Source organism: Cyrtonyx montezumae, unplaced genomic scaffold (genome assembly GCF_038088225.1).
Source record: "Cyrtonyx montezumae isolate F1298 unplaced genomic scaffold, pur_monq_1.0 scaffold_10, whole genome shotgun sequence".
NCBI lineage: Eukaryota > Metazoa > Chordata > Aves > Galliformes > Odontophoridae > Cyrtonyx > Cyrtonyx montezumae.
In genome coordinates this window covers 50,927,164-50,987,753 of record NW_027071826.1, presented here as the reverse complement: position 1 = coordinate 50,987,753, position 60,590 = coordinate 50,927,164, and the positions used below count along the sequence as shown (strand labels likewise).

Genomic DNA, 60,590 nt, shown 5'->3' with positions numbered 1-60,590 from the left:
ATAACTAACTTGCAAGAAAATCTCTAGCCTGTAAACTGCAAAGTCTCACCTTCCACAGACTCGGAAGATTTTCATACACTGTCAGCAATACTCTAAACGGGAATCTCTTTAACTGCAGGCCCTGTCCAGTTCAAGTCTGAATCTTTCCACCGGCATGAGCACTGTCCTAGGGGAGTAAATTAAGTGAGTGGTACCTGATGACAAACTTAAGTCACATACAGTTAACTTTTACTGTCCAACCAGATAAATCAGACAGTAGGCATAATATACAATGCAGATCATGCATCATGTGACAACACAGTGCAAAATCAGCCAAAATATCACATTTCTATTCCACACCCTGAAGTAAGACTGCTTTCAAGAAGCCCTTACTTATTTTAAGCATGTCTTCTGATTCTAAATCACACCGAGAAAATACCTATAAATAAAGGAAATCATACCTTCTTCACTTCAGATCCTTGAATAACAACCAAGTTAAACCTGTAACTATTTCTGTCTCCAGTTCTGAGACCACTTCATCAAATACACAAATAAGAACACATTTTGAAACTACTCACATTCCTCCTGAGCAATCCTTACCTGGTCCATGTTTGATTTCCATTTTGAAGTCTAGTTAGCAGATTGTGACATTCATAAAGTATTTGGTATTATGAAAAGATGCTTCAAGCACTGTAAAGATACTCCTCAGATTCAAGTTAGCACTATCAGTCTGTTCATTGTTTTTGAACATTATACTACAAAACACCACATCTCAAAGAAAGGACAAAGTATTTAATGCATCATAAGATGTGAAGGATAACATTCTTATTGTTGCTCGCTTTCCATTTTCAACCAAAAAAACCCTCAAAGGCCACTTATACTACAGTTTAAAAAAAAAAAACACAATATAGGTAACGCACTAAGGTAATGCTACTTACCTGACTCACAACCAAAGTAAGATGCTACAACAGCTACAACTGCCTGCAATTCCTTGAAATACTAATCCACAAGCTACTGCAAATCCAAAGTGCCATTTTAAGCTATGTGAAAAAGCACCCATTTCTATAAATAACTTCAAATAAAAATGCCAGGAGAAAACTACCTGAAGTACAAAAGGAAGTTTCTATGACCAAGCAGCATGTACTTTGATATCGGCTCATGAAAGTTTAAGTTGACATTTGTTTGTGTTTTTATTTGGTTTGTTTTTAATAAAAAACAAGTGTCACTAACTTGATTTTCAAAGACTCATCAGGGAAACAACGCATTCATCTGTATAAAAACAAAACTCAAACTATTCAGTTATTTTTCACAAATCACACAAAAAACATGCAGAAATACAAACACTTAATGGGCAAAAATACAATCAACACAACGCTTTTAAGTGATTTGTTTATTTTTTTGGTTTACAAACAAAGGCACCCAATATTTCTGTTTGTCTTATAAAAGCTCATAGATTTAGCATTTGTTTCTGAATATCTGTTCCTACAGCAGAAAAACATTTCAGGAAAATATAATTTTTCCTGGTCCCAAATTTAAATACCTGTAACTGTTAAGTGATCACGTTGTTTCAATTGCTCTTCTTATTTAACCAATTGGAATACCTCCTGTCACTTGCTAGTCAGTACAGTGAATCCAGCTTCCTGTATCAAAACAAAGTTCCAGTCTATTTCTGACCAACATTTATTACATGCAAACACTGAAGAACTGCAATAGAACAGGGTCCTGATATGGAAAGAAAACAGTAACTCCAGATTGTATTTCACAGACTGACCACAGGAAGCAACATAAGTAACATAATAAACGTGACACTAGATCTATCATCAATTAAATAGGATAACTGATGAGTTTAAGATACCAAGAGTTAACAGACAACCATGGACTCCAAAGAGAAAAAAAATCTGAGTTTCTAAACTGCTAAATGTTTGAAGAATAGAGGTGAAGTATCCTTTTCTCCAGTCATATATTCAACAGAATAGATTTCTAAGCATCTATGGACCAGAAATAACCAATACATTGGCTTCATAGTTTGCATTATTAACGAATCAGTGTTAAAAGGATCACATTTAATGACTATAAAGAATAACATTTTAAAGTGAATTGTTGTACAGGAAGTTTTTGGAATATGATGTCTTTTTGCAAACTTCAGTCACATGCCAACATGAGATGAAGACAATCGGATTGTAGGCACCTCTGAAAAAAGTCTACAGTGCAGGAATGCTTAAGCATACTTTCAGGTCTAGTAAGATGCTTGGAGAGGTAACTAAAAATGTAATACACCTAATGCATTTGTTGAAGTGTAACATCTTCAGTCACAGAAGCCATAGTTTATTTTCAGCCACAGTCAGGAGGTCTCTCACACAAGGTGTGGTCCTAGACCATTTAGGCTTTTCATCACAAGCTTTATATATACACACACACAGATCATTTTAAAAAAGAATTACAGCTTAACTACTTACTAGAGAATATTTAGCTTCAACAAGGAAGCCGTTATCTTTTCAAAATGAGATATACACCTGCATGAAAGGTGTTCTCCTTAAAGTAAGGAGTTTCCACAAAAATAGCAAAATAAGTTCTTTACATACTTAATTCAAATAGAACAACTACCAAGGGCAAGTAGAATGCAGCTCTTGTGTAATTAAGTCATTATTTGTTTTTTCAAGCAGATTCAAGAACATATTGACATAGAATATAAATTGATTTTAATGAAAAAACAGTGGGCAAGGGTGCTGGACAGTGCATCAATAAGAGGAAAAGTAAAGCGTTCGCAAGTAGAGTTCTACGCAACCAAAATCTCAAGGGATCTTTACTTATTGCCTTAAACAGGAATTCAGTCTTTTCTTAGAACTTGCTATTTTGATGAGTTTTATCTACTAGAATGAATTAAATGCAGAAAAATATTTATACATATTTAAAGCTAATGATTTAAACTAAACCATAGAAAAATCGTTAAGATATTTCCATTCTGAAGCACAATGCATCTTGCTCTACTTGCCCAGCCAAACAAAGGTTTTTATTGGGGCAGAAATGAGAAAGTGTGCTTAGGCATTGGTGTCATCCATGCATGGAATTCCATAGCTTACAGATTTCAAGAGTTAATCATTCATGAAGTATTCGCTAACACTAAAAAAATCACAAACAGGTATATCTCAACAAAAGCCTACAGTTTGTCCAACTACAGTTACCAGTACTATAAATAACTATCAAGCATAATAAACTCCTTTCAAATACATTTACCTTTTTGAGTCAAGACTGTAACAATCAAGTGCTGGCTCTGTGTTCCCAATGAAATCATTTAGAAACAAAAGAGGACGGTCAATGATCACTTCCCCCCCTCAGGGCTACATTCCCTTTACCTATTCAATGATAGAATCGATTCTACCTTCAGAAATGCAAATTGGTCATGCTGACATAAACTCAAGTAGGATGGGGCCAATTTTGAGCACAAAACAGAATAGCTGAGTGTGCTCCAAAAACCAGATCTCAGAATATCTTTCAGCATCAAAGGAAGGGCGCTTTCTCTTGCAGAGAAGTAGTCACCATTACAATCTTACTTCGAGAAGGAAGGAAGTGGCAAAAAGACAATAGTTATTCCAGAACATCCACCAGCATCTATATACTTCAGCAACTCATAAAACCCTTTGCAATTTAGCAGGATTTCAAATAAATACGTCTATAATAACTAGCAAATCTTATATCAGTATTTACCTTTCTCAATATGGAATAAAAATAAAATTAAGAATGTTAAGGCAGATTTCAATCAAGTGTCCCAAACTGCACAGTTACGCTGATCAGTGGTCTAAAATGTTCTGCCCAGGTTAAAAAGTTAAATACTTGCCTAAAGTCAATTCAGCCTGGCACTTGACCATTTTCTCTATTTTCAGGAAGAAATATAATGAACTTTACATATACCATACTATGTATTTTGCACTCCAATTTAAAATAAAGTTATGCTTTTACAAAATGTGAGATGACTACATGTAACAGGCTTCGTGTAGTTAGACCGCTATATGCATAGATGCCCTAATGCTAAACTTGTTTTTCAGTATCTCATAGTACTGGAGGCTCTGAAGTACGAGAGGAACTTGTAGCACAGACTAACCACAAAGTACCAGATATTTCTTGCCATTTGTGATCTTGCAATAAAGATACGCCAAATCAGGATCACGAGAATTGTATTGAATCCATAGCGTATATTCCTTAACCTAAGAAGGAAAAAAAAAAATGTCAAAGCCAAGATACCACAACATACAGGGAAAAAAAAACACACACATTTCTTCATCTACTCATCTCAAGATACACTACTACAGTGCTATTAATGTTGTGTCCAAAGTAAGCTAATAAGTTGGGGACCAAGCAGGCTTTTTCCAGTTCACTGTTCAAAGAGAAACACATAAAAACTCAAGGTCAGTCCTTAGTTATACATCTGCTTCAGAGTGGATTACTAAAATCTCCAAAAGTCAAGGTCACACATACTAACCAGGCTATTTAACAACTTGGCTCCTTTCCAAGTATTCAAAACTGTGTAAGTAGAAACAACAAAATTTCTTAAGAAATACAGCCCATAGTGTCCACAGCAATTTTAGACTTGTTTCTTGACATGAAACAAAAAAAAAATCTTCTATTTAAGGAAGTATTCAGCTCAATTTCCTAGAGAAGCCAGTTTCCTTAGGTTACCATATCGGAAAAAAAAGACCTCACCTGCAGATAGCTAGAGTTCAGTGCTAAATGGTAACAAAAAACACAGATCCAGTACCTTGGACTAAAGATATGCTAGAATCTAACCCTCGCGCAACATAATCCTTCTATAAACAGAGCTGTGATGATCAGATACCATTCCAAGACTATTTTCTCATGTTATTTTGGTATGATCCTTCGTACAAAGAACGGTACCCACATAACTCTAGCACATTTCTGAATGCCATTTAAGTCCAAAATTCACTGAAAAAACTGCCTGCAAGCGTGTCATTCAGGCTTACAGCATATCTGAACTAAAATGGTTATTTAACAAATGCAGATTAGCACTTTACTGTGCCACATGTGGCCTCTCCAGCCATCTCTCAGGAGAGCAGAGGCAAGCTTGGCCAAAAATCCCAACAGTGAGATCATCCATGTCAATTTCTTCTTCAGAAGACCATCTAGAAGGAAAAAATCTGTCTGTGGCAATAAAGTTCTAAATAGTATCAAAGCACTCTAAGTGGAGGAGTTAAATCACAGGTAAGGTAAGAGAAGCCATCTTGGAGGAACATCAAAATTTCTTGTCCTGCAGTAGCTCATCTGCTTCCAGAGATCATGTTCCCAAAGTAAGCAATTATTGTTAAAGCTCCATGGTTGCACAAGCCATTCTGATCTTGCCTGTGTAATATTTTTAAGCCTTCCAAATTGGATCCTCATTAAAATCAGAAGTCCAGATTTCACAGTATACACTAGAAATCAGAACTATAGCCACAATCCCAGACATACTAAAGTTACTAGCAGTGAGACCAACACAAGAGCAACAAATGAAGGAAGAAGACTACTACAGACTACTTTGGACAAGTAGACTAAGACAGAACCAATCCAGCAGACCTATACAACAGCTATAAAAGTTACAGCTAAGGCATGAAACCGAAAAGCAAAACTTCATGTGGACAAAAGAAACATAGGAAAATAAAACCATGAAAATAAATATTTACTTATTTAAGTGTTTCCGAGCAGCAGGGAGGCCAGACATTTCTTCGTTCAGCACATATTTCTTCGTTCCCATGCAGTAGTTTTCCATGTATTCTGCCCAATGTAGTTGTCGAACGTCAAAATTAAAAGTCTGCATAAAACAAAATCTTTCACTCTTAGTTGTCTGAAAAAAAATGCCACTTCTGTAAAATTTTAAAGAACTAATGCCATTTCATTATTTAAGTTTCTCGGCAAGGAAGTTAAGTCACCATGTGCTTACCAGTAAGAACAATCTAGATTTAGACTCTGTTTGCAACTCAACCAGCTTCCCATACAACCTCTTGATAACATCAATCACATCACAGCTTACTTTTCCTCATCAGCAATATTATTCTCTCAGCTTCCAAATGCACTACCTTCCTATTCCTTCTGTCCATATAGAATCCTAATTTATAACTGTTTTTTATTATGACATTTCTTTTTCAGCCAGGAAATAATTCTCATATGCTATACAATAAGCACATTGTTCTGCATCTATTCACGGACAGACCACAGTTTTTAACTGTGCCTATAGTTGAACAACTGTGTGTTACAAAGAACCAAGTGAATATTATCTTCAGAAGTTACTGTGGAACATTCACAACTCAAATTTTTGAGATGAGGAAGTAGATACCAGTGAGAAACGTTCCACAACGGCCGGATAATTACTAATAAAGACAATAAGCATCCACAGCTCACAGATTCTGAACAAAAATACTGAAAGCACTGCTCCATAAGAACTCGCCTAGCAGAAGTGTTTTGTGAAATTGTGAACTAACACATTGATTCACCCTTACTCAGATCCTCTGCTCAACAAAAGTTTTAGTTCCTACACCACCTTTTCTGCATCCCTTCTTCTGAAACATTTACCCCCCTGCACAGGGCAATGTCAATCACATGACAAATGCAAATGAAATGACTTAAACACATGCTGTCTTGCAGAGTATGAAATACGTACACTGAAGTTATTACTGGCTTGAAACACACAAAACAAAAACATCCATCAAAATGTACCTCCTGTTCCTCAAAGAAATGCTGCTAACAAAACAAAGCCTTGTTTTATCCATGGCATATTCAAACCTAACAGTTCAGTCAGTCGGTTGATACATAGAGCAAGACTTCACCGCAAGAACAAGCCACTCTAAAAAACAGTTATCTTTTGTATGACGTCTTCTGCCATGGGTCTTGTCCTTTGTCATCTCTGATCACATCACTCATCTTCTAAAGAAGAACGTATGGACAACTTGGTACATCCAAAAGGATGCAGTAGGAATCTCCAGACCTGATTTAGTACCATGTTTTGGCCTGTATTACACTCAGAGACATTACACATTTACTTCATCTTAAATAGTAAACTTGCATTTCATTTTCATTCTCCACATTCATGTCATGCAGTTACTTGCCTTTTTGTCTTCAGGGTTTAGCTGATTCATTAGCATAGTCATATTTTCAGTATTCCAGATCCAAGAATTGCTTGTGAAGTATTCTAAGAATACCATGGCCTTATGCAGACGTGATATTGTTTTCATCATCCTACAGCCCAAGGAATGGAAGATACAGGTTAAAGTGATAAACATGAGTTCAAACAAGAAGAACAAACTAGAAGACAGCTTTATTACCCTCTAATCCCATTCTCTTATGTTAAAGCTTGATTATATTGAAGTAAGTACCTCAAAAAAACCCCAAAACCCACTATATGCAGGATAGTTACACTTAATGTTTTTCACTTCAGCAAAAACAAACAATTCTACTTGACAGAAGTACTTAAAATTGAGTTGCACAGTGCAAAGCACACACATGTAACAAGGGAATAACTTTCCCCAGTCCTCTGACACACTATGCAAGAACATTAAGATCAATACAAGATTAATGATTAGAATAATCAAGTTCAGCTTCGCCCCTTTACCCTAGTTTCCACAGAAAAGGGGACACAGAGCACAGCAGATCCTGCTAGTTAGGCAATCAGTTCCAGGTTACCTCAGAATATACAGAATACCTTTTGTTATGCTTTATTTTGTGGACTACAATTCTGCAAGAACATAACTTGGAATACAGAGAAATACCATTACAATGATCAACTTGTAATGTTGTCAAGTTCCCCTTTAATCAGAGTTCCTGAAGTAAACCTAAGAAGTGAGTTATCCATTCTCACATTAAAGAATTTTCCTGCTGGAAATGTAGGAACTTGACATTTGGTTTTGTGAGTACTAGCTACTTACTAAAATGGAGTGACCATCTCTAGGACTAGAACACTTGCAATTACATTTCTGCTTTGGGGACTTGAGGTATTTCCATCTGACAGAACTGATTCCTTATAGCAGGACACACTGGCCATTTTCAGCACAGAAAGAAGGGGTGTGTGGAAAAAGCAAAGAAAGCAGAAGAACCCAGCAACAGGAAATGATTTGCTGAACTAAGCTTTGGTCAATAGAATTCACAGCAGCAATAAAAATCACCTTTTCTCCTGTCTGAAAGTTGCCTAAGTGCATTCATACTTGTAGGACAGACTCTCAGAAAGTCTTCTGACCGACATATTTCGCACTACATGACTAACATGAATGGATGGTATCTCACTGCTATGCGAATATTAATACTGCCTTCATTTTAATGAAATGGAATAATAAAAATGGAGATGATTGAAAAAGCAGACAATATCTAAAGTACAAAAAGCATAAACTTTTCCAATATAATGCATGCTCCTGCAAAATGATAAGTACTACAAATGAAAATCTACATCTATCTATTTAGGTTAAGTTTACTACAGACCAAATACCAATGTAACTCTAAGAGCACATAATGCTATACCACTTGCTTATGGTTTTAGCGCATAGAGAAGCTAGTAAAAAAAACACAACTCAGGTGGCCAAAGACGACACTTTCACCTCATCTGCAGACTTGTTCTCTCTCTATCTGACACCAAATTTAGTGACTGACCACAGAATCAGCTGACTATTCACTACAGTGGCCAACAGTTCCTTTTCTTTGGAGGGTTAAATTCTTGTTACATCAACCAAAATAATCAAAGGTCTCTCCATACTCTTAATTACTATATCTGACCAGAAAAAAGTGGCAAGAGCACGTGGCTAAGGGATGGCAGAAGACCAGCCTCCCCAGCAACAGCTTATTAACTCTTACTAAATCAACAAGAAACTAATTTACTTAAGAAGAAAAGGAACCTCTTACATTCAAACATGTCAGTAATGAGCATAATTTCATGGACACCCGAGCAGTTCTAGCAGTATAGATTTTTTGGTAAAGATATTTTAAAGCTTGAACAACACCATATTTTTTCCTGCAAATAGGAATATACAGATAACTGAAAGAATAATGTGTAAAATATTCAATGGAACTTCCTGTGTTTGAAATTTGAGGTTTTCAAATACACTGTTCACACATTCTTAAATAGCAATTAGCTATATTTCTTTGATTCAAAACTATATAACCAGTCAAGGTAATATCAGCGTATCACACCTTCTTCACAAGCTCAAGATAAAAAAAACCTGCTGATAATGTGGAACTGAATACTTGGTGAGGTCAGCAAGTCAGTGTAGCAACACATGAGGCACTCTAGCCATTCTTTACCATTCAAAGAAGACATTCAAAATACAACTGATTAAGAATCTTAAGAATTAAAAAACAGAAGTAATAGTTATATAGATCAAGGATTCACAATTCTGGCAGGCACGTTTCTACACTGGAAAATAAAAAACAACCTAGCTTAAGGCTTTAGGGTGCATTTTGAATAAGTCTTACATATAGCCTACTGACTCAAGTCTAAAAAGTTCTGAACTCAGATAAAAATTGATCCTTCAATAGATGAACTTACTGTCAATATTCCAGTCTCAGCATAAGCATTCGAGAGAAACAAACATGTAAGGTTCCTCTGAGCTACATTAAGCAAGTTTTCCACTTTGTCAAATGAAACGAGTTTTCATTTATCTTTAAGTTCTGAAGTTTAACACTAACGGAAACACTTCAGTAGGAACAAAACCACAGGAGCTCTCGCTCCTGCAAGTGCACAATTTTTCTTCAAAGTCTTTCCAAGAAGCAGTGACTATGTCAAGGGTTCTTTACACTGTGTTTAATAAGCTTTGATTAAAACTGTCTCTTTACACCTCTCTGCATTCATCAGCTCCACTTACTCTTTAACCTTTTAAGAATCAATGGAAAATAAACCACTGGAAAAATCCTTGAGTTACAGCTTTAATATTGCTGTATTCTTCAAGAATAATTGCAAAGATCTTGTCTATTTTTCCAAGTGCTTTAGTATTTCAAACATATTGAGCTTTTTATAATAAGATTCTGCTGTGATAAGCACCACACAAACATTACAAAGTTACAAGCATCATCTGTGCCTTATATTAAAGACATCAGACAACAAATAAGCTTTGCTATGCAACAAAGTACTCACAGCAAGCTACTGACAGTGCTACAAAACTTGGACAGAGAGGAAAATAAACACTACTTATATGACTACACAATATTATAAACGTCTTGAGTAGTTTAAAACACTAAATCCTCACTAAACCATTCAAGTCTTATAGTACTTCTAATACCCACAAAATTTGCAAGGAACATTACACATGCATTCTTTTATTTTCCTTAACTGTTACTACTACAGAACTTACTACAGAACTGTTAAATTCAAGAATGTTTCACTGGAAGCAAAAGCAGCAAAAAAAAAAAAAACACCACTTTCTCACTAAAAATTTAAACTGTTCCTACAAGTACTGAGTACAAGATGAATTTCATGAGTTTTTAGGTCTTTCTGTGATATAAAACAATCCTTGTTGTTTTCTTTTGTAACTTTAACTCTTTTAGCATAATCCTTTAATTGCAAATGGTCATAGGCCTGAGCAAGTTTTACTTGCTAACAGTGTCTCAGAGACAGTAAAATATCCTGACAGTACGGCAATAGTGCAGTTCAACCTATACATTACTTTCACTATTCAGTTTCTTCTACATCACATGCAATAAATATCTCACAAGAGTATACAGAAAGAGAGAGGGGAGGCTATGGACCACGTGAAGTCATGTTACTCAAATTTGCCTCTGCGAATTTTACCACTTTTTTTTAACTATATTAGCAAAGTTATTCATGCTTAAATATGGTGGGAAAAGGCTGCACTTTAGATTATGCTAGCTCTTCCTCACTCCACATCAATAAAAAAATAATGCTTTTGAAGAAGCAATACAACAAATTTAACAAAATTAGCAATTGCCAATTGTGCTTCCAAGGCTTAAGAGATTTCCTAGTGCATGTCACTTGGTAATTAAAAACAGATCAACCAGACAAGATAACCACAGCAGAAGTACACTCCTATACGAGTGTTATCTCTAGTGCTTTAGTTAAAAAAAAAAAAGACTAAATACTCTGAGCCAAGAAACTAGAAAAAAAGCTGAACAAGAATAAAGATTTGGCTCCATTTTGTGCATTGTTTAATAAGGCAAGAAACCCATTTGGACTTAAAACTGCATGTTTTCTATGCACCTAAATAAGTTTCCTTACAGTGTTCCTAAAACAGGCTCTCATTAAAAAAAAATTAAAAACAAAAAAGAAACACTTCATAATTAAACATATATTCCTGTAAGTGTACTGGGTATCAAACTTAAAAGCTTTTCCTCCAAGCAACTGAATTAAATGATCTGCCGTAACATTTATTTAGCTGAACCTGTCTTTTTGGAGTCCTTGTGCATGGAAGGAAGCCTGCCCACCTACAACTATACTAAGCCAACTATTAGTACTCACTAACACTTCACAGGCCAGATGAAACACTTTTAATGTCACCAATTGTACCAGCACTGATTACAGCTCTAAACTGTGCTTCCAGTGGTCAAATAAGTACTCCAGTAGGAACAAAAACAAGATTCAGTGTTTCCAACATTGTAACTGTAAAAGTAATCTAAACCATGTGTTAACATTTATTGCCCTGATTTACTCACGTGGATCTGAGTTATTATCCCACTGGTCTAACACTGACAACACTAACACTATTATTGCCTGTTTGTATGTCAGCAGGAGGGTTTTTGTAGGAGGTATTTTTAGCAAGATATGAAACCTTCACTTATTTCAGGGAATCTCTACTAATTAGTCAAAATATTGATACTACGAAAGCATCAAAACAGCTGGAAACTCACGCTGAAAGCCTTTGTGTGATATGTAGTTTGAACAGCTTTTTAATGTGGGGAGCTTGCTATACAGGCACAGACCCCAATGCTAGCGCTGCTGCATTACTCCACTGAGTAGACTTGGAACAACAGAACCCAGAGCAATTTAGAAGTTTGCTCCTACAAACCACTTTAATGGTTTCCTTTTACTAATCCAATGCCAAATCTACTACATGACTTTTCCCCTCCTAAGACAGATCTAGACTACAGACAATGAAAGAATACTCACTTGTGTTAATACACTGTCAGCACAGTGAAGAGTTTAGAGTCTGAAGACGAATACTTTTGAAAACATAATATATACATTGAGTTAAGATAATAAGGCTTGGCAAATCCAAAACAAATTGCAGTGACATAATTCCTTCTACGTAATCTAGGCAGGCCTACTTAGGCAGAATTATGCAATTTTCACCACTGCAGAAGTTAGCCAGCTAGTAGATACTACAAACTGAGTAGTTAGCCAGCTAGAAGTTACTATAAACTGAATGGAACGCTGAGATGATACAAAGCATACCAGATCAAGCTGTATCATATACAGGAATAACTCAGTTACTAGTGATCTCCCTTCCATTTTCAGTTTATAATAGCAACAACAATCTCAACGCCAACCACTTTCCAGAGTGGAAATGCAGTCAGTGGATTGTTATTGCTCAGTTAGTAAATCTAGACAGCACCCATGCCACATCCTCTTCGCAATTCTCCACCACCTTACCAACGAGATACTTCTAGCCCTGTCTTTCTTACCATGGCTTATGACCTGTCAATTTGAGCAACACATCATACGAAAATGCAGGCAGTACATGGCCAACTGCAGTCCGATACTGATGTAAAAGGGGATTGGAACAAAGAACAACGCTAGGGTGCCTTACTGCACCATCTAACGGATTTGTCTTGTAATTCAAATACAGGTGGTATGCTGTAGGAGAAAATAAGGATCAACATACTTTTAATACTTGCTTATGAATGAACACACCATATTTTACATTCTTTTTACCTTGACTACTCAACCCCCCCAAAAAAAACATTCCACAAAACATACTCATTTCTGCTAGAAAGTTTAAAAGTCTCTTCAAATTCAATGACCTATTCTCAGAGAGAGGGGAAAAAAAAGCTGAGTTTTAGTCACAAAGCATTCAGGGGAAGAAAAAAATGAATATACATCATTATACGGCAAGCATAGCTTTGTTTAAAAGCCAGAGGAACAGACAAGACAGAGCTAGTCATCATTACCTTGGGCTTCTTCCAGTAATCCTGAGGTAGATATCATACAGGAATGCTGGGGCCTTATGGCTTACAGCAATCCAGTAATGATATAAAAGGTGATTGGAAGTTAGATTTACATTGGGCCGTCTGAAGGCCTGTTCGAGAGGATTCCTCTTGAAAGTAGAAATTACATGGTATTCTGAGAAAGAAAAGTTGCGTAACAGCTTTGATAATAACCATGTAAAATTTAATGGTTTTCAAAGAATATTACAGTGTACAATATCTACTTTAGTAAGCTATTCAAATAACCTCCCTAGCTCTTCTACAATCACAAAAACTAAAACAGTTAAGCTTTTAACCTAAGATACTGTTAAAACTGGTTCATGTTACATCAAAAGGTCTTTCGTGCCTTTATCCTCAGTAGTATTTTACCGTAGCTCATCTCTTTCTGTTCCTCTTCCCTACAGAATAATCAATTTCAGGAATTCACAGTTCATTTCATTATATAGCATTTATAAAGCTATATAAATACTCCTCTGCATTCATAAAGAAGGCCATTCTAGACTCTTGTATAAAAATACTTTCAAAAAATAGACTGAGGACTTGGCAAACATCTCGAGTGCTTTCCAAATTACACTTTTTACAAGTTTACTATATCCAATCATTTGTATGAAACACTGTTAGGATTGGATTTTAAGAAACAGAAATTTCACACCTGAAAATTCTGCACATGGCAGACACGCACATCTTAAAATGTTATCTTGAAATTTACTTGATCTTTGTAATCTTATCCTGTAATTTTACGCTGTTGCTCATAGTAATACTCCATTAAAATTAAGATATGAATTGAAGTCAACAATTTTCCAAGTTCAGCTGAAGCAATAAGGTTTATAAATATAGATAAATAAAATGGGCAAAAGTGAGTAAAAAGCATGAAGAAAGTAGTCAAGAGAAATAAAGATTTAAGTATTTAAGAGAAAGAGAAAAAAATAAAACTAACCTTAGGAATTTATTTCTAAAAGCTGTAGAACTAATAAACATTTAGCAAAGTAAACTGGCTGGCATGGTATTTGTTATAAGAGCCACTACAGAGTTCTGAGTACATGGGTTACATTTTAGTCAGAATATCTAAGAGTTAAAAATAGGTACCCATGCTTTCTTAAAGATGCCTTTTCCCTCTGCATAAGTAGCTTCATGTAGCTATCAGATACCTTAAATAGCCACTAAAAAAAATATCTGAAGCTAGAAACAAGAAGCTCCAAGGACAAAACTATTACCTTACCTCTCAATTACGCAGCTCTACAAAATAATTCTTATTTTGAACTATTTACCTACATATTTACAGTGAGGTTGGCATTAAATCCAACATCACTACCTCTCCTCTCAGCAGTGCTCTTCTGAATATTGCCCACACTCCACAGCACAGATAACACTGTGGCAGCATCAAGCAAGCACATAAACAACCTGAGTTCTCCCCTTCTTTAAATAACAGAATTAAAAATAAAAATAAACCATAGAAAATAAAGTCACAATGATGCTACAAGAATGAAAGAACACAATGCACTGCAAAATTGAGAGGTATGGCTGTTATACTAGTTCCAAAAACAAAAATGCAATATGACCGACTGATTATAGACTTTTTATCCCCACTTGACCTTACTTTTCTGTTAAATCTTACAAAAAAGAAACACGGCATACCAACTTCACTCCAGTGGAAAGGGTTGGTGCCACCTGTTGTACAGTTATATACCATGATATTCCTTGGTCTGGAAGGAAAAAAAACAAACCAATGAGTAAGTGAGAAGATACAGGGTGAATACCCTGAAAGAAAAGTACCCACACAAAATAAAGAAGGTGGACAGTATATTTTTGTATAGCTTATCCAGACAGTATAAAGACAACCAGTAAATTAGGAAGGGCTCACCTGTCACTGAAGGTCAATGCTTGCCTAGAATTCCACAGATGAGGGATCTCCAACAAGAGATCCCTCCTCAGTGGTGGTCAGCCCTTAAATAGGGTCTGGGAGAGGTGGAGCCAGACTCCACCCCTTCTGCTCACACAGGTGAACTGCCTTCACCTGTGCTCCTATGGCTGACTCAGTGCTCACCTCAGGTGATCAATCCATGGTTCAGGCCATGATTCAACAGTTCCATACAGAAAACAAATGAGGTTTTAAAAAGGGAGACAGGAGTGAAGAAAAATAAACACCATACCACCAAAAATCATACCCAAAGCTAACCTTGCTCTCAACAACATAAGTTATATAAAACAAATTCTCAGCCTCATAGTAGGTTCTTTGCTTCCTATACTCTTCCAGTACTTAAATCCATCTTTACCCAACATATACACACACACATATATACATACATAAAATCTGTGTGTGTACATAATTTTTTCCCCGCCACAGAAGACTTTTCCTAATTACTGTAAATTACAACAGCCACAACAAGGCTCAGGAAGAATTAATTAAGTATAGCTTATACAGTAGCATCATAGGTGTCACCTTCCCCTTCATTATGAAATGTTAGACATCACCATAAGTTACACACTGGTGTACTAATGCTGTTAAAATCTAAAATGACTTTATCCTGTGAAAAAGGTAGAACACCGATTAAGTATCAAAATGTACAGTAACACCACTTCAGAACACTTGCAATCTCTCTTGTCACTTGCTGTACCTATTAACTCCAGAATACCAAGCTGCAGCCAGTGTCATGTTGACAACAACATCTACTGGAACAAGATCTGCTACTGCACCGTTGGAAGCTCTCATTGTTCGAAGAATTCCTTTTCCTGCCTTAAAGAACAAAATAACAAAAAAAAAAAAGACAGAAGATGCGCCAGTAAAACACATGAAGCTTTGTCATCTTCCAAATGGAAGAATGACTTAAAAATATTTCATATTATTACTGAATTTAATATTAAAGTCACTACTTACAGCAATGAAGAGACCACTAGGTCCATTGAAGTTATCAATCCAACCCTATCGTGAACAGTAGGGAGAAAAAGGTTTTAGTTAGCATAGCAAAGTCAACAGTTTTACATGAACATTTGACAAGTTAACTCAAGATAGATGTTAGTTTCCATACACTTAGAAGAAGCTCACCCATAGTAAAAATGTGGTGATAAGACATCCTATAATACAGACAACAGATCTCTGTAGTTTCACCAGTCCTTTTAAGTGAATTACTAGTTCCCTTACTTTTTACAGTTAATAAAATGCACAGTACATTTATGTTCAAAGTTTTTTTTTTAAACTCTTACAGTGTTTAAATATTCAGGCCAACTCCCACCAGCTCAGTCTAGCAGTTGACAGTGAAACTGCAAAATTATTGTGAGGGTTTTCTTGTTTGTGTTTTTCATTTTTCAAGTAGAAAACTTTTTCCACTAACTTTAAAACCAATATTTAGACATCATATACTCGGTCTGAGACACACATAGTTAAGAATACATATAATTGACACCACAAATATGAAGTTCTTAAATACTTTGTACTAGAATAACTTCAGTTCAGCACAGTCTCCCATACACAAGGAAATAAATAGCATTAATACTGTGCATCAATACATAGCATAGAGCACATTCAATCTATGTCATTCCAAGCCCTTACAAAGCTTGGTTAGGTGTTTTGACTCCACTTGTCTTATGTTCCACAGACCCCAGTTTCCTTAGTAACACATCACAGCTATTGACACATTTAAGCACCATTAAGAAGGTAAACAGCCAAAAAAGACTTCTTTTCAACGTGAAACTGTATCTCCCATTGTGACTTAAGTACAGTTCCACATTTAGAGGTAATTTATTCCACTATACTTCTCACATACAGGTACTGTATTTAATGTCTTTTGTATCACAGTTGGTAACAAGAAGCAATCGACCCCCGTTTTAAAGTCTTTAAAGCAGTGAACTTTGTTTTCCTCTACAAAGTTCACTACACACACAAGCTGTCAGTATGTACTACAGTTTACAAGCCAGACAGATGAAAACTCAGTAACTTACAGGAAAAGGCTCCTTCCAGCTAGCACCAACAATAGATGGCCGTATAATTGCAGTGTTTAATCTTGCACCTTCTTGCTGTACTACATATTCAGCTAAGGCTTTTGTGTATGTGTAAGTGTTAGGCCTGTCACCTATAAGTTTAGGTGTAATATCATTCACTAGGCTGTCATCCATCCACCTAAAGAAACAAAATAAAAGCAAGTGTAAATTAGCACACACTGCTTCACTGGAGAAAGTGAGGGGGGAAAAAAGAAAAAACTAGATAGATAAATACTTCTGAAAATAAAATTAGAACCACATCTTTTTCCAGGGTCATCGTTTGAAGAAAACAAAGAGTAAGTATTCCCCAGGAAACTGCATAAGCACACGTAAATAAGAAATTCTGCAAAGAAACGTAGGCAATAATTAACTACTCGGTTCCGTATTTCCCATGTCTGCAATATCTCCATTAGGTAACACTAAAGCTGCATACTTGAAATCCCATCTCAAGTATCAGAACTTAAAGCCAGCATCCATTGAATTTTACAGGTCACATACTCCTACATTAAACTTGTGTCATAAAACACTTCCATAAACATTTGTTTATCAGGATCCACTGACAAACAACACAGGGCTCAGCTTCCAAACAATATATACATTTATATATAGCTTCCCAAACACCATTAATGACAATAAAAGAGCCAGGAATTTTTTTTTTTTTTTTGCTTATTTAAACTAAAGGTCAATTCTCAAAAGATGAAAGAAAAACATCAATTTTAATAAAGCCTATCTTTTACTCATTTTTAATGACAACTGCATATTTGTAGAACTGTTCTGAAACAAAGACTTTAATTAAAGTTTCTACCTTGAGATCCTTCAGAAGCAGCATAGTTAGGATGGTTTACTGATGTTACTACTAGCTTACATAAGACTGCTAATACTCATTTCATGCTCATTTTGCTTTATGTTAAACAATAAAACTTAAGCATTTCAGAGTAAATATTAAAAACAATTTTTTTTTCCCAAAGCAGAACACTTGGCTACTTCCAAAACATTTCTGCAAATGCTTTACACAGTATACTGCAGAAGCAAAGTATACTTATAAGCAAAGTTCAATATGAAAGCTTTTTATAAAACATCCCTGTTAGTTACTATAGAAAATATCATGATGTTCTGTTTCTTTTTTTTTTTTTAATAAAAGGCACTCCATGAAAAAAAAGAGAGAAAGGCTGCATGTTTTGGAGTCCACTGCAAGAAGCATACACTAATTAAGTTTTTGGCCAGTTCATTCCTTTATTATGAACTATGTGCTACTGTACTAAAAAGCAACTACTACATGCTTCTGCAAAAATCTCTTCGGAACAGAGGCAGTCAGCTTCCCAGCATAAAGAAGCCAACAAGCTGAAACAATCACGAGTCCCACCACTACCTCCAGTGTTGTGTTAAGTGATCATACATCCCCAAAGCAAGCTGGGACAGAGGGATGCCCAACAGGCTAGCCACACAACTCCACAAGCTCCTGGGCTAATAGACAAGAGTGCAAAAACATCCTTCCAGTAACAGCCCACAGGAAGTTCCACTTACCCCACTTACTCTGAAGGCTTAGACAATAAATACATTATTTATCTCTTAGACAGTGACATTCCAGCCTCAATTCCACATAATGCAATACATTTTTTTTAATGAAAAGATTTCCTTAAAAGATTCAGTACTACTCCACACCTAGCTCAGCTTAAAGGGACCATGAAACATCAGCCTGTTTCCTTTACAGAAAAGGTAGTGTCAGTCACACATCAGACTACCAGAACAGCATAAATTTGTTTCTTTGCTTCTGTTCCTTACCTATTGCTTGATACTCCACTACTAGAAAGCAAGCAATTAAAAAATCCTGAATTAAGATTAATAAAGCATAACATACTCAAGAGAATCCATCAATTTCTTGGGATCAACAGGAGGTGGATAAACAATTTCCTCAATATGTTTTCGATTGCAATATGCATACGCAGTAGAAACATGCATGAATACTTCCAGATTTGTCATCTGCTGTGCCAAAGAGAGGAGCTGTTTTGTGGAAAGCACATTTAACTGAACGGCATCTCTGTTGATTAAAAAGAAAAGTAATTAGTAAAAAGCAAGACACACCAAAGAAAAAGCAAGAAGAAATATCTAGTCAACCCACTAATTCTTTCCTAAATACCTACTGATGGGTATATACAGTACTTGTAATATCCCTGACTTACTCCTTTACCCCTTAAAGAGAAAGCCACGTACAGTATCGTAACCTTCTGCTCATAACAACATGATACAATCTATCTAGAAACTTCTCTCAGTGTTCAGGATACTTGACCTAGGTTCTACCCAGTTCTTAGCGGTAAGACAGACAAAGTCAGCACGCTTCTGATTTCCTCAAGCTAAACCCTAATGCTGTAATTTTTTTCAGAAGATGCAAAGGAAAAAAGATGAAACAGAACGCCTAGCTACCAAATGAAATGGCTGTCAATTTTAACAACATCTTTTTTTAGCAGCAGGTGCTAGCATTCTTATGTACAGTGCACTAATCAACAAAGCTTGGCCAAAATGTTTTCAGCAGTGTAATTAACAAAATTTTTACTCTGGGATGGGGCAGGAACAAGGCTCAGTTTAAGGCTGCTTTAACACATATCACTGAAATGTTAGGGGGCAGCAGCCAAGGAACTGTTCTAAAGCAATAAACAATTCAAAAGTATTACCTCCCACTAAGTTATTTTAAATAGTGTTGCTCTTAGTTTTCACTTCCTCTTTAAGGAGTCTCAATTAAAGAGTTCATGATGAGAGCTGTATGCATCATTGTAAGACAATGAAATTTACAGGCAAATTAGGAAAAAATCCAAAATAAGCCTAGAGCATTTTGCTTTCTTGGCTCTATTCCTACCACTGACCCTGAGCTAAGGATTTTTGAGTCCGCTAGAAGAAAATACACTATGTCAGTTTTTGCCCAATTAATTTGTTACACAATGACTAAAGAGCAACTACTATATTCCTCTGTAAACATAATTCCGCCAACTAAATTTTCAAGCTGGAAGTGCAGTCACAGCAAGTTAGTTTCCTTGAAAAGAAAAGCAGTGAACTTCTCAGCAGTAAGCGATCTAGGAAGATCTAGTACCACTAGAAAAGTGGTACTCCTGTTAATAAGTACCTGATGAAGGCCAAGTTAGAAAACAAACATTCTAGCACATCTGCTAGGCACTCTGGCCTCAAATCCCTCCTAATAAATGTCTGTCTTCTGTTGTGCTAAACAATGCTCTGGGCTCTCCATAAGTGGAAACTCCCAGAGGCCTAACTGCATCAAGAACCCATTTCACTAGACTTTCAAATTGCTGCAAACTCCTTTTAGCCCCTGACAGGTTGGCAGCTCCCTAAAATTTCAAGGCCACAGGACAGTGATAAAGATGAGCTACCTTATACTCTTTCAATATACAGTACAGCATTTTCAGAGGCATCAACATTTTTAACAAATCAAATCTTCATCTCTGAGTTGCTTTTCATTCTCTGTATAAAAATTTGAGCTGTTTATCACAAGATCATCATCATTCCTGCTTAAAAAGCAAGTCTTTTCTTGCTTTTGTGAGTCTCCAATGTTTTCCTTCCTTAACAAAATAGAACTCCTTTCTCTACAAGATGAAAATCATTCCATTTACAGCTTTCAACTGATTTCTAATTCTACCTATTCCCACCACTTCAAACTTCTATTCTTTTTACTGAATGACTTTCTGAAGGCTGAGCAGCATTTAATCTGCTCTTTTGTTCCTCAAGGAAAGAAGTACTGCAACTGTTTGCATTCCCTCTTACACACAAGCTCTAGTGTGAGTAGTGAACACAGCACATACTATAGAGCTACAGCTTATTTACATCCTCTGCAGCTATCCTAGAGATAAGACCAACACGAGAGGATGTTAGCAAGACTCAGAAAGGCAACATATCCAAGCTTCTTCTCAACAGCTTCCATTCAAAAAGGGCTATGAAAATTAGGCAAAGGCTTCTAGTTAAATAAGGGAGCCTACAGTAGAGTAAAAAAAGGAAATTATCTGTTACATTTTTATGCACTAACAGTCAATGTCTTTCTGCCTAGAACTTTAACACAATGTGAAATCCATGTTGAGCAGTGTAATTCTAATCTCTGACAAAGCAGGTTAAAATACTGTACCTCCAATCCTTTTATGAAAAGGAAAGAAAAGCACAATAGCTAAATACAAGTTCTAGGGAAAATATTAGTACCTGAAGCAGATACATTAAATTGACCAGACATGCAAAAACAAGTTACAGGTTCAGCTTCTCTGTCAGGCTACTACATTTGCAAGACTGTGCAAAGACCCATTCCTCCAACTACTATCAGCTTATCAAACTAGACTACACAGAATTCTGAACTCACCTTAGCGTTTCATTGAATCTGACTGTAGCAGCACAATGAAATATAATATTAATGCATTCTATAAGTTTTTCCTTGACTGGGTTACTAAGGTCCAATTCAGGCTGTGTAAGTTCACTTGCAATAACTACTATTTTTTCTTTGAAGTCTGGCTGTTCCTCTCTCAACCTGTCGAAGAGCTGTCAAAAAAAAAAAACAACAAACAGAAGTAAAAATTCAAGCTGATAGCCAATGTAGATAGATTTTATAATGAAAAAAAGCACATTTTTGCCTACATATACCTCCTTATTTCTCAAGACGAGTAAGTTGCAATTTGGCAGTCTTACAACAAGCAACGTACAACTTACCAGGAACACTCAGTGTTGACTTAATACACAGTTGATCCCAAGCAGCAAGACCAGAAGTACTGCATGTTTTACACAGAAAGCAGTAAGACTTCAATGTGCATTATAAAAACTTTCTAATAATCGTCTCTATCGTTGAAATCAGGTATGATTTCAGATATCTCAGAGTGTCAAAAAGAAATCTCTACAAGACACCAGAACTTAAAGCCCTTTTATGCAGCAGCCTTAGTACTGCTCTCTGTTCTTTCAGCAGAGGGAAAGACCACAGACCTGCACAAGATATTTTATTTTTTAGGTTTAGAAAGCTTTCATCAAGCTTATAAAAGACAATCCAACATTTAAGAAAAACATTCCTGGACCTATGCCAGCTTTGGGGAACTTCCAGACTAAGAAAACAAAAAACACCTGCTTCTCTTGGTAATCAAGACAGAAAACGACAGGGTTAAAGTCTCCTGATTATGTTAGAGTATCTGAGTAAGTCATATCAAATTGGTGGTCAACTACCTACGAAGCAAAAACAACAACAAAAAATAGCATCTCTCACCTACACCTGTGTTCATCCTATACTCTCCTCATGGTTAACTGGATTCTAACCACACAGTTTAATATGCAGATAATCAGCACGCAAGCTTTCCTGAACAAAAAGGTACTATGGGAATAGAACCAAATGCACCTGAGATTTGTTATTATTTTTTTTTAATCAGAACAGGCCCTTCTTGGGGGTACATGGGCCACTGTATATTCTCCCTTTTGCTATAGGGAGAATATAAGATACATCCTGCAGTAAAAGTCTTGGATCTATTTCCCAAGCAAAAGATTACACTTTCAAAGTGAAAGTAAAGGTAGCATTTAAAGACTGTGCTCACAACCTCTTCCATTGAACCAGACATTGCTGCACTAGCTCCACATTTCACAGAGTCAAAACACACAATCACAGAACTGTGGGGGTTGGAAGGGACCTCTAGAGATCATCTAGTCAACCCCACTACCAAAGCAGCTCCCTAGGCCAGGTTGCACAGGTAGGCACCCAGGTGGGTCTTGAACATCTCCAGAGAAGGAGACTCCACCACCTCTCTGTGCAGCTGTGCCAGTGCTCTGTCACTGCACTGTGAAGAAGCTCACATTTGTGCAGAACTTGCTTGCTATGGCATTAGTTTGTGTCCATTTCCCCTCATTCTATTGCCACACACTTCTGAGAAGAGTCTGGCCTCCCTTTGCCTCCCACTCCTTAGATATTTATAGACATCTGTTTTGTCTACAAAAAAACACAATTTAAACAACCTGTTGAGACTACATCTCTTTACTTACTGGTAGATCCAATAGCACACTGAAAAAAAAGCAAGCATTAAACCCCATCTTACATAAAAGAAGGCAGAAGGAGAAAAATGACTTGAGACCATCTGAAGAAAGGTCTCAATCTAATCCTACTACTCCCCAGCTACACTACCTCTTGCACATGACTATACATTCTCTTAATTGTTTTAACTCGGACATCTGACTCCCCAATACTGCTGAACATCCTCATCTTAATTTAAATACAAGATCATTTTCCATTATTGGCTTTACTAGAGAACAACTTGAAAAAGGACTACAGAATCATCACTGTAAGGTCTTAGCATTCAAGTTTGTTAGAATTAAAATTAACCTTAATACTTTGCTTTAGGCAAACCAAAGTTGTTTTCACAGTAAAATGGGAGAGAGATTCAGAAGGACACATGCACATAGTGAGAAAGTGATACATACCTTACAGCTGGTTATTTCTTCTATTCGTGCCTCTGCTGTCTGCCCTGCTTTGGGTCTTACCAATACATACACTGCTTTTACTTTAGGACAAGACCTGAGCAGCTTTTCCAGAAGCACTTTTCCCATGAAGCCTGTAGCTCCAGTCAGGAGGACATTCTTTCCTTCATAATATTCAGGTATGGAAACCATTATGACCTTAAAAGAAGTTAAAGAAGAAAAATATATTAAGGGACTTCTAGAAGTCCATATTTGCAGAAAGCACAAACTATATAGAAGCAAATTCAACCTCATACCTGGAAAAAAAAAAATAAGACCAAATATTTGCTCTAGTAATCAGTACTTAACAAGTTGTTCCTTCCTCCCCACCACATTCCATATAGCCCCACAGGGTCACTACAGTTATTACAGATTTAGCATAAAACCACCCCGATCACAGTTTCTTCAAGGGACACTCACACCATTTAAGAAAACACCTCAGTATTTTAGTTCATCTCTATGTGCATGGCCCTTCATGACAGAGTGGCTGTTTCATGTAAACTAAAGGTCACACCATTAAAATACAATCACAAGCAGATACTTAAAATACACTGACAACAGACAGGGAGAACCAGCATCTCCCAGTTGCTGGACCTGGTATTTTGTCTGTCAGCAACACTGGCTGTCATTGTCAGGCTTACTTCAAAGAATGGATGCCTGGCCACACAGGAGGTGAAGTCAGTTGCTTAGTATGAGATATGCTGTTTTTTCTATTCATTATACAAAGACATATTTCCACAGATGACACAAATTTGCAACCTCTTCATTAGTGGAAATTGTTTGGCTCTCCTCCCCTCATGACAGGTTGTATGAGAACTCTCTTAACTAAAAGTTACAGCCTGTCACAAATAGGCCTTCTAAGAAAATTAAGATCAAGACAACAGTACTCAAATTTAGCGCAGCACTCAAGTGTTGCTGCAGTTAAGAATTTAATCCACAGCAATCACTACTTTCTTCTCTCCCGATCAACCATATGATGATTTCTTCCTAATTCTAGATATTATAAACGAGAAGACTTCCTAACGATAAATACAATGCTTTTTTAGCATCATCTCTGGACCATGACCTTGAAGACCTCAACCTGTGCTGCAGGCCAACTTCAAGTCATCCATATACCATTATCTTAAAAAAAAATCATAAAAACAGCTTACTTTTAACTGAAAAAGACTACAGCACATGGCTATATATCCAACACAGTGTATTAATCTCATTGGACTGTTACAAGCAGCAAGTCCATTTATTTAGCATATTTAGACATAGCAGAAGTCTAGTTATTTGCAGATCTGCTACAGGAGACTACATGAACCATTACACTCAGAAACACTACCAGAAGTGTTTTATGCAGTCTGACCACAGTGTTAAAAAAAACATCCTACACAATGAGTGTTTCTGAAACTACTAAGAGTTGCAACACTGAATACTCCAATGTAACAAAAGCCTTTCTTCACCTATCTCTCAAGAACATGAGAATGCAAATTCTGAAGTGCTTGACTCCTGGTTCGGTTTCTTGTGTTGTTTCTAAATAGCAGAGTATTGCAGGCAGAATATTGACAAAATGCTGTATATAATGAACTACTGCAGGCATAACTTGCATATCTGCCATAGAAATTAACACATTCTTGTAATGCTTACCTACACACCAGGTACAGTGCTGTGCTTTTTATATTCTTGTCTCACGACAAAGCCTCTGAACAAGCTTTAAGTAGTTAGTTGCCAGAAATGAGTTATTACCCACACAAGCTCCAATTTCAGGGATTCTAACGTGTTTTGTCATCCACTGCACCAAGACTCAGTTTGACTGCCTTTGTTGAAAAGAAGGGCTCCCACAATCATCATGGAAGCACCTAATAAACTGACTGTGGGGTACAGTAGCAAGTTTAGGACAGATGAAGCACTGCTATTTGTCACGGCCATAGGACATCATCCAAACTTGTTCTGTGAAGGCTGATGAGATCAGCTTACTGTAAATAGGCTCTCCCCCACATCCACCTTTCACATTTGCCACATACTTAAAGAGACTTAACACCCACTATAAAGGCACAGAAAGCAAGACAAGACAACTTACAAGCCATGTTGTCCTGCCTAATGCAAGCCATAGCCCTACTGTCTTCACTGTGGCTCCAGAATCGCAAAGATTTATGACTTAACACACATCTTCTCCTAACTCTTGATTTCCAAGATGTCTGAACACATTATTCAATTCCATTCACTCCATGCTCGATCCTCCATACAGGATAAGGCCTCTGTTTCCTCTCAGATCCCTCATGCACCCTTTACTGTACCAACTTTGTTACCAGGATTCCTTTCTGCAGCAGTTGTTAGGAATTCTCACTGCTTATTCATATCTTTTACCCCTTAAGCCTCCATAGCAATATTTAAATACCATTATTTCACTCATCCTTACACAAATAAAAGCTTATAGTACTGTTCAGATAATGCTATAAACTCAAGTTTCTAAACTTGTTCACATAGGCAGAGACAATCTTGCAGTAAACGCAGGACCTTCACTAAAACACCCGATACACAGACCACAGTCCAACATCTTTTAGATTAAACAGAACTTAAAAAAAAAAAAAAGACACGATTTAAAGGAAATTAGAAGCCAGAACAGATCAGAAACTTCCCTGCCTCAGTTACATCTGACAATAATCTTCTGACCTAAGTGTTAGTTATAACTAATTTCTGTCTGTTACTATCACTCTCCTGAAACTTCTTACACAACACCAAACCTCTACAACAGATGTACAGCTATGGTTAAGAACCATGAAATGTTTGCTACAAAGAAACACACAAACACATTCAAGTACTCACACTTCAGAGGCAGGAATACCAGCACGCACAGCAGTACTTGTTTGTTTCTAAGGATTCCTGACTGGACTATTTGCTTTGAGCCAACTCAACACTATCTTCCCTCATCCTACTCTCCAGCAACTTTTGGTAGATTTTATTCATGGCAATTATCTACACTGTCTTTTCCTACTTGCATTCTTCTAGCAGTTTCAAGCTAGAAAAAAGAAAACTGCTGATCATTTAATAAGGATATGATGCTGTTAAATTCCAGCAGTTAACGTTGGGTTTCTGAATGGATTGCCCAGAAGCACGGCATTTGACTCCAGGATAAAAACCACGCACGGAATCTGGAGATGACTGGGAGAAAGACTAACACAGATCAGGTTGGCAAAACCTATCAAAAAGAGTCAATTCAACCGCAGGAATGGGAAAGAATGTTCCCACTCTCAATCTTTCCCCACCTTTTCTGAGAACTCATCTCAACATGCCAGTTAACATGGCATTACTGGCAACAGCTACCTTTGAACTCACCTATGAGATTAAGTCCCTTCTATTAGCCATGTTGCCTTTTAAAGTTCTTCTCTGCTCAGTAGTCTATAACCTTTGCTTAAAGCTAACCTCTGAACTACTGAAGAACTACATCATAACTAAGTTTCAACAGTTTAAGAAATAAATGTAGTTCCCAGAAGAAATTGATCGCTGCTTTTAACACAGAACAAGCTGGAGTTAGTTGAAAAAGGATACCTACCTTGCAAGACAGTATAGCAGAAGCAAATTCAGTGTGAGACTGAAATGGCAGCAATCTTTCATATTACAATTGAGTTGCAAGAATGAAAGCAGTTATACTTTATTAACCAGCAGTGCACATTTTCACCACTTATTCAGTGACTTCTTAACCACACCTTCTTCAAACAATGCTCTTGGTGTAGTACAGGCACGATCACTGAATGACTCGTAGAGATAAACTACCCCTATTAGAGGAAGCTTCCACCAAAAACGCTACAGAGAAACTAATGTTAACATACTTAAGGAATTCATAGGCTCTGGCTTAAACCAAAGCTGACTGAGGATTCAGCTCATCTGAAGCATGCTGCCCTTTAAGGTATCAAACGCTCCTAAGCACTTCAGTAAAAAGCAAACAAAAAATACCACCTCCTGGATCCTAGCCAACATCCCCCATCTTGTAAAATAATTCTTGTGTCCAAGACTGAGCAACAGCTTTTATGGAGCAAACAACGGCAGCTCTGTTTGCCTTCAGAGCAACTAGTGCAATATTTAACTCGCTGCTTCAAACAGAGGTCTCTATGACACTCAAAACAAGGGCAGTTCTCAGATTTGTCCAAACACAGATCAAGATGCTTAAAGATTTGCCTTCAAATCTGCCAAGAAAGCTTGCTGCAGTTCCAGTGAATGTTTAAATTCTAAACCCAGCAAATAGGAGTGTGCACTTATGTCCTCATTTGAGGATAAATGGCCTGTTTTCTAGTTAATCACTGCCAAACATTAGGTCAGCAAGACACTCCTTCCAAATTCAATCATACTGAGATTATCCAGTCACAGGAAACAAGACAATAACTATTACCCAACCTCTCAAGCATTAGCAACAAACCAAAAGTTCTGCAAATTAGAGCCTGCCAAACCCATCTTCCCCGGAAAGCTTGAACCTAGTTCTTAGCAGCAGTCCAACACAAGAACAGACTATATTTTGTCTATCTTATCTATCTTCAGGCAATAAAAACTAGGCATCAAACCTGAATAAGGCAAGTGTTTCTGAAAACTAATCACACATTTGCATCAAAATATCATGACTGAAATGTAGCTCTGCCATGTAGGGCTTCCACTGCCATATTCGAGGACACTATAGCAAGCTAGAATAAAACTTAAGAACAAGATAGATTTAGGCAGCAAAGGAAGTAATATTTAACTCACCTAGACAAGATTATGCCAGGAAGACAAGCTTGGGTCACATCACATATCATTGCATCTGGTGCCTCATTCCCACAAAAGTAAATCAGTGAATGCTATCAGTAGCTATGTCCACATTTTCAACAACCACAAAGGTTAGTGATCTCTCCTCTTTGGACAATACCTACCCAGCATATCACCAAAGGTGAGCTTGTTTGTCTTCACAGTCCAAGGTTATAGCCATTGAGAAACCTTATCTGTGAAAGATAACTGTTTTAGAAGATGAGCAGAGATTGTAACAACGGAACAGAGTATTTCCTGCGCAAGTTCACTTCAAAGCGTATCTATTCCAAACTTCACCATCACAGTGAAGAGTTGAGATTCCTCAGAAAAAGACGTGCTTATCAGTGTTTTCAGCTATCACTAACATTCTTACCTACTCTCTGCAAGGCCATTTTCTATACTACCTGGAAGCCAGTCATCTGCAGGATAAACCTGACAAGAGAATTTAACATATGTCCAGAAGGTGGCGAACATATTGCCAGGTCTGGAAGCTAATTATAGCCACTACATTTTCAAGAGTTATCAAAACAGCTTCAAAATTTAATAGTAACTAGCTGGTCTCAGGCTTCTGTCTGGTGGTATGCCTGATAGTAAGTATTTCTCACTTTGCCAAAGCTGTACACAAAGTACAGCAAAAATGGCTGACACTCACTAAGTATACTGGAGAATCACTGAGCTAGAGACACTCCAAACTAGCTCAATTCTTCATCCTTGAAGATGTTCAGAGTCTAGCCTTCTACCAGAAAACATATCTGCCTGCTTCAAATCATTTATCTACTGAAACAAGATACTAGTTGGAGCAACAAATATAGTCAAGTCAAAATTTACATGACCAAGTGTACAGGTGTATGGCCACAAACTAGGTTTGCTTTAAAAAAAATTCTTCTCCCTCTCCTCACTATTCTTACTGGGAGATGAAAGTTCAATGACTTTATCCTGGTCTGTACACAGAACAAAATACTGTTTTTGACATGACAAATATTCAAGTTAAGCAGCATTATTAAACTGATTTAACTGAAGAATGAATAACACTGCATATGAGCTGTTTAACCATTCTACAGCATCTTGATACAAAAGCCTAGATTTACACCAAAAGCCAAAGCACTTCTACTAACTGCCTTAAGACCATAAAAAAACTACACTCTATTCACTCAGTTTATGATTATTCACCCAATCCTATAATTTATTAGCAGAATTGGAAGTAGGACTCTGTTTCCTCTTATGTTTATAAGCTGGACTATTTGATTTGGAGTTTGAAACCACTCTCGTAGAAATATGATAGTTAGAAAGTCAGGGCTGTGCATGAAGACATGGGTTTTTTAACCTCCTCGAATTCCTCCATCTTTCTGCAGGGGAGATCATCTCAGTTCAGGACACTTAAGATGATCTTAGCAGAACTTCATCATAAGAGGTATTTGATGCACGTGGTCATACAGATACTTCCTATGTGCATGCTCACACACCTTCCCAAGCTAGTTTTGATTTCACTGCAAGTGTGTAACCACTTACAACTCTATTCAGGGATTCTACACCAGCTGACTTAAAAGCGACCTAATAGTAAGTACTCTGTTCCATGAAGTACTAGAGAAACCCTAAGCTTTGCTCTAAACATACTTTTACAGTAAGATCACTGAAAAGGAACTGCAGTTCTCCTAAGCACTGGTTTAATGTAACTGAGTAAGAGGCTTGTACTATCCTTTTATATTTAAGTTAGAAATTCATGTTTTTCTGAACTGTTTACTGTTTGAGTTCGTCCTTCAAATGCACAATAAAACAAAGTGTTTTGTTATAATTCTTCAATCCTCCAAGTTGCACAGAAGGCCATCAGTCCAGAATATTAGACTGCTCCAGTAAAGCATCATATTGCAACAGAGGAAGAATAGTTAGTATGCTATTTCCATTTCATGAAGAACTATTCTCAAGACTTAACCCCAAAAAGCTTTCAAACAGGTATAGCAGAGCTAACAACACACAATCAAAAATCACCGGAAAAGGACCACAGCTCCAGATCATCTTATCTCAGTCAGTCAACACAGATGTCTTGGTTGTGTTTTTGCAAATGACAGCATTTCAAGATAACGTCTCCCTGTTTATCAAGGTAGTTCCACAAATCACAGCTCTTACTGCCATAAATCACATCTCTTCAGCTGACAGTGAGAAGCTTGTAAAACCAGCCCCAGGGACCTACTGCAACATTAATGGACAGAGTAACAGCCTCACAGTTAACTACCACAAAATATTTTGGAACTGCAAGCCTGCTCAATTCTTACATATGGCATCAAAAAGATAAGCTGAAGGCACCAGTTTAACCTTTGTAAACATTATTTTGATATCCAGACCAGGAATCCATTAGGAAAAATCTGAGCAGCAGCAGTATTATTGTTGCTGCTCGAGTTGTTATTTGATGCTGTCATTTCACTGGGAAGGAAGTGAAGAAAAAAACATTTGGGAAAACAAAACAAAAGTAGAGGGAAGGAAGGAATTAAACAGTAACATAAGCAGATCCATCAGTTCACCTGTTTTAGTAGGTAAGACAAGTCTACGTAATTAAAACCTGAATTTACATTCATCACACAAATCAGACAGGAGAAAAAAAAAACAACAGCCCCCAAACTGCATTCTATATTACTCTGTTCAAAACATCAGTAGATCAAGATAAGCCATATGAACTGCCAGTGCAGCCACTGAAGTGTATGATTGATTTGTTTTAACATAACATTTGCAGTCAGGATATTTCACTAAAAAAGGACAAAACATCTCTTATTTCTTCTTTGCTTGAAATTACAACGTATTAAGGAGTAAGAGGGTTTCAATCAAGTTTTACAACAGATGTTACACAATAAATACGAAGTTTCAGAAATGAACATTTTTTAATATTTCTATGCATTCTGACATTTATTACAGTTAAATTAAGTCCTGAACAATCAGTTTCTGCGATGCTCTGCCTTCTCTCAGATGAAATAGCTTCAGATTAAGAGAGATTTCCAGCAACAAAAACCTGCAATGCTTTATTCAACATTTATGTGCAAATGCTGAATGCTAACTAACTACACTCCAGAAAGGAAATCCTCAAACGTCTATGATCACATTGCCCCTGATCCTGACTTCTAATGCCTTTGAAGTAAAGGTCACTTGTCAAAGTTCTTCATGCAAAATCACAGTCAAGCATTAAAACATTTTAACATGATATAATTCAAGAGCTTTCCAGTTTAACTTGTTTTCCAAGTTTAACTCTGTCTTTTCCAATAAAAGTAGAACAAAACTGCAAGTAAATTAAAAGCCTTTTTTCCAGTTTTTGTATATTTAGAAATACCTTAGACACACATGTAGTTAAAGCACACTAACAGCAGATTGCCTACCTATCCCACAATCAAGACAAATAAAGTGAACAGCACTTAAACAGGATGCACAAAGCCTCTCCCATTCTCAGAAGAACTAAGGATTTTACTCCAGTTAATCACATGTTCTGTTCATGTCTCCTAATCACAAAGCACTTCACTTTTAAATCCTACTTACACTCATGCACCTCTTACCTGGATGTATACATTATGCTCATTGCACAGGAATGCCTACAAATTCACAAACGTCAAGTTAAACAATGAAATGTAAAGGCTGGTGTGATGTGGTGTGTGTACATACAGATAACACTTAAATGGGAGTTTAACAAGATCTACCACACCTAGAGGACGAAAGCAATAAGGGATACCAATGGTGTCACACATTGAAATAGGTTTGTGAAAACCTTTGAAAAGGAAAGGAGGAACACTTTTATAAAAGCCTCACAAGAACCCGAGTTGGAGACATTCAGAGCTGTAAGAAAAAAAACCTAAAAAACCTACTCTACTCAAAGACAGCGTTTGCTAGGACCATTTTCAAATTCCACACTTCCAAAGTATTGAGGCTAAATAAAGGCTAGCTGGAGGACTGTGTTACAGTCAAATTGCTGCAAGACTCAAAATTAGCAACCAGAAGAAGCAGTACAGCTATGCATGAAGCTACTAATCATTCTCAGCCATTCAGGTAGCACAGAAAGTACATCCTCCATCTATGGAGTACCAACTTATCAAAGTTCAAACTTTAATCGTTAACAGTTTCTATAAGATGTTGGGTTTTCCTTCCCCTTCTCAACTTCCTCAGTGGTAGCTCTCCTTCCTACAGAGGAAAAAAAACAAGTATACTTAACTGAATGGGCCATCTTCAAACACTGAATATTTTGGCTACACAAAACAAAAGAAATACAATATCACACACATTATTCCAGCATGAAAAGCCAGAAAAACTCAAACTCACTGCAGTGATACAGCAGTGTCTTCAACGACTCCTGTTTCCTAGCACTTGCTTGAACTTTCTAAACTGCTACTAGAAATACCTAGCCATTTTACTTCATTACAGACCCCTTTCGTGCAATTACAGTGCAAAAGAACTAGAACCATAAGTGTTCAAACTTGAAAACAGGAACATGACATGGAATACTGTTTTCCCATCATGAGGAAGCGGGGCAGGAGCGTCAGTTCATCCTCTTCAGGACCATAAGGTTCTACAGACAGACATTTCCACCTCCTTCACTTCCAGATCTGCAAGTGCAGCCATCTCAATACACGTATTACTCCAGCTTCCAAAGTTATCACCAGGAGATACACTAAAAAGCCAACAGTTACTGATGCCCCGTGCTCACATTTGGCTAGCAGCTATCCCAGACATTGAAAACAAAACCTGAGGAACACCCAGTACCAGACGGTAGAAAGCAGTTACTATCAGACAAGTTAGGATTCTGCTTCACGGCTATCTTATTTTTATTATTATTTTCAAGCACTGAGTGCTGCAGAAGAATAAGCAGGGTGTTTTTCCAACTACAGAAAAAAGTATTTGGCAAACACACGCCCCTACGCTACACACAAAATGGAAAACAATCACACACTTTGCTCCTACAGTTAAAATTACTCTCTGCAGTACAAGTTGATTAGCCCTGCCTACCATCCAGCATAAGGTAACAAAATTAAGAGCCAGCACTCAGACTGAATAGCTACACACCTAGAATTGCATATTATTTTTACTGCTTGTTCTACCTATTGCAGAAGCACACAGTTAACCTTGCATAGCCTGTTTTAAAAGCTTCCGGGTAGAGAAAGGGCTGATTTTTAGCAATTTAAAAACGGGGCAGAAAAAGTAAGAAGTACTGATCTTAGAAATACTTTAATATGTAATCTGCAAGTTATTATAATGACATCTCACAAGGGGCAAGAGACAGGGGCAACCTATGCTTGCTACGGTACAGATGGCTGCCCTAAGGCATCCAAAGGGCTGCATGATCCAATTCTGTTTCAGTTACTACTAAACGTTATTAAAATATCAAAACCTTTCCATGCTAAAGGTGGGAAGTAGGTTAAATTAAATTAAAGGCTTCTATTTCCATGGGATTTCAGCTGGCTTCAATTATAGGCTTGCTGCCAATCACTACACGGCTGCACTATACGCTTCACTCCAGAAGACCCACGCTACCCCTTCTCCACAAGGGCCCTAAACCTCTTCTCAGAGCCAGAGACTGACGCAGGCACTGATGCTACCGCGGCTTCCGCGGAACAGAGGCTGCTGACTGAGACAACGTTTCAGTTCTCTCCCCCCCACCCCCCCAACCTTTCTGACGGGGCGAGAAACTCGTGACCCGTTGCTGCCAGGCTGCTCCCCAGCCGCAAGCGCGACGGTTCCGAGAAAGGAAGCGCTGCGGTACGGGGTCCGGAGAGCAGGAGGCAGGGACGGGCTGCCCGCGAGGAGCAGCGGCAGGTGGGGCGAGTCAACGCACGGCGCGGGGCCTTCGGCCTCGCCCACGCGGGAGCGCGGACGCCCGGGGATTTTTTTCTTTTTTGCTTTCTTTCCTCCTCCAGCCCCTCCCCCCACATCCCCGTTCTCTTTTTAAGCATCGAACCCGGCAGCCGGGCTCCCGGTACCCTACACCCCCTCTCCAGCTCTGCCCTCCTCCCCACCCCCAACGCGGGCAGCAGCTCTCCCGGAAACGCCCGCGCCGCCGCCTCTCCCGGGCGGATGGAGCGGCCCCCGGCCGCGCGGAGCAGCGGGCCCGCCCCGACCTCCCGCCGCAGCCGAGGCGGCCGCTACCTGCTCCGGGCGGCGGCCCCCGCCGAGATTGTCTACCCCTCTCTCTCCAGAACGCGCGCTCCCTCCGCTCCAAGCGACCCGGACAGCGGTTCTAAAAGAGCCTCTCCCGTTGGTCGTTGCGCACACGGCACCCGCCCGCCGATTGGCTCCCGGCTCCGCCTCTCGGAGGGATGAGGACGCCGGGGGTTGGCGGCGTGATGGAGCCACACCCAGGGCCGCGGCGGGGCGGGCTGGGGGGTGCGCCGCTGCTCCGTGGCCGCGCGGTGCTCTGCGGGGATGCTCGTGCTCGTGCTGAAGGGAGGGGGCACCTCTGCTGTGGGCGCGCTGCTTTCGCCGTAGCAAACGCCGGGCGTTACACCGGCGAGCCCGACGACTGCCCGAGGGCACGGAGCGGTGCCACGCGCGCTGCCGGCACCGTCGGGCTGTCGCTGATAGGCATCGCGCCTCTGCTACGCGTTGCGCAGCGCTTTCCTCACCGATCGTTAGCAAATATCGCTGGGCTGCACGAGGCAGCGTGCCGTCGCGCTGTGTCTGCCACGGGGTGCCCCTGGTTTCACAACTCAATATTGCAAAGGTGGACGCGCATCAGAGTTTAAAAAATATCAAGCATTCAGAAAATTAGGAAACACCCAATATGAGCTTGCCCAATCAGTATTCCCATGCATACAAATTATTGTGTGAGAACTGTGGTAAACACAGACTTTGCTTATGCAACTGCATATTACCTTTTCAAAACAGTTTCTGGCTGATCTAGGCCACGAGAGTGGGAAGTGCGCTCATGCAATCAGCAGCCATTCAGTTTCTTTCTCCTCATTCTTGGGTGAGTGTGTCTCGATTGATTCATGTGGGTAAAAACCTGCTCTAGGTATGAAAACATTATCTTCTTGACAGAGGACCTCACATCGCTGAGCTCTTTACCGTAACTGTGAGTGGGCAATATTCCAATGACACTGCTCCTCACAGAACTCCTCATTGAAGCCAAAGAGCTGCTCATCTGCCCCGTGGGAAAACAGGGGAGGGGAAGGGAGGGAAAAAGAATACTAAACTCTTGGGGGCAATATATAATTTTATATAATATTTTTTTCCAGTGTTGTTTTTTGAAATCAGCTAAAACGTAGTGCAACATTCAAGGCTGTATGCAATAAATACCATATCATCTCAGAATTATCTTAGTTCATTAATGACAATACAATGACAATGCATTAGGTGATGCACTCACTATAAATTATCTTGTATAACAATAATAATAAAACAAGTTTGGCGTCAGAACTTTAAAGCACTCTTAACGGCAGAATAGAGGAACACCACAAGTATCAAAATGATACAGTGTGAGTTCACAATGCTGTAAAACTTTTCAAGCATCTCAAAAGCCTCTGAAAATGTGAGGATATTGTGAGACTTAATTATCTGATTTTCTTCCAGACCGTTTTTTCAAAGTCACAATTACTTTATCTCTCCTAAATTATTTATGAACTGGAAAACATCATAGTGACATGGTATTGTGATGCATTTGCATTTAAATACAGCAACACATGGCTGCTTCCAAGGACCCTACCAAACTGGTTATCCGTAGCAATGTGTATTTTTTATAACAGGAAAAAAAATCAGACAACATCAGCACAATCATGCTCTAGTCTGGGAATGCTGATTAAATTACCAGCTCCCACTACCAACAACCCCTCTCCTCAAATGCCACCACCATCAGAAGAGTTTGCATTAATTTATATTTTAATGTATATTTCAGTGTTTTAAAGTATTTAAAACTCTATAATTCAGTACAAACAAATGAACAACAACAACAAAAAAAAAAGTAGTATAACAGTTATACAAAACTATAGGTAAACAAATACAGGTGCTTGCAAAGCCAAATCTTGGTTTGGTATCTGTGAGGGTATGAAATGAATGTCTACATACAGACAGAGGGCAGATAGAGAGACCCAGATCATATCTTTATATCCATTTAGGTTTCTGACCAGTACCTTTATGTTATTTCATTGATAGGAACTCTTCTGGGGTCTGACTTCACTGCATCTCTCCAACTATAAACAAGTCTGCAAACTGTAAAAACTTTATACCTTTTGCTGACCTTTAAATTTATACTTCACTCCCAGACTAGGTTCCCCAGCGTCCCCACTTTGGAAACTGAAAAAGGTGCTACTGGCTGAAGTGAGAGAGGACAAATACCAAAACTGTGAAGCAACACTAGAAATGATGGCCTACTATGCTTGTAGCCCATGCTACAAGAACACACTGCTCATATAGGAAATCTCTGTGAGTACTTTCATCATTAAATACCTCAGAACCAGAACAGTTTTAACGCAGTCATGTATCTTTCTTTCAATAAGCTGTGGACACATTATAAAGGGTTTGGGCTTTTTGCATACAATAAGGAATGTGCATATCACAAGCTAACTACTTGTTTGAGCTATATGAATACTCAGTTATATTTCTCGATAAATGCAACCATTTAATTGAAGGTTTAGTCAATATAAATTTTTACTACAATATAAATTACAAGCTGCCAGATGTATGAACACAGGCAACTTCTGTTCAGCAAATATACACTCTGGTAACATTTCATTTGTGCTTGTGCTGATAGGATACATACTTTAAATTGTATATAGAAGGTGTTTACAGATAGTATATTTATGACATGAGCATTAACAGATCTTATCCTCAAGCAACAATGCATTCCAGTCACAGAAATATAGGCTAGAATTTGCAAACTTACTTCTTTTCTTTTATGTGATATGGGAAATACAATTTTAGACAAACTCAAATACAGAGCTTATTATGAAGTACAGGATACTTCAGTTAATATAGTTAAAACTATTTGTTTCCTAATTTGAAGAGCTATGGTTCAAAGAAAAGAGACGGGCCAAAACTAGTAAAACCAGTTTAGGAGAAGTCCAGGAAATTATTTTCAACTTTGCGTTACAGATAGCTAAAGGACTAAAATATATCTCTGGATGGAAACCAGAACAAACTCTGCATGAGAGGAAAGCGTTACAATTTAACTACCCGTAGAAATACTGCTGAGTTTTGTGAAGTGTTTTTGTATTTTACTAATCAAGCAACTGATTAAGCACACTTATTTAGCATTCTGGTTGGTTTTGTTTTCAATTTAATCTGGAATGTATTTAAACATAGTAGGAATTGATGTACAAACTGGATGGCTGACTTTAAATATACTGCTTGCAGTTGAACGCACTCTGCTGTCCTCTGTATGATTTCCCTGCTAATGTGCTAGTGCTTCCCATGATGTATGTTTTCCATGCTAATGTGCTAGTTCTTCGCCTTCCAGTGGCAATTCTTAACATTGCAAAGCATATTTGTTACCGATTACTAAATCAATAGAACACAGAATGGAGAGTATCTCTACAGATCATCTAATCTAATGAAGTCTAATCTAACTTGGTTGCGTCCAAGGGCATTTTGAGTAGTCAAGGATGGAGACTCTGCAGTTTCCCTGGGAAAAATTGTATCAGTTTTAAAAAATATTTATTTATTTTTCTTTAACAAATAAAATAAAGTGTTTCAGTAAAGAACAGATTTTGTATAGAAAAGACCTGTTGAAAGGTACCAGATATTAAAGATGTGAAAGCTATTGCTCAATTAGGAGTACCAAACTGTCTGGAAAAAGCTGGAAGACAGGCAGCATAGTTACAAACGTAGGATTAGAAGAAGATTAATGAGCTCAGTGTTCTGGTGCTCAGCTATCAGAGGCACTGATAGAGAAAAGTCCCTTTGTAAAATGATTCCTTATTTTTTGTAGCCCACCCTGAATGAAGAGCGGGGCAAAAAACTGCCTGCTCAGGTTCCCTCTGGAATAGTTAGTCAGTAGGATCTTAGAGTGCAAACAAGTTGTATCCAGACTGCTGGCCATCACTTTGCACACATCACACAGCTGTCCAAACTGGACTGCTGGAAATGCACAGAGAACTATCTATGTGCGTGCAGTCAAATAAGCAATATATGTCAGTTCGCTGCAGCTTTGAGTTCATTTACTACTTATTCCACTAAACCTCATTCTCTCCACCTTAAATACAAATTGAGAAAGCTCTAGTTAATTTAATTACAGTCAGACAGGCTGGTTCAGAGAGCTGCTGGTGCTGATTGTGGTGGGGAGAAAGATAAAGACAAATCCCTGACAGAGTTTGTGTTTGAGATTTGGAACTGGATCTGCAGAACAATGCTGGAAAGCACATTTCCTTATGATGTGACTAAGTGCAATCATCTGTCACCATAGCAACCAAGGTACTGAGGGTGCAGCAGTTCAAAAGAGCTGCCAGCTCAGTGTAGTTTACTACTGTCCCTTCGTGCCCTTTGTCATAGCAGCATCTCTGCAGCGTGGTCCCAAAGTGTACTTGTCATGCTCGGTCTTCAAGAGCACTGCCTTTGTTCGTTCAAACTTAATAATGCAACAAACTTTTTAAACTTGGCAGCTGTTGTGAGGCTAGCAATCCTCTGATACTGCCATGGGGTAATCCTGCTATGCAAAAAGTACGTGCCTTACCCTTGACACAGACTGACATGGAGTATTATTTCCTTAATGCTCCAGGTTGTAACTATCTGAATTTTCTGGCAAGTGGAAAGATAGCTGCTGTCATGGCAGAAGCAGGTAAACAAAGAACAAAACAAGAAAATGAGTTTGTGACTTTCACACTGTATAATTTCATTGGTGTTGCAAAAAAATCAATATTTTTATGTGTGCATGTATGGGTGGGCTTTATAAACACGTATCAGCACTCTTATGTCATGGCTTCAGCAGCGGCGCAAGACCGTACAAGTTAGTATGCCTATGTATGGGAGCGCATCAATGTACTAAAGAGGTAATTTTCAAGATCAGACAGCTGAGTTGTCACATACACAACCTACTGTAACATACAGACTGGGCCAATATGAGCCTTCACGAAAATAAAATTGGAAGAGATGCATGTGATTGATTATACCACTTACAAAGTTAGAAGGTGAATTTGATATAAAATCTTGTTGGATGGATTTTCTTTATCACAGTCTGTTCCCAGGACAGACCTTATCTTGTCTTCCTCTGCATCCAGCAGACGCTTTTTTTTTTTTTTTGTGCTTCCAGTAATTTCTGGAAAGGTCTTTGTTTCAAAGATAACCATGGTTTGTTTCAAAGAGTGATTACTTCATTTGAGCTTGAATGTCACTGAAATTGTAAATCATAATTCAATCAATCATCTGTGTGTAAGAATTTAGAAGTTTGAACTATACTTTATGAAAGAAATCTAGTTGAATGCAATTATATAAATATTATTTAGAAATCTGTATCTAATCTACTAAGCATGGTTAGGCATTAAGAACAGGCTTCCCAGGGAAGTGGTCACAGTACCAAGCTGCCAGAGTTCGAGAAGCATTTGGACAGTGCTCTCAGGCATAGAGTTAGGATTTTGGGTGGTCCTGCGTGGAGTCAGAAGTTGGAATCAACTATCCCTGTGTGTCCCTTTCAACTTGGGATATTCTGATTTTATGAAAATGTTTTAATGCCTAGTCAACACATAGGAAAATGTTTCCTCTTTCTTGGACCTTCATCTTTGTCTTCCAAGCCTTGAAGATGTTTAATAAGCTCTTGACCCATTACTCAGTCTAATGAATGCTCCTCTGACCAGCTGAGCTGGAAAAATTGTATCAAATATTCACACTATTTCAGCTGACAATAAAGGGGCTTATCTTCTATGCAGATCACTGCAGAACATGAATGCATTCTTCTGGTAAAAACAAACCAAAAAAAGTCTTTGGCTTAATAGGGCAGAATAAGTGTAAAGTTTTATGTTGGTTTTTAAATGTAAAGGTAGCTTACACAGCCTGAATGTGTTACACTCACTGTTTAAGTGTTAAATCAACAGACATATACTTCTGCCCAGGAAGAAGCACAAACGCCCCCATCCTAAGAACAATCAGCCCAAATGCAATACTCATCAGTGCTGCAGGACTCAGAATTCTGAGCTGGGAACTCATCTTGGAAAAAACTAAAGAGTTGGCTGACCTCATTTCAGTTCTCATTCTGCCCAATCAGTATCCTCAGTGTAATTTTTTCTCCCATGGTCTGTGGGAGTGCCCTTGACAGCAGGCTGCAACATACCCTGCGTGTGAATCTTCTGTGATCTTTTACTCACTGTTCCACTTTGTGCAATAAATTCTTCACAAGAGATGTAGATGAGAAACAAGACAGGGATTAGAAAACAGATCCCTCCTCCTAACCTGGATCCTCCTAAGGAGAAAAGCTGATCCCACTTTCCTAAGGAGAAAAGCAACTGTCTGACTTTTGGGTTGTAATTTGCTTTTACCTCTGTTCTTGGCAGGATTGTCTAGCAGGATCAGACTTGAATGCATTGCTTAGATAACTTGGGTTTCCAGCTAAAAGCTGAAGCAGTCAGATGTATAAAAATCAAAAGCCTATGCTAAGTATTCAAACTGTTTTTGTAAACTCTGAAGCTCAACTGCCGATGAAATCAAACTGAGCATTTTTCTTCTGTGAGACACTTTAATAGATGTTTTTACTCCACAGTGAGACAGGATCTCCTGTCTTAGGCAATGTTCTGAATCTGACTTTCAGGGTGTCAATGGAGTGTTGTTGTTTTTTTTTCCCTCCTGCTTAATCCAGTACAGGATTTTGCCTAAACTGTTATTGCATAAAATAGTGTTTTGTACTGTCAGTTAATACTATACAACATTGATTTCCTTGAAATCATATTCACTGCATTTAGCTTTACTACTTCCACTAGTTAAGTACCTTCACATTCCATGACATATCATGAGAACAAAAACTGTAGCACTGGATTCCACGAATTCCAGAATTACAGCTATCTCCTTCTCCTCTTACTAGAGAAAGTGCTATAATTACTTAGAATCTCTCGGTATCAAAAGCTTGGAAAAAGTTGCTTAGAAGAGACTTCATCTCATCCAACCCCTGACTTAAAGCATAGCCATCTCCAAAGCCTGAATAAATTCAGAATTAAATCTGACTGCTCTGGCTGCAAACTTCACTCCTTCTATTGCTCTGATTTCTACTGTTTTCAACTCTATTGCTTCTATAAATACCTATGTGTGAGAAAGACTCCATGGTTGCTTTGGAGTTAACTTAGACATACTATAAGCACAGTGCTTGAGTGTTCCATTTTGTTCTTTGCTTTAGTGTGTAGGTGGTGAGCTCTGCTGTATGCCTATGAACAAAGAATCTTGTACAACCACAGCACTGCAGGGCTCTGTAATTTCCAAACCCTAAATTACAGTGCAGGTAAGAGCACTCAGCAGTAATTTAGAGCAAAATACACTAAAGAGATCTTGAAATTAATCCTCAATCCTAGTATTATGAAATCAGAAAATTCAGAAAAAAAAACTACCATGAAAAGTAAATCAAACTATATCAGGATAGAGCAATGCAGCTCCAGCATTCACTGGTGATGCCCGGCAGAAATTACAGGAGTGGCAGGTAAAGACATTTTAGGCCTCTTGATTTCAGATTAAATTTAATGTAAGAGCATGAAATGCCTTTGCTAATCTTTTACATCACTTGCGGAGAAAACAAAGAATGCAGACAATTCTCAGAACATAGTAGCAGCACTGATCCACCAGTGAGTTTTTAACCAGGATCAGATGCTTGCTGACAAGTTAGAAGACTAGTGGCCATCTATGCTGTTAGCTACAGGCAGATAGTAACTATTTCTTCCATTCAGAAATGTCATTAAGTGGAGCTCTGCCAACAGCTAAAGGTGCAGGCAACATTATGCTCTACTTGTACTCTTCTCACATGCTTAAGAGGCCTTTTTCCATCATGAGGCCCTACCCAATCAGCTATGGTTGTCTGCCCCACAGGAGGCAGAGCACAATGAACAAAATCCTCACAGAGAAACGTGCCCCAGATGCAAGCAGATGAGACATTAGCTAATGCTATAGTGTGTTATACACCACCAAGCAACCAAAAAAAAAAAAAAGGCCATCTCTCATCTCTCTCATCTCACAGCTAATTAGTTTGAGTGCAGTGATACTGCTTAGTTCTGGGATTAGCACAGCCAGATAGGATATCTGATATCTCAACAATCTGGAATAGACATGTTTTGTATGGCTGTGCATAAGGGACACAGATCTAATTATCTCATTTTTATTGCAGTAACATAAAGTAATTAAGGGTTATATTCCTGAAAGCTTATGTTCTAGATGAAGTTTTATTTTCTCTTTAAAGTGACAATCTTGAAAAAAATCAGGTAGTTCCAGCATGACTATGCAGCTGTTAAGAACCACCACTAGGCTTTTGCAGCAGATCTAACATGCTGCCTTCTGGACATACAGGAGGTTTGGCTAATTCTCAGTCTTTCTATACTATGTCTAGATTAATTGACTGGGATCACATTTGCGCTTACAACTATAGATGCAAACTCTACCTCTATCCTGATCCCGCATCAAGTTGTGACATCATCACTTCTTCTCTCATGCCTGGGTTTGCAGGGGAATGAAATGAAGCCACTAGCAAGAGGCAAGAGCGTTCTTCAGATTCACATCTATGAGGCCAGAGAACAGGGACAGTGAGGTCCACTCCAACATACAGCTTCAATATAAAATGAAATAGAAGAAAAAGAAAGAAATAGAAGATACTTTTCTTTGAGTGCCACACTTCGGACAAATATTACAGTCTTACGTGAAACTAGCAGTTTTTGATAGAAATGTCTCACAAAACTCAAAAAAGATTCATCACTGCTGAATGGAATCCTCTAGAAAATAATCTTACAAAACAATTTTAAGATACATTTGATCTAACTTAGCGAAAGTTAAAAAAAGGTGAGAAAATAAGAGTAAGCTGGTTACTTCCCCGCCAGGAGGAAGAAAGATATTAAAACTGATTCAAGAAAGGATCTCGCATGCCCTATCCAAAATCACGTTACAGAGTCCAAACTGAGGATAACAGAGAAAGCCAATCGCATCTTCAGGATTCCACTGAGCAAGGTTTTCTGACTGTATATCAGAACTCAGCAGTTACCTTTCTAATACTTGGAAATGTACTTTCTGACCAAGAGAAGAAGGGAAAATTTCATAACTCAAAAGACTGATAGCCTGTGACATGGTAGCACACTCCAGCAAGTGTAGAACAAAACAATCCTTGTTCACCTCAGCCTTCAGCTTCCCTTTCAAGAAGCAGTGCAAGTTTGATGACGAATGCAGCTACATTAGCTGCTTTAATTCAGATTAGGCACACGCTTAGAAAGTAAATCTGATCTTCTCCAATTGTCATGCTTTCGTTCATACAGTGAGGCAATACAAGAAATTTAATTCAGGAGCCCTCCTAACAGCTGCCCCAACAGCTAGCTGGGTATTCAGTCCACTGCACTTCAGTTACTCTGGAGTAGCCCCCACACAGAACACAAAAAGTTAAATCAGGCAAAAATAAAACAGAATTGACTGTTTTACCACAAAGATTGATTTCTATTGAGCCACACACCTTGCTAATACAAACAAGTCTGTAGCCATAGATGTGTTTGTGTTTTTATGTTCATATAATCACACTCAACATCCCTACTCATTAAATAGTACTTATGAGATATAGCGCAATGTTCCTTATTAGCACTTTGGTTTGCACGCATTGCAAACTTCGGTTTCACTGTGACAGATCAATTTCATAGTGGATACCTTTACACAAAGGATGGAATATTTCTTCTGAGCATCAAGTAAAAGAAAGAACTTAGGGAAGCATGTTACAAAAAGAATAACACAAGCAAGACTATAGATTGTATTCTATTAACTCATCCATTCTACATAAAAGTGGTTAGCATAATCAGAGTGTAATCCCAGTGAGATGCCACAAACTAGATACAGGATAAATACTTAAGGATTGTAAAATACCAGGCTGCTGTAGTGTTTTTCTGGTACTCTTTCCAATGGCTTTGCATCACAGTTAGAAAAGCAGAGTTAATCCGTTTGCTGTGCTCAAGAAGAGGTCATATGTAAAGAAGACTGCATTTCATTCTAATGTCCAGTGGAGTCATGAAAGAAAGATCCAGACACAACCTTCAGCAGATAAAGGGATGTGTACTGTCTTTTGGAATAGGAAAAGCGTGAGCCTTCTGATTTCCTGAAACATGGACAAATAATTGATTCTGCCTGCTACATTACAATGCTAAGCTGAAGGCTTGAACGCCCAGTCAGACCAAAGAAGAAAACCACCTTTCCCTTGTAACATAAGGGTTACCGTAACAGGTCCCGTAACAGTTTGAATACCATGGAGCTCACTGCCAGTCTTCACTAGACTATGCTACCACACCCAGCATATAGTGTAGATTTGCTGACTTCTGTCATCAGGCCAAAGAACTAACTGCCTTTTACAGAGAGGGTGGTGAGGCATGGAACAGGTTCCCAGAGAAGCTGTGGATGTCCCATCCCTGGAGGCATTCAGAGCTAGGTTGGACGGAGCCCCGAACAGCCCGATCTAGTGGTTGGCAATTCTGCCCATGGCTCAGTGATCCTTAGGGCCCCTGCCAACCCAAGCTATTCTACAGTTTCATCAAAAATAGACTGCACATGCAACATTTTCCTAGTAATGATGTCATCACAGCAGCCAGGAATTAGTGGGTGACCCCCCAGTGGTGTATGAGAGACATACTTGTCTCTTGTTCACTCATACTTGACTCTTGTTCACTGCTGGTAAAAATACATAGTTTACAGCCATGATTAAGTCAAAGTATGTGTTCTGTAGCTGAGAATTTGCTCCATTAAGCAGCATTATTTAGCTCTCTGTATCCATTGTAGTTTCAATGGAAATAAAAAGGAAGCACTGCTTTTGGAGCTATCTATTATTACTCAAAAACTGAGGACACTTTTGTAGAGATGCTGCAACATTTGAGTTAGTTCTGCCCTGTGCACAAAATTGATGCTGCCTGTCCTCTCACAAAAGAGCTTTTTTTGTTTTGTTTTCATAGTCTGAAGAGTATGTTTTATTATTACTATTATTTTAAGCCTTGGCTTTCCCCTACTAAATAGCATCAGTGCTGGATGATTTTTGTTTTTTGTTTTTGTTTTTTTAACTATATAATTTATTATGGATAGCAAGTTATACACCTGATGTAGCTCCCTACATAAAAGACCACAAATCATATCCATGAGCAGACTAAACTGTTCACTGTGGATTACTATTAATGACAAAATTCAGTACTGGTAACAATGAATGATGCTCTGTGCAATGTACAAAAAAATAGAAAATAGAATCCAGTGAAACAGCTACCTGAATATTTGTAGAAGTCACAGTATATTCTGAGCACTAACATTATCTTTCTCAAGAAAATCACGAACAACATTCTTAGTAGGAAGAAAAATGCCTTTCCATCCATAAAGATGACTCAAACAATGGTTCTGCATGTTACAACATATGTTCCTGTAACCCCTGACAGGGTTTATAGTTTCAGTTCCTTTCTCAATGACTAAATTACCTTGTTAGCTTAACAGTAGTTCAACGCAAGAAATGTCCACTGTCAACATTCACCTAGATGAATGCATATATTTTGCACAACTTGATTTCATAAAATTAAGATGATACAGGAAAAGTTCTATCATTAAATTCATACATTTATGCATCATGCCTTTATATGGGCAGCTAAAGAGATGGAAGACTGTTTAATGTAGTTTAAACCTTAAAGCAATTAACTTGCCTCCATCTCTTTGGTTTGCATGTATGAGCTTCAGACTTGTGCTTTCTTCCCCATCTAGGAAAATAGACTGGAACTATTCTGCTTCAGGCTCTGAACTAACAATTTTGATGCTGGGTGAATGTGAACCTGTGCAGTTTCCTGGTGTTATTTCACTCATCTCTACTGTGTCTCCTACCATTTGTTCCCCTCCACACACATTCTGCATGCTAGATTAAAAAAATGTGATAGTTAATATTTTCATGCAATGAAGTGTGTGAATCATTTTTGCAGACAGAAGGACAGAGAGGAAAAAAGATATGAGGAGATAGAAAAGAGTGGGGTAAATAAAACAAGTGAACATTAGAGAAGCCATAGCACTGAGTAGATTCCAGTCTGAGACAAGAACAGCTAGGCTATTGGATACCCTGACATAGTACTCTGAAAAGCAGTTAAGAAGCAAAACAAGAAAGCATCAGGTAAAGAAGTGGCATCAGCATTTCATTTTTATCATCTAAATTATTCATATAGATAAAACAGTATAAAGTATTTATGAAAGATAATCAATAGAAAAAAAATATTATAGACAGTACTGCAACAGCCTGATGTAATGTTGAAGACATTACTAGTAAATAATCTGGTCTGTACTCCTCACTCCTAACAAAGGTTTCAAAAATGATACTTGGTTAAGTAAATCCGTAATTCAACACACAAAACTGTGAAAGGTGGAAACACTTCAATAGATGTTTATCTTCCATTTTCATTTTCTCTTTGAACAAGGCAATCAGTGTAACAACTCCTCTAACATTAAAGTCACTACTGGAACAAATAGCAATATTGGAGCATGGACAACCAAATTCTGTGTGCCCCAGTATCTGGATGAAAAAGACTTGAGTAATTCAAGGTAAGGAAATGACATATGCTCACAAGAAGCATACACTTTTTAACGTGTCACTAGCTTTATTTGAGACTCTTCCAGATAATGCTTTCCCATTTTGGTTTGTATAAATGATTTAAGATATTAAATTCTAGCAGGCAGAAAAACTTAGAGCAAGTGAAATCTGTTTTAAAGTGGCTAATGGTAGATCCTAGAGAATCAGAGTTGCTCCTAATACTTGACTCTGCAGGAAAAAAAAATCCAATATTGGAACCACAGTAAGCACATTCTTGAATATTGCCTCTGTGAACTCTTATTGTGAAGAGTCAAAGTAAAGCTAAATTAAAAAAAAGCTGTTGAGGTCATTCCAGCCATGACCCAACATAGGATATTCTAGAATTTCTTATGTCGTAATCTTCAAGTTTTAGCTTTCTTTTCTTCTCTAACTGGGCTTAGCATGAACACGTGGAAATATTGACTGACAAAAAACAGTTTGACATCTTGATCTTCATCACAATTACAAACACCCAGAAAATCCACTTTACCTTGAACTGGAAGAGCTTGTATGAGCAGCAACTTCATCTCAAGCAAAGGAAGGGATAAAGAATGGAATGTTGCAATGAGTTTTACGCTAGGGTGCACCTAGCAAGGGACAAGATGGATTCTATATAGTTGTCATTATATGGGAGAAAGGAAAGAAAAACAGAATTTAGGATAAATGTTATTACGAGAGTAGCAAAGCTACTCACTACCTAACCATAAACCTAAACTCCAGATTAATCAGCAAGACAGTCCTTGTCTCCGGAATGTTCTTTTACTTTTTAACAAAAATATTCCTATGCGTCAGATGCCTGTAGCAAAAGGAACAGAAGACTATAATAACCAAGAGGGCCTCCTACTGGTGAACTCTACCTCAGAGATATTTGATAAAAAGAATGCAAAATTAAAATGATGTTGGTTGAAAATAAAGATCACAGAAGGAGCATGTACAGCATATAGAAATGATACAAAAAAACTTGCTTCTGACTCAAAGACAGCGTACATCGTCCAGAATAACTGACACATGAATCAGCTCTATCTGCTGCCATTCATACCAGTGTGAAGGAGAACACTGAGCAGAAATATGCCAGTACAGATCCACACAAACCACACACTCTACACTGGAATCCATTCTTAGAAAGTATTGGCTTCACTCTAAAATGCCAGAGGTATGAACACTGGGTCCTAGACTAGTCTGCAGCGCTCACAAACCACATTTGTACAGCCAATAGTGGTGGCAATCATGAGGACATGATTCCAGAATGAGAGTGAAAATGGGATGGCTGGACTTCTTTGGTGATATCTGGTTCTCCTATTCCCCCATGACAAAAAGGGTTACTTAAGTGGAAGGCCCTTCACACAAAGTTGCTGCGCAGTATTCAAGGTTTTGAGGAAAGCAATTAGTACTTTTGTTCTTTAGTTTGTAATGCTGGCTCATTACCCAGCTGTAACTGGTATTACTAAACCATAAAGATATTATTTAAATAATGCCCATTACATGGTTTAAAGGTTTATAGAATTTGAACCTTTCTATTAGATTATATGGTTTCAGTAATACTTTATCTTAGAATTAAAATTAGTTTCCTAAATAAAATCTAGGGAATGTTAAGTTACCTGTAATGAACATATGATACAGTGGTATGCATTCTGCCAAGTTATTTTCTTGCTCATTTGAGAGGACTAATGCTGATTTTGACAATTATGAAAGCTGGATTAATAAACTTTACAGAACTCTTTAATGTCAAGGTGAGAGCACCATCTAGAGGCAAGTCACACACACTGCACAAAGCTAAGTGCATGCCAGGTTAATCAACAAAATAGTTTTGAATATAATTCAAGAATCTTGGAAAAAATCTTTCAGATTTCTATAGATTAAAGGATTTTTTTTTCTCCTATACTAGTTATTGAAATTGAATAAACTGGTTTGAAATCTGAGCAACTCTCACAAAGTGCAAGAGCAGAAAAAAACTGACAAAAATGTGTAATGATTGAAGAATGATGGGATCTTTCTTCTGGTTCTCTAGAAGCTGAAAAACCTAGGATACTTATATACCCTTGCCTGAGACAGCCATTAACACTGATTTATTTAAGCAAATCTGTCTTGGAGTATGCCAGCATTTAGGATCCATCTGAGTGCATTTAGGTCTCACTCAGCATTTAGTAAAAGTTATTTGCTCCCATAGTCAGCATTTGTGGGGCTGTGCTTTATTTTGTTAAGATCTGATAGGGGATAATGGGAGTTCCTATGTATTAATTGGCTTGATAGCTCTCATGCATAGGCAAATCAGTAGTAATCCCCCTGAAATAGTAAAGCACCTTGCAATTAAAATGAAATTAATTAGAAATGAAGCAAGCATCCCGTGTCATGAACTTAGTATTTAGGAAGACTGGATATGTTTATGATTCCAAAGAGGATTTTAATATTTCCACTGTGAGACATCTTAAGTAATTTGCCTAAGAAAGAAACACAAGATGCTACAATATGTGAAAGAGCATGGAAAACTATACATATGTACTTCTGTTTTACATGAAAGACACTGAGCCCGCCGTCTTCACAACTCCTAGATTCATCCATTAAACAGAAATAATTCCAAAGAATGCACTGCTGCCATGGACTCATCCCCTTAGAATGGGCTGTGTGGTATCACAGAATAACTACTACTACATTATGCAAAAAATCACATTTGAATTCAGTACAGCATTCTGCTAGATTATTTTCACATTTTCTTCTCTTGGAGGATATGCATAAAGCTCAAATATCATTGAAACATTTGAAATAATCATTATAAAATAGCTGTTAATATTTTGTTTCTGCATAACTACACCAGTTTTTAAGGTAAATATTTCTTTCAGAATCCTATTCTACATGCTTTCAAAGACACAGACAATACACATTTAAAAAAACATTTCCAAATTTACACATACTCTAAAAACCCACATTATTGCATAAGAGTTCACAATCAACAGTTTCCTATCCAGAGCATAGGAAGCATTACTTTATTCTGATAGGTTTATCCACATCAGCTATATTACAGATAGCTCAACCCACAGTTGCATTAATAAAAGCATCTTTAAAGGGGTTGTTCTGGGGCCACTACTCTACAGAAAAACTTGTGCCATTAGGCCTTCATTATGCTTTTTATTTTAAGTAGCTCAACTATAAGTAACCTAAATGTGCCCATCCATACTTCATCTGCACCTTCACCTAGCTCTACAGACATGCCCTAAATAAAGATTTCATGGCAATACAGTTCACTTTATAAAATCTGCAAAGCTCCAGTGATTTTGCAGCAATTCTCAATGCCTATGAGGATTTCTTGATACAGTTACCTATTCCAGAGCCCTTTCAAATGACTAGTTCTTGCTCTTCCTGCAGCTCCATTCCCAATACATTTCTCCTTACTTTAGTTGCTACTAATTTACTTAAAGGTAAATTACTGTAAGAAACGTTTAAAAGCGACCAGAAAAGAACCTTATAAAAACTGTAATTATGCTTTTTTTGTTTGTTTATTCACATTGAATAAAGGAAAAACAAAAGGTCTTTTTGTTCTCAAGTGAAGGAGTTCTTCTCCTCCCTCTGTCCCACCCCTCACTGTTTATTTTACCAACCTTGTCAGTTCTTGCTCAACTTCCTCCTGGAGATAGGTGTGTTCCCTTTTCTCGGTCATGCACTGTACACACAGGCAGAGGGATGACAAATCTCCAACAGCTACTTCCTTCAGCTGGTTCACTAGTTGCAGAGGTTACACAGGAGCTGAAAGAACATTTTAAAGAACATACAGCAAGAAAAATATCTGTAACCTCCTACTTTCATCTCTAGGGTGCCACTCTCTCCCTTGTTATCATGAAGTTTCCCAGGACATATAAGTCCTTAATTTTATTATGAAAATACTGTTTACACTTAATACTTTTAGTTTTCCTATGAAGGAGAATAATAACTGAGTGGACACATTTTTTTCTTTTAAGATGTCTAGAATTCATGCAACCTACAAACAGCACCTGCACCATGTCAAACAGAGCATACATTCCATACAGATTGTCTGATATAGCTTCTTGTTAAATTACATAAACCCTCTAAAAGCAGAAAACATCTCAACACCCTTTCCACAGAGATGCAATTAAAGAAACATTTTTTTGTAATTTAACCTTCATAGATGGGGGAGGCACTGGAAGTCAGCTTTTACAGTAATGGTTTGCAACACTCTCCCCTTCTTTGAGCAAGCATCTGAGCTGACAGAGGCACAGTACTAACATGACAAAATGTCACAAAATGCAGATTAAGCCAGTCCCTCCAAGTCTAACAGAGAACAAAATTAGCTTAGAAAGCTGGAGGAGAGGGAAGGATTTCCTGAGATTGCGGTTAAAACTTTCTTGAAGTATAATTACAGATCTAATGATATCAGAAGATAACTAAAACAAGATATATTCTAAGGAAGAGATATCCTTGAGGACATATGTAGATCTTCCCAGGGAAATCAACAGAAAATATATAGAATTAACATTTTCATCTTGTTAAAAATAAGAAGCTCTCAAGGTATTTGGTTGTTGTTTGCTCTCCTTCTGCACTGGAGGAACTAAACAGGAAAATCAGATTGCACAGATCAATAGCTTTCCATTCTTACACATCGCAATCCATGACACAACCAAAGTCCAAAAAATCTGAAAGATGAACATTTTCAAAAATATTCTTGATTATGTGTTTTAACATATTTGATGTGTAATTTCCATGAAACAATGATATTATTATGAATAAGTAATAGCTTAATAGATACAGCCTGTTCTCATAAGAAGCTGATCTTGGGAAGTTATATCCTCCAAGATTATATCAGTTACAAGACAGAAGTCAAAATGCTACTGAATTAATTAATTATTATGGGAATAAATATTACTACATCTATTTGTTAATTATACCTTCTTTATCTCAAGATGCCTTCAAGTTTTGTGTATATAGGCCTGTCTTACATTGATTTATTCTGTCTACAAATTTGATGCTCTGCAGCAGATTATGAAATGTTAGTATGCCTGATTCACTAAGCTCAAGGGTGACATCTAGCTGTGAGAAGGACTAAACAGGTAATGCAGTAATGTCCCTAAAGCATTCTTTCAAAACTTGACAGAGTTCACCTCTCAACTCTTAAAATGACAAATCAACTACACCACAGTCTAGATTCAAACATTTTACATCTAAAAGGATGCTGACTTCAGAACTACTCCAGGGTTAACTCCCCATTTCTCTTTGTTAATACAGGAGTGGCCTTGAGTGTTGTCATACTCTGTATTGTTCGTTTAGTGAATTGTTCAGATAATTTTCTCTAAACAAGGTCTTCTGTTGTTCTCTTCTCACACACTTGAAATACTTAGCCCTCTATAATGAGTGAGGCATCACATACCTTTAGTTTCAACCGCAAGACCTAACATATTCGTTGTACTCTTGCTGGTAAGTCAGCCGGCGTCTTTTTTCGAGAGAACGTCCTCCTTTTCTCCACTAGAGGGCAGGTTTGCTAACAGAATACTCACACGCAGCACCGTGTCCACGACAAACGTTGGAACAGATGCCACTATAAACTAAGATTATAAGAGCCCTCCCCATGAGTGTACATTTTTCCTCATTTCCTGAGCAAATATATCTCTATAACTGTTGATAGCACACGAGACACCTGAACCTTTCATAACAGTTGTAATGAAAGCTAACAGTTGTAGAAGAGAATGTGCTCATGCTGAACATCAGCTGAACCTTAAATTCCACATCATACCCTATGTTAGGAGTTGGAGGGAGCCTCTTAACCTTTGTAACACTAAGAACCATTTCTGTTAATGAATACACATTGCCTCCCAGGGAGCCAGAGAGTTTGTTCTGTAGGCAAGGGCCACTTAAGAAAAATCAGTCTACCCAATTTACATTGGAATAAGACACTGCCACTGAACTCTTGAAATGTTTGTCAGAGCTCTTCTAACAACAGAAGTCAGCAAACAGGAGCACCAAACATATTATATAGTCTGTGAGCATACACCAAATAACCAGAAAAACATTACCACGGCTTGAAATTATGTGTGGGATACAGACAGTATGATAAGTTCAAATGACAGCTCCTCTCATGTCATGTTTTGTACCTTTGTTTTTTGTTTGTTTGTTTTTTTAATGGTTATGAGATGCATAGCCCAAGAAATCAATTGGCTGTAGAGATGTAATGATAACATGACACAAGGAAAATGCATGCTTGGCAAAGAACGTTCTTTGTGATACACCCATCTCAGCAGACCTACCCTTGATCACAAGTACTCATGACTAACAGTATAGCTTTAATTACATGGAAGTATTTATCATTGAGATGCTGCAAGCACACCAAATTATCAAAAGCTTTTGAATTCAAATGCTTTGTCAATTCTCACTGACTCCCCTCCACCCACCTAAGAAACAATACTTTCCTACCAAATATATCAAAGCCAACTCGAAGGCAAGGTAATGCATAATAAAGATACTAAATGAGGTAAAACACACTGATTTAAACATTTAAACACACAAGTATTCTTCTCTTTCACATCAATGCTTTTACAGTAACTGGATTACTTTTCTCTGATGAAAACAGAAAGTGAGGGGACAAAACCCTTGAGGGAATTTAATGCTCTAGTGGATGAAAGCTCTTGGCATGTGATATTCTGAAGAGTACAAGAATTATTAAATCAGGTCATATTCAAAGTCCATTTTGTCTTCACTGTCTATTACTTCGTTAACATATTTCAGTATTACTGAAGGAGAATGGAGAAAGTATCTTCTTTCTTCATATTGATTATTTTTGCATTGTTTTCTTATCCATTTTAATTACTGGGGCTACTAATGTAGCTAATAAAACTTACCATTGCATAATTCACCAGACCACCCAAGCAGCCTTTTTCAAAAACATAAATAACAGCTTCACCACCCCTGAGCAACAAAGACCATTTCTATTGAAGGTTTTGTTTATTGTAAACAAAATTAAATACATCACTTAGCATTTTACATAACTTATTTTCCTCTCTAGTTTAATAACTAGAAAGTCAGATTTCTTTCTAGATATAAAATCAGAATGTTTTCAGTCAACTTCTCTGTATATAACAAAGCTTTTTTTCACCTTGTTTATTATTTTGCATAAAATACGGTGATGTAACTATCTCAGTTTAATTTCTTTTTCTGATTTCCTAGTTTATGCTACATACTGTGTACAATGGCAACAGAACCAGCACAAAGAGAAGGTAATAAGAAGTGTTAAAAAGACAAAAGAAAATGGAATGCTCACTCACTCCCAAAGATCTAGCCTCACAGAAGAGAAATCCAACAAAGAGATATCCAACAAGAAACCCCTCCTTGTGGACAGTCAGCCCTTAAAAGAGGTCTAAGAAGGGTGTAGCCTGAACATCCTTCACCTGTGCTCATGGGGCTGACTGGGCCTTTTCTCCACGTGCTCCATCAGTGGTTCAGGACGTGACTCAGCATTTGCCATACATACTAAAAACTGTCATCTGACACATCTGCATGTCTTGCATATTTTCTGCTTTCCTTCAGAAAAGGTGATGCGGTGATGCTGGGAAATACAAGTCAATGAGCCTTAGCATTGCTCCTGTACAATCACAGCATGAATTTTTGAAGCCATTTCTGGGATATGGAGAACAATGCTGGGAAATAGCCATCAAGGCACTGATCAACCTGTTTGCCTTCTATAAAGAATTAACTGTGGGATGAGGAGAGAAAAGTGCATATTGTTTACTTTGACTTTAGCAAAGCTTTTGACACCATCTTCTACACTCTTGTACCAAGCTAGGACTTGGTACAAATGGAATGCTGGATGGTTGAAAACCTGGATCACCAGGCTCAAAGACTTGTGGATAATGGTCAATGGTGGGTCAATTACAAGTAAAATTTCTCAGGGGTCTACTAAAGGCCCTGTCTTGATTTGTAATTTTACAATGACCTAAAAGATGAGATAAAATGTGCAATTCTGTGAACATGTCAGTGACACCAGTCTGGGGAGTTCAGTTAGTAACTCAAAGGCAGCCTTGCCATTAAGAAGAATCTAGCATTAGAAGAATGGGTGTACAGGAACCTCATGAAATTTAGCAGTGATAAACGCAAATTTCTGCATTTGAGATTGACTTGATTGAAGTGATTATCTTCTGTTACTCGACACATGCTAACTAGGCTGCACCTGGAATACTGTGTCCAGTCTTTGGGTTTACAGTACATGAATGATGTTCGAGTTGATCAAATCCAGTGGAGGACCACCATGAGGTTCAGTGGCTTGAAGTAGTTACCCTTTGCTGAAGGGATTGGGCTTATTCAGCTTGGAAAAGGTTTAGAAGGGCCTAATAACAGCCTCTTTGTACCTAAGAGGAGGTCATCCAAAAGATAAAGCCAGGCTTTTCACCAAGCTGAACCACGAAAGAATGAGGAATAACAATCATAAACTGAGAAAGGTGGGATTCTGACTAGGTATTAGGAAAAAAAGCCACAAATGGGCTGCCTAGAGAGATCATGTGATCTTTGTGAACACAGATTTTCAAGAACTAACTGGATAAAACCTGAGCAATCTGGTCTGAGTTCACTGTTGACACTGAGCAGGTGGTCAGATTGCAAGACCTACGAATGACTCTGATACAGAAGGCAGTCAAAAACCACATTCAAAGATGTTACATGGACAGTATTCAGAACATGAAGAAATTTGAAAAGACTTTTATACTGCTTTTTGATCTGTACTAAAAAAAATAGAAAAGCAAGGTATTTCTTAGGCAGTACGAAATATTGACGCGATAGAATGCAGACGTGAAGGCTGAGTGACACCTGTGTTTCACTGTATCAGAAGGACTTGTTTCACTGTTACACAAAGACAAGCGAATAAGAAAATGCCTTTAACAAAGTACTCATCATAGTTGTACAGTGAGATAATACGGAAAAGTGTTCTATTACACAGAGGAGGGATTGGCACCAGCAGGCATCAGCTGTCATCGTGAGCCTTCCCAGAAATCCCAAAAATTACAACCATTTCCATTCAGTATTTGTATTTTTGTGAAAAGCTTCTACTTCATGCTTCAAGAGAATAAAGCTATAAATTAAGCAGAACAATATGTATACCCGTTTCTTCAGAAATATGCTAGGTAATGCACCATATGACTCATAAATTAGAAATAAAAACCCAGGAGAGAACTACAACAGAGATGGATGAAATCATGATGGTTGATGGAAAGAAAGTAAAGATGTCTAGAGTGCACATGAATAGAGTGAAAATCTAATAATATCCAAGAAATATATATATATATTTTAAATCCACTGCAGATTTTGTGTAATACCTCTATGATGATGAATACAGGGAAGATGAATTTGCAGCCCAACTGAAGAAGGAAATATATGCCTCTTGGAGTAGGTAGATCACTTGTGGCAAAAAAATGTTCATGATTCAGACTGAATATTTTCCCACATAACTAAGTCAAACTTTGTACACAACCGTCCAGCCTGGTGTGTACAAAAGTAGGACCTAAAAGGCCCTAACTAATTTAACTTTAACATCTGGATTACAGATCTGCTCTTCTTTTTAAATGCACTTTAACAAACATCTGCAACAAAAGCCCAAACCCTCAGGTGTGAAGAATCAGTACTGCTCTCTCAAATTAATACGACTATGCCAACTGAACAACTGTCTCAGTGAGTACTGAATGTAAGCTAGAGAGATGCACATATTTTACAGTGGTGTACAGAAAAAACAGTTTGCAGAGGGAATGATTATGTTTAGAGAACTGAGTTATGTAATTTGTCTATTTTGGGGACTAGCTATCCCTGAAGTTCTGGAAAAGGTAACTGGGTTGAGCTATTTATAGAGACCGTTCCTATAGTTACAGCACAGATGCTAGCATGCAACGTAACAGTTAGCTCAAGCCACCTCTTCTGTGTATCTTAGAAACTTAATATTCTCATATATGCTTATGGATCTCCTGGATATAAAGAGAGTTTAGGGTCCAAGATGCTACTATTGACTCAGTGCATTATTATGTCCTACTTCCTATTAGCTTCTTTCTGCATGTGCCTTTGCACTGCTTTTCAGGTCATTTGTATTAGAGATACCCAGAGACTCCTTGTAAAGGAATCCCTCAGTGCATGCAAAAGAAGAGGCACTAACCTTGAGAAAAGTGGTGCAGACATTGCCTAAATTCTTCCCCTAGCTTAGATTTCACAAAGGATGCTAGGGATGGTGGCTTAGGATCCCTCCTTTACATGGACCCTTTGTTTATCAAGATGCATTTTTAGGATAACTGTGAAATTAATGTCTATTATTACTGTTACAGGATGGTAAATGTATATAAAAATTCATGAGAAAATACAGCCCATACCTGAGGAGTTTATACTCTTGAGGTCATGTAGAATGAGAAAAGTTAATTTCTGAAAGAAATGGAGGGAACAATTTTCAGTAGTATAGCGTAGGTTATGGATTTGGTTTAAAAAAATCTGTATATTTTTCTGTTCTTAAATACTGAAAAGCAGGCAAGAAAATAGAATTTAGTAGTGGGCAGTAAGAAGAGAGAAAAGGGAGGAAAAGAGCAGGAAAGTCACCTGTTTTTAACATAGAGGTGGTTACCACACAGAAATGTCACTTTAGGGTCAGGACTCTGTGAGGATGAGGTTGGCCACTTAATATGGCAAGTGATGAAGAGCCACAGATAGAACTGGTTAATTCTCACCTTCACTTGACTATGCTAAGAGATAGAAAGACCACAAAATAAAATTTAAGGTATGAGAAACTGAGGGCAAAAATATAGGATTGAGTCCTTTGTTACTCAGCATTCTGTAGTGTCTGCACATTGCAAGCTAATAAAATTTTCATTTATCAGTACCTTACTTAAAAATGCATAATAAAAATGCCAATATGTGATACACAAAAGTGCAGATCTAGGCCTTTTACTAAAAGCCTAGAAAACTGAGACGAGGAGTCTGAAAGTTAGGTGCAGGGAGAGAAACAGTCTAGGAATATATTTCAGAAAAGGATAAACAGAGAACTAGATAGTTTTAACAAGAAAATCAAGATGATCTATAAAGTTTGGTGACAGAGAAGAAATGTGTGTGTCAGCAAGGAAGATCCAAAGGACATACTGAACTAGTATAATCCAGTCCATTGAAATAACCTCTACAGATAGCAATAACATTCCCCTCCATTGAAGACTACAGCAGAAAACTCTGGGGTGATGATCCGTAGAGCTAACAAACTATTTTATTTTCTTTTGTATCTCACATAGACACTGAAACATAGAGAAAATATAGAGAAACAAATAAACTAAATCACATAACCATTAAGCACCAAGACTTTGAATCTTAATGTAAACAGCATTTTATCACAGACTACATTGTCAGACCCAACCACAGAAAAGAATGAAAAAGCAGAAAAGGAAGCGACTCATACTCAAAACACACATAATGGGCTAGACTTCTTTATAAACTATGTTAAGAGAAATACTGTAAGAATTTTATGTTAGTTCTGATATTTCAGGATGATTTAAGGAGAAAAATGAGTTTTCAGAAAATCAGTGGTCAGTATAGAAGGACATTTAAAACATACATGGAAAGCAAATAATTAGTATTTAATATGTCTCTTGAGATCAGTAGAAGAGATATACTACAAGAATTTGGCATTGATAACTGTTTATATTAAGCTAATAATTTAGTGAAAAGGAAGGATTAAATAAAGAAAATACATTATTCCTTCAAACCATAGTAAGACTAAATGTATGAATATATTAAAAGAGTATTTGAAGAAACTCCAGCTAGAAACATACAACTACAAAATGAGCTAATCTTTAATAAGGCTTGTTATGTATAAATTTTAATTTAAAGGATGCGATTTCTGGACCATAATTAGTATCTCAAATTCTAACAAACCTTGCATACAATACAACAAATTTTTGTCCTTAGTAACAGCATTATTAGAGGGTCTGCATCTTCCTGCATGCTTGCAAACATCCAACACAGTATTTTCTTTTGTAACCTAGATAAACTGATGATTTTTTCCAGTTCTACATGTTTTTAGCTCACTATGAACCTGGATTTTTCAAGACATTCAGAAGACTGAAGGAGAGGTCCGCAATGTTATTTTTTATTTGTAAACTGAACTCATGATTCTCATGAGATTTCATCAAGTTCCAGATCGCTTACTTGGATATTATCTGCTCATCTGCAGTGACTGCAAAAAATATGGGAATACGAACTTGAAACGTCTTGAAAATACGTGGCTACCTGCAGAAAAAAAAATTCAGATCGACATTGTTCCGTCTTGTATCATCCAATGTCTTCAAGGCTGTTTTATGCAAAGCTAGCACATTACCTGTTACAAGCCTTATTAGGTCAAATCTCCTTCTTGGGGGTATCTGAATTTTCCAAGCCCCTACCTTTAGAATCCAGTGGATAGTAATATTTAATTACTCAAGCCTTTGTTGTAAGATCTTAAGTTTTATTTAAAATTAAGTCTTAATTGATTTTAAAACTATGACTTGCATAAAATGTGAGCGCACGTACCTGTGTAGGCAGATGTATGCTTCAAGTGATAGTTACTACATCTTAACCTTCAGTGAGATCCTCAAGCCTGGAAAATGAGTGGTGGGTAATTCTGGATTCATTACTGTTCACAACACTATACATACTTTCTGAAAATGTTCAGTGATTACTTATGCTCTCAAAACAGATCTCTTCGTGTAGCTTGTCAGGATGCTATGTCAGTTTCTAGGATAACCAAAAAGAACATGACTTCTCATCAGAGCTATGCTACAGTTCATGTTGTTACAAGAGAGCTCAAGCCTGCATCAAGTATTTGAAGCTAGGACAATAAACATAGTGACCTGTATGTGAGTATATCTGTCTGCATAAATGTATATGCATAATTCATTCTGGTATTGTTTCCAAAAATCTAATGTTCCAGAAGCAGCTTTGAGTTCTGTAATAGCTTCCTCTCTACTGAAAAAGGTCACGAAGTACTGTACGGTTCATTAAAGCAATGTATTCAGCAAAATATCAACATGATTTTTCACTGTCAACAGAGCTAATATTCCGCTGAGTAATTACTGGCTATAAAATAAATCTGAAGTAATATCTAAGCTCACGTATACAATTATAAAAATATTAATATATTTAGTCTACCTAACAGTGCTTTAGAAATATGCCAGTACTTATGTGATGAAATCAAATGAGGCTTTCATTACTGTTTGTGTTGTGCAATTGTACTTGTGTTACTGACCACTAAAACATGTCTCTGTAGAGAATAATATGCACAACATCTCCATGACTTTCCTTAACAACCATTTCAGCATTCTTCCTCGCTGTTCTGAGCTGTTTCATCAAGCTTCAGATTCTTCTCATGAGAGAGAGATGAGGTATGCAGGGCTCTACATTTAGGCTTCAAAACAGCCATGTAATGCTATATGAAATTCTAGGCAGCCATAGTACAGGGTGGCATGCAAAGAGCAAACACTCATGCATTCATGGTTATGTCATCAAACCTGACATGTCCATGATAGGTCAATAGAGAAGTTCTGTGATAAACTGCATAACTCTCTTATGTAACTTGGATCAGTTACATTGTGCAAAAAATGGCATCTCTTCAGACACTGCATATGTTCCACTT

At 37.7% G+C, this 60,590-nt stretch overlaps 1 protein-coding gene across 3 annotated transcripts; it reads right to left on the bottom strand.

The window, feature by feature from the left end:
* Positions 1 to 3,451: 3,451 nt before the first annotated feature.
* FAR1 (fatty acyl-CoA reductase 1) lies at positions 3,452 to 34,532 on the bottom strand. 3 transcript variants are annotated; one of them, XM_065755338.1, is made up of 12 exons: positions 34,414 to 34,532; positions 23,509 to 23,703; positions 21,425 to 21,600; positions 18,935 to 19,114; positions 17,038 to 17,215; positions 15,977 to 16,021; positions 15,717 to 15,835; positions 14,737 to 14,804; positions 13,066 to 13,237; positions 7,071 to 7,200; positions 5,652 to 5,779; positions 3,452 to 4,181 (listed from the first exon to the last, which is right to left on the bottom strand). In XM_065755338.1, the coding sequence occupies exons 2-12, from the start codon at positions 23,695 to 23,697 to the stop codon at positions 4,019 to 4,021; spliced, it is 1,548 nt and encodes a 515-aa protein (XP_065611410.1). In that variant the 5' UTR covers positions 23,698 to 23,703; positions 34,414 to 34,532; the 3' UTR covers positions 3,452 to 4,018. The 3 variants fall into 3 exon arrangements, with proteins under 3 accessions (XP_065611410.1, XP_065611409.1, XP_065611408.1); XM_065755337.1 differs by lacking the exon at positions 34,414 to 34,532 and adding an exon at positions 33,937 to 34,163; XM_065755336.1 differs by lacking the exon at positions 34,414 to 34,532 and adding an exon at positions 28,428 to 28,844.
* Between the last annotated feature and the right edge of the window lie 26,058 nt (positions 34,533 to 60,590).

Excerpts from the sequence above, each read along its gene's own strand:
- FAR1 (XM_065755338.1), bottom strand. The coding sequence starts at position 23,697 with ATGGTTTCCATACCTGAATATTATGAAGGAAAGAATGTCCTCCTGACT. Across the intron at positions 16,022-17,037 it reads GCTGGAAGGAGCCTTTTCCT|GGTTGGATTGATAACTTCAA; the intron begins GTAAGTTACTGA and ends TGTTCACGATAG. Across the intron at positions 15,836-15,976 it reads CTAGTGGTCTCTTCATTGCT|GCAGGAAAAGGAATTCTTCG; the intron begins GTAAGTAGTGAC and ends TTGTTCTTTAAG.